Source organism: Arachis stenosperma, chromosome 1 (assembly GCF_014773155.1).
Source record: "Arachis stenosperma cultivar V10309 chromosome 1, arast.V10309.gnm1.PFL2, whole genome shotgun sequence".
Taxonomy (NCBI): Eukaryota; Viridiplantae; Streptophyta; class Magnoliopsida; order Fabales; family Fabaceae; genus Arachis; species Arachis stenosperma.
The window spans coordinates 90,333,031-90,405,119 of NC_080377.1; the positions used below are offsets into that span (position 1 = coordinate 90,333,031).

General features: G+C 38.5%; 2 non-coding genes across 2 annotated transcripts; both read right to left on the reverse strand.

Annotated features, from left to right (window-relative positions):
* Positions 1-38,307: 38,307 nt before the first annotated feature.
* LOC130949431 (small nucleolar RNA R71) lies at positions 38,308-38,411 on the reverse strand. Its single transcript, XR_009073384.1, has one exon. It is a non-coding gene; the product is annotated as a small nucleolar RNA R71 (small nucleolar RNA).
* Positions 38,412-59,238: 20,827 nt separating this feature from the next.
* On the reverse strand, positions 59,239-59,346 carry LOC130954303 (small nucleolar RNA R71). The gene has a single exon (XR_009076247.1). It is a non-coding gene; the product is annotated as a small nucleolar RNA R71 (small nucleolar RNA).
* Positions 59,347-72,089: the final 12,743 nt, after the last annotated feature.

The following is a 72,089-nucleotide window of genomic DNA, read 5'->3' on the forward strand; positions in this document are numbered from 1 at the left end:
AGAATCTGGCAATCCGAATCAGGAGCAACCGGAGGAACAGAAAAAATCGGCACTTTGGTAGAGGACACAGGGGGAGGAGCAACCTCATCAATATTACCCTCATCATCAGGGATAATCTTGCCATCCCTGACAACATTATCCAGGCTAAAGAGGGTGAGATTGGCCTCGGGAGCAATAACTCGAACTTGCTCCTTCAAGTTCTCGTAAGCAGCAGTCACGCTGCCAACGAGATGACTTTGGAGCTCAGAATAATCTTCCCGGACATTGTCGAGCTCCCCCCTCAGGCGCATCACCTCCCGATAAGATGTAACATAACTCTCCTTATGCATCATGGCTGTGTCCTCAGCCAACCTCAAAGAAGCTGCCAGAGATTGAGAACTCGCCTTCTCGTTCTCTAAGTCCTTCTCCAGCTTGGCCACCTTTACCTCAAGTTCCTCCTTCAGCCCCCTCATCCGGTCGAACTCTTGTTTTGCCTCCTCCATAAATGCTTTAGTGGCATGGAGAGGGAGATTCTGAGCAGTTCGATGTATAGCAGCCGACATATATGCCATCTTTACATGATTTCGGGCCATAAACTCCAGATGATAGAGAATGGACACATCGTCCATGGAGATGGTACCATAGGGCCTGATTTGTTGATCTACAAACTCAATGGCATTGAAATCAGGGGCATTGAGGTCGAAGGGCTCAACTGTCTTTTGCTTCTTACTTGGAGGGGTAGCAGATGGAGCGGCAGAAGTAGGGTGAGGATCCACCAAGCGGACCCGAGGTGTTGGGAACTCGGCACTGATGGCTTCTCGCGCACTTGGGAGGACCCCTCCCCAGCCACCTTGGCAGCAATATTTCTAGCAGCAGTCGCCTTCTGCGCCCTTTTAAAAGCTTTCATAGATTCGTTATTCTTTATTGCCTCTGCAAATAAAACAGAAAGTTAAGCTATAAGTCAGACAAGTCAGAAAGACAGCTACAAGCAACATAAACAAATAATAAAGGAAACACAAGATACCCAGTTCAGTTTGAAGAAGAGAAGGATTGGTTAGAAATTTCTTTGTATCAAGATAGGGAGGTTGACCCCAGCGTTCTTCCAAAACAGTAACAAAGGCTCGCTCAACCTCATCCAATATTTCCCAAGAATACCTAGAGACCCTCACGTCTTTTTGCCATTCCAAAGGAAAGGCAGGCTCATCATTTTCATCCAGAAAAAAGGGCCGAGTTCCATCAACAGCTCGGACCTTGAAAAAGTAGTTTTGAAAATCATGGAATGACTCGTCAAACATGGAAAAGACCTTCTTTCCCTGGGTGGAACGAAAGGAGACCCAAGCTGCCTTCTTTTTCACCATTCCGGGCTTAGTCAAGATAAACAAATAGAAAAAGAGAGATTGGGAAGTAGGAATACCAAAACCATTGCACAACAATTGGAAAATTTTTATGAAACCCCAGGAATTGGGGTGAAGTTGAGAGGAGGCAACATTACAAGACCATAACAGGTCGGTTTCAAATTGAGTAAAAGGAAGGGTAATACCCAGCTGACCAAAGAAAAAATCATAAGCATAAAAGAAAGGGCGACCATCAACAACCCGAGTTGAAAAGCAGACTCTCTCGTCAGAAGAGGGAGGGACAAGTTCATAATTCTTCTCATCACCAGACTTACTACAGACACTATGAAACTGCCTAAGCTAACCACAAAACTCAGAATCAACCAGCGAGACACACATGAGAACCATGGAGTCCACCCAATCGGCCATACCCGCAGGAACCTGGGAAGGCATCTCTACAACGTTATTTCGGAAAGACATGAGGTCAACTAAATCCTACAAAAAGAAGAGAAGAATGGATTACTTAAAAACATCCCGGATGAAGAGCAAAACATCTCGACAAACAGAAAGGGAAAACCCCAAGAATCAAGATAAGAAAGTCTGGGGGCATCCCTTGGAGGCAGTAAATAGGCAAGGTTTTCAAGTTGTTTCTACAGCCTACATCCCGGCACTCATCAAAAAGAAAATAAAATCCCAAAAGAAACAAAAGAAGCAAAAAACGTAAAAACACCACCCTTCTACAGTTTATCAGAAAAAGCATCGCTCTTACAGTTTATCAGTGAAAAACACTACTGCTACAGTTTATCAGAACACCAAAAGGACCAAGAAGAAAAATAGCAAAGGCGCAAACTTTTTGAAATCAAGTAAAAAAACATCAGCAAAAGCACAGGCCGAAACGGCGGCAACATGCAAAAGAAAAAGATTCAAGCAAACAAAGAAGAGATTCGCACCAAAAAAGGGAAAAATCCAGAGCATGCAACAAGTCAAGCATAATAAAAACAGAAAGATCCAAACTTTCTCCAAAAGGAAGATCAAAAGGAAAACTCCATCGCAAAGTCAAAAATAAAATGAGGAAACACGAAATGGGACTAACCTGGAGATGAAAGAAGCTTCGAGGAAAAGAATGGAAGCGCAGAAACAAAGGCTGCCCAGAAAATCGCCAAGTGAAACCGCAACGCAAGAAAGCAAAAGCGCAAACGAAAGACAGAGAGCAGATGAGAGAAACAGAAAACGAGAGAGTAAAGGGAGAAATTACGAAGAAGAAATGAAGAAGAAAAACCATTTTTGATCGAGAAAATTCAAAATAAAGCCAAGAGAGAATGGGGGCAATTAATGCCAATTAAATGCGGATGTTAAAACCGCTTGCGTTCCCAAAAAAGCGCTGATACAAAAGCACGTGCTTTTAGAGGAAAACGTTCTACATTCAAAAAAGACTCTACAAAGAAAGGAATCGACAAAATGCTTGAGTTCGACTTCACTGAAGAAGGACCGAAGTCAAGGACTCGACCTCCAAAGGAAGAACCGAGCTCAAGCAGGGGCACTGTTCATACCCTGGGTCGAGCTATCCGACCCAGGATGATTGGAGATAAAGCGACCGACCTCCTCAGGTCAGACTATCCGATCTCTTCTTAAAGAGCTCGGCCAAATCGACAGAAGAGCCCAGTAAAGGGCCCAAATAGAGGAGCACGACCCAAATCCAAGGGCAGCCCAAGCCCATAGAGATAAAGGCGGTTCCCTTAAAGATGACCTCACTTAAAGATAAGATAAAGATAAGATAAGATAACTAACTTATCTTATCCATAGAAGGCCACATCTCACCGTTATAAATACACTGGAGCACCCAGGTATAACTCATACTCTGATTCTACATAAACCTGCTTAATACCCTTGCTAACTTAAGCATCAGAGTCCCTTGCAGGTACCCCCCACCCTTCGGTGACAAAGGATCAGCAGCACATTCAGTCCAACAAGTCGGACACACCAGCTCCGGCCGCTATTCACCAGCCGGACACATCGGTTCCGACCAGCACAGAAGATCTCGTCCGAGATTGACCTACAGTTTCAAGTAACCCTCGGAACAAGAACATTTTTCATTTAAAAAAGGTGACGGATTCATAGGACATTCATAACTTTAAGGCATAGACACTAAGACACTAATGATCATAAGACACAAACATAAATAAAACATAAAGCATAATTTTTGAAAACAGAAAAATAAAGAACAAGGAGATTAAAGAATAGGTCCACCTTAGTGATGGCGGCTTGTTCTTCCTCTTTAAGATCTTATGGAGTGCTTGAGCTCCTCAATGTCTCTTGCTTGCCTTTGTTGCTCCTCTCTCATGATTCTTTAATCTTCTCTAATTTCATGGAGGAGGATGGAATGTTCTTGGTGCTCCACCCTTAGTTGTCCCATGTTGGAACTCAATTCTCCTAGGGAGGTGTTGATTTGATCCCAGTAGTTTTGTGGAGGAAAGTGCATCCCTTGAGGCATCTCAGGGATTTCATGATGAGTGGGATCTCTTGTTTGCTCCATCCTCTTCTTAGTGATGGGCTTGTCCTCATCAATGAGGATGTCTCCCTCTATGTTAATTCCAACTGAATAACAGAGGTGACAAATGAGATGATGGAAGGCTAACCTTGCCAAGGTAGAGGACTTGTCCGCCACCTTATAAAGTTCTTGGGCTATAACCTCATGAACTTCTACTTCCTCTCCAATCATGATGCTATGAATCATGATAGCCCGGTCTAGTGGGAATGATTGAGCGTTGGATAAACTCCAACCATTCATGCCTTCTCAGTTGAACCAGCTTCCCTCTTGAATCTCTCTTCCATTGAGCGCCCTCTTCACAAATGTCTATGAGGACTTGGTCCAACCTTTGATCAAAGTTGACCCTTTTTTATTTTGAAAGGGACCTCGGGGATCACCTTCTTCTTGGCCACAACTTCATAGAAGTGGTCTTGATGCACCGTTGAAATGAATCTCTCCATCTTCCATGACTCGGAGGTGGAAGCTTTTGCCTTCCCTTTCCTCTTTCTAGAGGCTTTTCCGGCCTTAGGTGCCATAAATGATTATGGAAAAACAAAAAGCAACGCTTTTACCACACCAAACTTAGAAGGTTTGCTTGTCCTCGAGCATAAGAAGAAAGAAAAGAGTAGAAGAAGAAGAAAATGGAGGAGATGGAGGGGGCTTTGTGGTTCGGCCAAGGGTGAGAAGTAGTGTTTAGGTTGTGTGAAAATGAAGGAGTGAAGATGGGTTTATATAGGAGTGGAGAGGGGGGTAAGGTTCAGCCATTATGGGTGGGTTTGGGAGGGAAAGTGGTTTGAATTTGAATGGTGAGGTAGGTGGGGTTTTATGAAGGATGGATGTGAATGGTGAAAGGAATGGTGGGATTTGATAGGTGATGGGTGAATGGGTGAAGAAGAGAGAGAGTAGTGGGGTAGGTGGGGATCCTGTGGGGTCCACAGATCCTGAGGTGTCAAGGATAATTCATCCCTACACCAAGTGGCGAGCAAAAATGCTCCTTCTGCCAATCCTGGCGTTAAACGCCGGGCTGGTGCCCATTTTTGGCATTTAACGCCAGCTTGTTGCCCATTCCTGGCGTTAAACGCCAGTTTGGTACCCCTTTCTGGAGTTAAACGCCCAGAATGGTGCCAGACTGGGCGTTAAATGCCCATTTGCTGTCTTCACTGGCGTTTAAATGCCAACAAGTTTTCCTCCAGTGTGTGCTATTTTTCTTTCTGTTTTTCATTCTGTTTTTGCTTTTTCAATTGATTTTTTGACTTTCCATGATCATCAACCTATAGAAAACATAAAATAACAAAGGAAAGTAGATAAATATAACATTGGGTTGCCTCCCAACAAGCGCTTCTTTAATGTCAGTAGCTTGACAGTGGGCTCTTATGGAGCCTCACAGATGTTCAGAGCAATGTTGGAACCTCCCAACACCAATCTTAGAGTTTGAATGTGGGGGTTCAACACCAAACTTAGAATTTGGTTGTGGCCTCCCAACACCAAACTTAGAGTTTGACTTTGGGGGCTCTATTTGACTCTGGTTTGAGAGACGCTATTCATGCTTCCTCTCCATGGTTACAGAGGGATATCCTTGAGCTTTAAACACAAGGGATTCTTTATTCACTTGAATGATCAATTCTCCTCTGTCAACATCAATCATAGCCTTTGCTGTGGCTAGGAAAGGTCTGCCAAGGATGATGGATTCATCCATGCACCTCCCAGTCTCTAGGACTATGAAATCAACAGGGATGTAATGGTCTTCAACCTTTACCAGAACATCCTCTACAAGTCCATAAGCTTGTTTTCTTGAATTGTCTGCCATCTCTAGTGAGATTCTTGCAGCTTGCACCTCAAAGATCAGCTTATCCATTACAGAGAGAGGCATAAGGTTTATGCTTGACCCTAGGTCACACAGGGCCTTCTCAAAGGTCATGGTGCCTATGGTACAAGGTATTGAGAACTTCCCAGGGTCCTGTCTCTTTTGAGGTAATCTCTGCCTAGTCATGTCATCCAGTTCTTTGGTGAGCAAAGGGGGTTCATCCTCCCAAGTCTCATTACCGAATAACTTGTCATTTAGCTTCATGATTGCTCCAAGGTACTTAGCAACTTGCTCTTCAGTGATATCTTCGTCCTCTTCAGAGGAAGAATACTCATCAGAGCTTATGAATGGCAGAAGTAAATCCAATGGAATCTCTATGGTCTCAGTGTGAAACTCAGATTCCCATGGTTCATCATTAGGGAACTCATTGGAGGCCAGTGGACGTCCATTGAGGTCTTCCTCAATGGCGATCACTGCCTCTTCCTCTTCTCCAAATTCGACCATGTTGATGGCCTTGCACTCTCCTTTTGGATTCTCTTCTGTATTGCTTAGAAGAGTACTAGGAGGGAGTTCAGTAACTTTCTTACTCAGCTTACCCACTTGTGCCTCTAAGTTTCTAATGGAGGACCTTGTTTCAGTCATGAAACTTTGAGTGGTTTTGATTAGATCAGAGACCATGGTTGCTAAGTCAGAGTGGCTTTGCTTAGAATTCTCTGTTTGTTGCTGAGAAGATGATGGAAAAGGCTTGCCATTGCTAAACCTGTTTCTTCCACCATTATTATTGTTTAAACCATGTTGAGGTCTCTGTTAATCCTTCCATGAGAGGTTTGAATGATTTCTCCATGAAGGATTATAGGTGTTTCCATAGGGTTCTCCCATGTAATTCACCTCTTCCATTGAAGGGTTCTCAGGATCATAAGCTTCTTCTTCAGATGAAGCGTCCTTAGTACTGCCTGGTGCAGCTTGCATTCTAGACAGACTTTGAGAAATCATATTGACTTGCTGAGTCAATATTTTGTTCTGAGCTAATATGGCATTCAGAGTATCAATCTCAAGAACTCCTTTCTTCTGATTCGTCCCATTGTTCACAGGATTCCTTTCAGAAGTGTACATGAATTGGTTATTTGCAACCATTTCAATTAGTTCTTGAGCTTCTGCAGGCGTCTTCTTCAGATGAAGAGATCCTCCAGCAGAGCTGTCCAGTGACATCTTGGACAGTTCAGATAGACCATCATAGAAGATACCTATGATGCTCCATTCAGAAAGCATGTCAGAGGGACATTTTCTGATCAATTATTTGTATCTTTTCCAAGCTTCATAGAGGGATTCACCTTCCTTCTATCTAGAGGTTTAGACTTCCACTATAAGCTTACTCAATTTTTGAGGTGGAAAGAACTTTGCCAAGAAGGTATTGACTAGCTTTTCCCAAGAGTTCAGACTTTCTTTAGGTTGTGAGTCCAACCATGTCCTAGCTCTGTCTCTTACAACAAAAGGGAATAGCATAAGTCTATAGACCTCAAGGTCAACCCCATTAGTCTTGACAGTGTCACAGATTTGCAAGAACTCAGCTAAAAACTGATGAGGATCTTCCAATGGAAGTCCATGGAACTTGCAATTCTGTTGCATTAGAGAAACTAATTGAGGCTTAATCTCAAAGTTATTTGCTCCAATGGCAAGGATAGAGATGCTTCTCCCATAGAAGTTGGGAGTAGGTGCAGTAAAGTCACCCAGCACCTTCCTTGCATTGTTGGCATTGTTGTTGTTTTCGGCTGCCATGTCTTCTTCTTGTTTGAAGATTTCTGTTAGGTCCTCTACAGAGAGTAGTGCTTTAGCTTCAGGGTCCTTTCAGGTTTAGGGTCAGCCTCAACAAGAATGCTTTTGTCTTTGTTCCTGCTCATATGGAAGAGAAGAGAACAAGAAAATATGGAATCCTCTATGTCACAGTATAGAGATTCCTTGAGGTGTCAGAGGAAAAGAAAAATAGAAGGAAGAGGTAGAAGAATTCGAACTTATCAAGAGAGATGGAATTCGAATTGTGCATTGAGGAGGAGTGTTAGTCCATAAATAGAAAGATGTGAGAAGAGGGGAAGAAATTTTCGAAAATTAAAGTGAATTAATTAAAAGAAATTTTGAAAAAAGGTAATTGATTTTCGAAAACTAAGATTGAGAAAGAAATAAAGTGATTTTGAAAAAGATTTTGAAATTAGAAATCAAAAAGATATTATTGAAAAATATTTTGAAAAAGATGTGATTTAAAAGATATGATTGAAAAGTTATGGTTTTAAAAAGATATGATTGAGAAGATATGATTTGAAAAACAATTTAAAAAGATTTGATTTTGAAAATTAATGACTTGGCTAACAAGAAATTTAAAAGATATGATTCAGACATTAAACCTTTCTCAACAGAAAAGGTAACATACTTGAAATGTTGAATCAAATCATTAATTGTTAGCAAGTATTTTTGAAAAATGGAAAGAAATTGATTTTGAAAATATATGATTGAAAAGATATGATTTGAAAAAGATTTGATTTTGAAAAATTATGAAAACTTGAAAAACATTTGAATTAAAAACAAAATCTTCCCTCTTGTGCCATCCTGGCGTTAAACGCCCAGAATGGTATCTATTCTGGCGTTTAACGCCCAAAACTCACCCCTTTTGGGCGTTAAACGCCCAGCTAGGCACCCTGGCTGGCGTTTAAACGCCAGTTTTCCTTCCTCACTGGGCGTTTTGAATACCCAGCTTTTTCTGTGTAATTCCTCTGATGTATGTTCTGAATCTTCAATTCTCTGTATTATTGACTTGAAAAGACACAAATTAAAAATTTTTTTGAATTTTTAATGATGAAGAATAATCAAAATGCAACTAAAATCAAATAAACAATGCATGCAAGACACCAAACTTAGACGTTTGTATACTACTGACACGTACAAATTGAGAATGCATATGAGAAACAACAAAACACTCAAGACAAGAGAATTTAAAGATCAGAGCAAGGAAATCATCAAGAACAACTTGAAGATTAATGAAGACACATGAATGAATTCAAAAAATGCAAGAAGAATAGAAACATGCAATTGACACGAAACTTAAAATTAGACACTAGACTCAAACAAGAAACTTAAAAATATTTTTTATTTTAAGATTTTATAATTTTTTTGGATTTTTTTGAAAATTATATGGAGAAGTAAAATAAAGGATTCAAAATTCTTAATGAGAATTCCAGGAATCATGCAATGTTAGTCTAAAGCTTTAGTCAAAAGAAATTAGACATGGCTAGCCAAGCTTCAGCAGGACATTACATTCAAGAGCTAAATTGATGAGAATCAATCAGCTTTGGTGATGATGAAAACATCACCTTGAAACTCTAGAATTCTTTCTTAAAAATTCTGAAGAAAAATACCTAATTTAAGCAACAAGATGAACCGTTAGTTGTCCAAACTCAAACAATCCCCAGCAACGGCGCCAAAAACTTGGTGTTGTTGCCGGATCAAAACTTTGCACTGTTATTGCAGGGAACAAATGCGAAACTGTAGTTAGGACATTTAATTCCCTGGCAACGGCGCCAAAAACTTGCTGCACGAAATTGTGATCATGAATGGCGCCATCAACATGGTACGCTCAATTGTAATCTCAACTCTTTATCACAACTTCACACAACTAATCAGCAAGTTGATGAGCGGATAATTTGTACACTTTTTGGCATTGTTTTTAGTATGATTTTAGTATGATCTAGTTAGTTTTTAGTATATTTTTATTAGTTTTTAGTTAAAATTCACTTTTCTGGACTTTACTATGAGTTTGTGTGTTTTTCTGTGATTTCAGGTATTTTCTGGCTGAAATTGAGGGACCTGAGCAAAAATCTGATTCAGAGACTGAAAAGGACTGCAGATGCTATTGGATTCTGACCTCCCTGCACTCGAAGTGGATTTTCTGGAGCTACAGAAGCCCAATTGGCGCGCTCTCAACGGCGTTGGAAAGTAGACATCCTGGGCTTTCCAGCAATATATGATAGTCTATACTTTGCCCAAGATTTGATGGCCCAAACCGGCGTTCAAAGTCACCTTCAGAATTCCCAGCGTTAAACGCCGGAACTGGCACCAAAGTGGGAGTTAAACGCCCAAACTGGCACAAAAGCTGGCGTTTAACTCCAAGAAGAGTCTCTACACGAAAATGCTTCATTGCTCAGCCCAAGCACACACCAAGTGGGCCCGAAAGTGGATTTTTATGTCATTTACTCCACTTTCGGGCCCACTTGGTGTGTGCTTGGACTGAGCATTGAAGCTTTCATGTGTAGAGACTTTTCTTGGAGTTAAACGCCAGCTTTTGTGCCAGTTTGGGCGTTTAACTCCCATTCTTTTGCCAGTTCCGGCGTTAAACGCCAGAATTCTTGAGCTGACTTGGAACGCCTGTTTGGGCCATCAAATCTCAGGCAAAGTATGGACTATTAGATATTGTTGGAAAGCCCAGGATGTCTACTTTCCAACGCAATTGAGAGCCCGCCAATTTGGCTTCTGTAGCTCCAGAAAATCCACTTCGAGTGCAGGGAGGTCAGAATCCAACAGCATCTGCAGTCCTTTTCAGCCTCTGAATCAGATTTTTGCTTAGGTCCCTCAATTTCAGCCAGAAAATACCTGAAATCACAGAAAAACACACAAACTCATAGTAAAGTCTAGAAAAGTGAATTTTAACTAAAAAGTAATAAAAATATAATAAAAACTAACTAAAACATACTAAAAACATACTAAAAATAATGCCAAAAAGCGTATAAATTATCCGCTCATCATTCATCCAACGCTTCATCATTCCTACTAGCAACTGATCTGAAGTAAGTGTGGATCGGGCCATCATGATCCATAGTATCATGATTGGGGAGGAAGTGGAAGTTCATGAAATCATACCTCTAGAACTCTACAAGGTGGCTGACAAGTCATCCACCTTGGCAATTTAGCTGGGATTGACATAGACGAAGATATCCTCATTGAAGAGGACAAGCCCATCACTAAGAAAAGGATGGAGCAAACAAGAGAGCCCATTCATGGACCTCAACAAGAGCATGAGGAAGATCCTCATCGAGAAATCCCTGAGATGCTTCAAGGGATGCAATTTCCTCCACACAACTATTGTGAACAACTCAACACCTCCTTGCAAGACTTAAGTTACAACATAGACCAACTAAGGGTGGAGCACCCAGAGCACTCTATCATTCTCCATGAGATTAGAAAAGATCAAAGAGCTATGAGGGAGGAGCAACAAAGGCAAGGAAGAGACATAGAGGAGCTTAGACGTTCCATTGGTTCTTCAAGAGGAAGACGCCACCCTTACTAAGGTGGACTCATTTCTTAATCTCCTTGTCTATTTATTTTTTGTTTTCGGTTTTTGAGCTTTATGTTTGGCTCTGTTTTGTGTCTTCATTACATGATCATTAGTGTCAAGTGTCTATGTCTTAAAGCTATGAATAATTCCATGAATCCTTCACCTCTCTTAAATGTAAAATGTGCTTAATTACAAAAGAACAAGAAGTACTTGGATTTCAAATTTTATCTTGAAATTAGTTTAATTATTTTGATGTGGTGGCAATACTTTTTGTTTTTTGAATGAATTCTTGAATAGTTCATATTTTTTATAGTGAAGTTTATGAATGTTAAAATTGTTGGCTCTTGAAAGAATGATGAACAAAGAGAAATGTTATTGATAATCTTAAAAATCATGAAATTGATTCTTGAATCAAGAAAAAGCAGTGATGGGAGATGGAAAGATTCATCTCAAAAGGCCAGCAAGACCACTTCTATGAGGTTGTGGCCAAGAAAAAGGTGATCCCCGAGGTCCCCTTCAAGCTCAAAAGGAGCGAATATCCGGAGATCCGACATGAGATTAGGAGAAGAGGATGGGAAGCTCTCACCAATCCTATTCAATAAGTCAGAATCTTAACGGTTCAAGAGTTCTATGCTAATGCATGGATCACTAAGAACCATGACCAAAGTATGAACCTGGACCCGAAGAATTGGCTCACAATAGTTCGGGGGAAATACTAAGATTTCAGTTCGAAAAATGTGATATTGGCATTCAACTTACCAATCATGAGAGGAGATTCTCATCCTTTCACTAGAAGAGTCAACTTTGATCAAAGGTTGGACCAAGTCCTCAAGGACATCTGTGTGGAAGGAGCTCAAAGGAAGAGAGATTCCAAAGGCAAGCTGGTTCAACTAAGAAGGCCGGACCTTAAGCTTTTGGCTAGAGGATGGTTGGAGTTCATCCAACGCTCTATCATTCCTACTAGCAATCGATCCAAAGTAACTATGGATCGGGCTATCATAATCCATAGTATCATGATTGGAGAGGAAGTGGAAGTTCATGAGATCATACCTCTAGAACTGTACAAGGTGGCTGACAAGCCCTCCACTTTGGCAAGTTTAGAATTCCCTCATCTCATCTGTCACCTATGCAATTTAGCTGGAATTGTTATAGAGGAAGACATCCTCATTGAAGAGGACAAACCCATCACTAAAAAGAGGATGGAGCAAACAAGAGAGCCAATTCATGGACCACAACAAGTGCATGAGGAAGTCCCTCATCAAGAAATCCCTAAGATGCCTCAAGGGATGCATTTTGCTCCACACAACTATTGGGAGCAACTTAACACCTCTTTAGGGGATTTGAGTTCCAATATGGAGCAACTAAGGGTGGAGCACCAAGAGCACTCCATTATCCTCTATGAAATAAGAGAGGACCAAAGAGCCATGAGGGAGGAGCAACAAAGGCAAGGAAGAGACATTGAGGAGCTTAAGCACTCCATAGGATCTTCAAAAGGAAGAACTAGCCGCCATCACTAAGGTGGACCCGTTCTTTAATTTCCTTGTTATTTATTTTTCTATTTTTTTATTTTTATGCATTATGTTTGTCTATGTTTGTGCCTTTATTACATGATCATTAGTGTCTAGTGTCTATGCCTTGAAGCTATGAATGTCGCATAAATCCTTTACCTTTCTTAAATGAAAAATGTTTCTAATTGCAAAAGAACAAGAAGTACATTAATTTCAAATTTTATCTTGAAATTAGTCTAATTATTTTGATGTGGTGGCAACACTTTTTGTTTTCTGAATGAATGCTTGAACAGTGCATAATTTTTTTATAGTGAGGTTTATGAATGTTAAAATTGTTGGCTCTTGAAAGAATGATGAACAAAGAGAAATGTTATTGATAATCTGAAAAATCATAAAATTGATTCTTGAAAAATACAAAGCTTGCAAAAAATACAAAGCTTGCGAAAAAAAAGAAATAAATGACGAAAAATAAAGAAATAAAGAAAAAAAGCAAGCAGAAAAAGCCAATAGCCCTTTAAACCAAAAGGCAAAGGTAAAGAGGATCCAAGGCTTTGAGCATCAGTGGATAGGAGGGCCCAAAGGAATAAAAATTCTGGCCTAAACGGCTAAATCAAGTTGTCCCTAACCATGTACTTGTGTCATGAAGGTCCAAGTGAAAAGCTTGAGACTGAGTGGTTAAAGTCATGATCCAAAGCAAAAAGAGTGTACTTAAGAACTTTGGACACTTCTAACTGAAGACTCTAGCAAAGCTGAGTCACAATCTGAAAAGGTTCACCCAGTTATGTGTCTGTGGCATTTATGTATCCGGTAGTAATACTGAAAAACAAGATGCTTAAGGCCACGGCCAAGACTCATAAAGTAACTATGTTCAAGAATCATCATACTGAACTAGGAGAATCAATAACACTATCTGAATTCTGAGTTCCTATAGATGCCAATCATTCTGAACTTCAAAGGATAAAGTGAGATGCCAAAACTGTTCAGAAGCAAAAAGCTACTAGCCCCGCTCATCTAATTAGAACTAAGCTTCATTGATGTTTTGGAATTTATTGTATATTCTCTTCTTTTAATCCTATTTTGTTTTCAATTGCATGGGGACAAGTAACAATTTAAGTTTAGTGTTTTGATGAGCGGATAATTTATACGCTTTTTGGCATTGTTTTTAGGTAGTTTCTAGTATGTTTTAGTTACTTTTTAGTATAATTTTTATTAGTTTTTATGCAAAATTCACATTTCTAGACTTTACTATGAGTTTGTGCATTTTTTTTGTGATTTCAGGTATTTTCTGGCTAAAATTGAGGGACCTGAGCGAAAATCTGATTCAGAGGCTGAGAAATGACTGCAGATGCTGTTGGATTCTGACCTCCCTACACTCGAAGTGGATTTTCTTGAGCTACAAAAACCGAATTGGCGCGCTCTCTGCATTGGAAAGTAGACATTTTGGGCTTTCCAGCAATGTATAGTAGTCTATACTTTGCCCGAGATTTGATGGACCAAACTGGCGTCCAAACGTTCACCAGAGACCCTCTTTTGGCGTAAAATGCTAGAACTAGCACCAAAGCTAGAGTTAAACGCCCAAACTAGCACCAAAATTGGCGTTTAAACTCCAAGAAGAGCCTATGCACATGAAAGCTTCAATGCTCAGTCCAAACACACACCAAGTGGGCTCCGGAAGTGGATTTCTGCACTATCTACTCATTTTCTATAAACCTAGTTTACTAGTTTATTATAAATAGCACTTTTTACTATTGTATTTACATCTTTGGACCACTTTTCGATCCTTTAATCAGGTCTTTGAACTCTATTTTGAATGTATTATGCTATTTGAGGAGGCTGGCCATTCAGCCATGCCTAGACCTTGTTCTTATGTATTTTCCAATGGTGGAGTTTCTACACCTCACAGATTAAGGTGAGGAGCTCTGCTGTTCCTCGAGTATTAATGCAAGTATTATTGTTTTTCTATTCAATTCACACCTACTTTCCCTCCAAGACATACTCTTGTACTTAATTCAGTTAAGTCAGAATGAAAAGGGTGACCCGTGACAATCACCCAATCTTCATTACTCGCTTAGCCAATATTCGCGTGCCTGACAACCACAAAGCGGTCTACGTGATGTTCAACATAGTTATTGGACGACAGCTGGAGTATATTCTCTTTGGTCTCTGACCGACGGATCTGAATCATCTCTCCTGATAACAGAGCATTCGAATCTGTGACGTTAGAACCTTCGTGGTATAAGCTAGAATCAATTGGCAGCATTCTTGAGATCCGAAAAGTCTAAACCTTGTCTGTGGTATTCCGAGTAGGATCTGGGATGGGATGATTGTGACGAGCTTCAAACTCATGACTGTTGGGCGCAGTGACAGTGTGCAAAAGAATAAATGTATTTTATTCTGACACGATCGAGAACCGACATCTGATTAGCCATGCGGGAAAGCGTAGAGGACATGTTTTCACTGAGAGGACGGATGGTAGCCATTGACAACGGTGATCCACCAACATATAGCTTGCCATAGAAGGGAGTACCCATGATTAAATGAGGACAATAGGAAAGCAGAGGTTCAGAGGCAACAAAGCATCTCCAAACGCTTTTCTGAAATTCCCACCAAGAAACTATATAAGTAACTGTATTTTATTTTCTGTTTTATTTATCTTTTAATTATCAACACCTCATAACCATTTGAATCCGCCTGACTAAGATTTACAAGATGACCGTAGCTTACTTCAAGCCGACAATCTCCGTGAGATCGACCCTTACTCACGTAAGGTATTACTTGGACGACCCAGTGCACTTGCTGGTCACCTATGTGGGGTTGTGAAAAGTGTGATCACAATTTTGCATACCACTTGATAAAGATGAACTAGGTGCCACGAGCTACAATAGGTACGTGACCAATGGCTATTTCTACCACTACAAAAACGTTTATCATCTGTTAATTTATTTTTCCCATTATTTCTTTCTTTATCCCACTTATGATAAGATCTTTCCTTGCGAACATAATTTTTCTTGCTTACATAATTTTTTTTATTACCAAAACCTTGTCATTTACCTCTTCTGGGGTAATGAATTGTCACATTTACTTCAGAAAATGGGGCGGCGCCAGCTGGACGCGCTTCATGATTTTTTAAAAGCAACTCATTGTTCCATTCAGCAACAAGAAGGCAATAAATTATTTTAGAATATTTTTTAAATTCTTTTTCTCGATACTGCTACTACAAGAGTACTGGTGCACGAAATTGCAATCACACTTTTGCAATTCTGCACAACTAACCAGCAAGTGCACTGGGTCGTCCAAGTAATACCTTACGTGAGTAAGGGTCGATCCCACGGAGATTGTCAGCTTCAAGCAAGCTATGGTTATCTTGTAACTCTTAGTCAGGATATCAATAATTCTCAGGTTTAATTGTGAAAGGTAGAAGAACATGAAATAAATACTTGTTTTGCAGTAATGGAGAACAGGTTGAGGTTTTGGAGATGCTCTATCTTTTGAATCTCTGCTTTTCTACTGTCTTCTTCTTCATATACGCAAGGCTCCTTCCATGGCAAGCTGTATGTAGGGTTTCACCGTTGTCAATGGCTACCTCCCATCCTCTCAGTGAAAATGTTCAACACGCTCTGTCACAGCACGGCTATTCATCTGTCGGTTCTCGATCATGTCGAAATAGAATCCAGTGATTCTTTTGTGTCTATCACTAACGCCCCACAATCGCAAGTTTGAAGCTCGTCACAGTCATTCAATCCCTGAATCCTACTCAGAATACCACAGACAAGGTTTAGACCTTCCGGATCCTCAAGAATGGCCGTCAATATATTCTAGCTTATACCACGAAGATTCTGGCTAAAGAATCCAAGAGATATCCACTCAATATAAAGTAGAACAGAGGTGGTTGTCAGGCACACATTCATAGGTGAGAATGATGATGAGTGTCACGAATCATCACATTCATCTAGTTGAGGAGCAAGTGATATCTTAGAATGGAAACAAGCGTGTTTGAATGAAAAACAGTAGTAATTGCATTAATCCATCAAGACACAGCAGAGCTCCTTACCCCCAACCATGGGGTTTAGAGACTCATTTCGTAGAAGGTACAATATGAAACGTGTAAAGTGTCATGAGGTCAAGATACAATGTCAAAAGATCTTATTTATAGTGAACTAGCAACCTAGGATATACAGAAATGAGTAAATGACATAAAAATCCACTTCCGGGGTCCACTTGGTGTGTGCTTGGACTGAGCATTGAAGCTTTAATGTGTAGAGACTTTTCCTGGAGTTAAACGCCAGTTTTTGTGCCAGTTTGGGCGTTTAACTCCAACTTTTGTGCCAGTTCCGGCGTTAAACGCCAGAAATTCTAAAGCTGATTTGCAACGCCGGTTTGGGCCATCAAATCTCGGGAAAAATATGGACTATTATACATTTCTGGAAAGCCCAGGATGTCTAATTTTCAACGCAATTGAGAGCACGCCAATTGGTCTTCTGTAGCTCCAGAAAATCCACTTCGAGTGCAGGGAGGTCAGAATCCAACAGCATCTATAGTACTTTTTCAGCCTCTAAATCAGATTTTTGCTCAGATCCCTCAATTTCAGCTAGAAATTACATGAAATCACAGAAAAAGACACAAACTCATAGTAAAGCCCAGAAAAGTGAATTTTAAATAAAAACTCATAAAAACATACTAAAAACTAACTAAAATGTACTAAAAACATACTAAAAACAGTGCCAAAAAACGTATAAATTATCCGCTCATCACAACACCAAACTTAAATTGTTGCTTGTCCCCAAGCAACTGAAAATCAAATAGGATAAAAAGAATAGAGCATACTATAGACTCCAAAATATCAATGAAACTTAGCTCCAATTAGATGAGCGGGACTAGTAGCTTTTTGCCTCTAAACAGTTTTGGCATCTCACTTTATCCTTTGCAGTTTAGAATGATTGGCATCTATAGGAACTCAGAATTCAGATAGTTTTATTGATTCTCCTAGTAAAGTATGATGATTCTTGAAAACAGCTACTTTATGAGTCTTGGCTGTGGCCCAAAGCACTCTGTCTTCCAGTATTACCACCTGATACATACATGCCACAGACACATAACTGGGTAAACCTTTTCAGATTGTGACTCAGCTTTGCTAGAGTCCCCAATTAGAGGTGTCCAGGGTGCTTAAGCATGCTCCTTTTGCCTTGGATCACTTTTTATTTTTACCCTTGCCTTTTTGTTTAAAAGGGCTATTGGCTTTTTCTGCATGCTTTTTTTTTTGAATTCACTGCTTTTTCTTGCTTCAAGAATCAATCTAATGATTTTTCAGATCCTCAATAACATTTCTCCTTTTCCATCATTCTTTCAAGAGCCAACAAGTTTAACCTTCTTTAATCAACAAATTCAAAAGACATATGCACTATTCAAGCATTCATTCAGAAAACAAAAAGTATTGTCACCACATCAAACTAATTCAACTAGTTTCAGAGATGAATTCAAAATCATGTACTTCTTGTTCTTTTGTGATTAAAGCATTTTTCATTTAAGAGAGCTGATGGATTCATAGGACATTCATAGCTTTAAGACATGACCCTTAAATTTTATTAATCATGAATTAAGAACAAGACTAAAAAATAAATATAAGATAAGACCAATAGTAATAGAAAACAAAAATTTAAATGACTCTAAAATAGACTCCTAATGATAGAGGTTATCACAGAGTTAGAACTCAACAACCTTGATTTTGAGAAGTGGATGCTCCCTCAACTTGTGGGGTATTTGACCCTTCAAGGGAGAGCTTCTGGCGCTTCAGCTCCTGTAGCTCATGCCCCTACTTCTCTTATTCCTTCAGCCATTTGCAGAGCATGCAGTTTTGGTTCTGCTGTTCTTCCTTAATTTGTTCCATAGTTTCCTTCAGCTTGGCAACAGATGCTTCTAGGCTGGCCCAGTAGTCAATTTCAGGAAGTTCAGGGAGGAATTCCTGCGCCCTCCTTTTGATAGAGTTATCTTGCATTTGTCCTTCCATTGACTTCTTGGTGATTGGATGTTCAATTGGGATGAATTCATCTATTCCCATCCTTACCCCAGCATCTTTACATAGCAAAGAGATTAAGCTTGGGTAAGCCAGTTTGGCTTCAGTGGAATTCTTGTTTGCAATTGTGTAAATCTCATAAGCAATCAGATGATGAATCTCCACTTCTTTTCCCAGCATAATGCAATGAATCATCACTGCTCTCTTGACCGTGACCTCAGAACGGTTGCTAGTAGGCAATATAGAATGCCCAATGAAGTCTAGCCAACCTCTTGTAATTGGTTTGAGATCTCCCCTTTTGAGTTGGTTTGGGACACCTTTTGAATTGGTTGTCCACTTAGTTCCAGGGAGGCATATGTCCTCTAGAACTTAATCCAACCCCTTATCTACTCTCACCATTCTCCTATTAAAGGATTCAGGATCATCTTGTAGTTGAGACAATTTGAAGACCTCTCTTATTTTGTCCAGATGGAAGTAAATAATTCTCCCTCTGACCATGGTTCTGTAGGTATGAAAAGCAGTTCCAGTCATTCTCTACTTATCTGTTAGCCACAGATTTAAGTAGAATTCCTGAACCATATTTCTTCCAACCTTTGTCTCAGGGTTGGTTAGAACTTTCCATCCTCTGTTTCGAATTTTCTCTTGGATCTCCGGATATTCATCTTCTTTCAGATCGAATCTGACTTCCGGGATCACTGACCTCAGACCCATTATTTTGTGGTAATGGTCTGCATGTTCTTTGGTTAAGAACTTCTCTTGACTCCAAAGATTCTTTTGTTTCCCTTTGGGAGCCATGATCTTGATGAGCCTTGGCTTAGTGATCACGGAAAAGCACACCAAACTTAGAGGTTTTCATGTCCTCAAGCAAAAGAAAGGAAAGAGGAGAGAGAGGAGGATAAGCAAATTCGAATGGTGAAGAGAGGGGGATGGCCGAATGTGTATTTATAAGGGAGGGGAAGGGATTTCGAAAGTTTTGAAAGAGATTTGAGATGATATGAAAAGAATTTGAGAAAATACTTGAGTTTTTGAAGAAGATTTGGAAAGAATTTGAAAGAGATTTGAGAAATAATTTAGAAAATTGTTGGATTTTTGAAATTTGAGGGTGAATGATGAAAATTTGTAACATGTTTATGTAGAAAATTATGGGTCAAAACATGATAGTGTGATAAAAATTGAAGTGGAAAGCAAAATCTCCTTCCCCTGCCTTTCTGGCGTTAAACGCCCAGAATGGTGTCCATTCTGGCGTTTAACGCCCAATTGGTGGCCATTATGGGCGTTTAACGCCCAGCCAGGCACCCTGGCTGGCGTTAAACGCCAGAAACGCCTTTATCACTGGGCGTTTTGCTGAACGCCCAGGATGCTGCAATTCTAGCGTTAAACGCCCAGAATGGTGCCCATTCTGGCGTTTAACGCCCAAAATGGTGCCTTTACTGGCGTTTCCTTGCCAGCAAGCTCCTTTTCTCTGCTTATTTCACTGAATCCTTCTGTAACTATGTGAATTCCTTCAATTTCAATGATCAACCTTGAAGAATATATATCAAACTTTTATAAAACAAATAACCTGCTAACGACTAGGTTGCCTCCCAGCAAGCGCTTCTTTATTATCTTTAGCTGGACCTTTACTGAGACTCATTCAAGCCTCAGTTTTGAGCATTCCTGCTCAAAATTACTTTCAAGATAATGTTTAATCCTTTGTCCATTAACAATGAACTTTTTGTCAGAATCAATATCCTGAAGCTCAACATATCCATATGGTGACACTTCTGTAGTCACATAAGGACTCCGGCACCGGGATTTCAGTTTTCCTGGGAAGAGTTTGAGCCTAGAGTTGAAGAGCGGAACTTTTTGTCCTGGCTCAAACACTCTGGATGACAACTTCTTGTCATGCCACTTTTTTGCCTTTTCTTTATAAATTTTTGCATTTTCAAAGGCACTGAGTCTGAATTCCTCTAGCTCATTTAGTTAGAGCAATCTTTTTTCACCAGCTAACTTAGCATCCAGGTTTAGGAATCTGGTTGCCCAATAAGCTTTATGTTCCAGTTCCACGGGCAGATGACAGGCCTTGCCATACACAAGTTGGTATGGAGAGGTTCCTATAGGAGTCTTGAATGCTGTTCTGTATGCCCACAGAGCATCATCCAAGCTCTTTGCCCAATCATTTCTACGGGCAATTACAGTCCGTTCCAGGATTTTTTTTAGCTCTCTATTAGAGACTTCAGCTTGCCCATTTGTCTGTGGATGATACGGAGTTGCTACTTTGTGGCTAATTCCATATCGGACCATAGCAGAGTACAGCTGTTTATTGCAGAAATGAGTGCCCCCATCACTGATTAGTACTCTAGGAACACCAAACCTGCTGAAGATGTGTTTCCGGAGGAATTTCAGCACAGTTTTGGTATCATTATTTGGTGTGGCAATTGCTTCTACCCATTTAGATACATAGTCTACTGCCACCAGAATATAAGTGTTTGAGTATGATGGTGGGAAGGGACCCATGAAGTCAATACCCCATACATCAAACAATTCAATCTCTAAGATCCCTTGTTGAGGCATGGCGTAACCATGAGGCAAGTTACCAGCTCTTTGGCAACTGTCACAGTTATGCATAAACTCTCGGGCATCCCTATAGAGAGTTGGCCAGTAGAAGCCGCATTAGAGGACTTTAGTGGCTATTCGCTCACTTCCGAAATGTCCCCCATACTGTGATTCATGGCAATGCCATAGGATCTTTTGTTCTTCCTCTCTAGGTACACATCTGCGGATCATTCCGTCTGCACATCTCTTAGAGATATAGCTCATCCCATAGGTAGTACTTAGCATCTAAAATTAATTTTTTACTTTGCACCCTGCTGTACTCCTGGGGTATGAACCTCACAGCTTTATAGTTTGTAATATCTGCAAACTATGGTTCTTCCTGAATGGCAAAGAGTTGCTCATCTGGAAAGGTCTCAGAGATCTCAGTAGAGGGGAGGGACGCCCCAGCTACTGGTTCTATCCGGGACAAGTGATCAGCTACCTGGTTCTCTGTCCCTTTTCTGTCACTTATTTCTATATCAAACTCTTGCAGAAGCAACACCCATCTTATGAGCCTGGGTTTTGAATCCTGCTTTGTGAGTAAGTTCTTAAGAGCAGCATGGTCAGTGTACACAATCACTTTTGATCCTACTAAATAGGATCTAAATTTGTCAATGGAATAAACCACTGCAAGTAACTCTTTTTCTGTGGTTGTGTAATTCTTCTGTGCATTATTTAGAACACAGCTAGCATAATAAATGATGTGCAGAAGCTTGTTGTGCCTCTGTCCCAACACTGCACCAATAGCATGGTCACTGGCATCACACATTAGTTCGAATGGCAATGTCCAGTCTGGTGCAGAGATAACTGGTGCTGTGACCAGCTTAGCTTCCAGAAGGTCAAACGCCTGCAGACATTCCTTATCAAAGATGAATGGCGTGTCTGCAGCTAGCAGATTACTCAGAGGTTTTGCAATTTTTGAAAAATCCTTTATAAACCTTCTGTAGAATCCTGCATGCCCCAGAAAGCTTCTGATTGCCTTAACATTGGTAGGTGGTGGTAATTTTTCAATTACTTCAACTTTAGCTTGATCCACCTCTATTCCCTTGTTTGAAATTTTATGCCCAAGGACAATCCCTTCAGTCACCATAAAGTGACATTTTTCCCAGTTTAAAGCTAGGTTGGTCTCTGATGAGCGGATATTTTATACGCTTTTTGGGGGTAATTTCATGTAGATTTTAGCATATTTTAATTAGTTTTTAGTAGAATATTATTAGTTTTTAGGCAAAAATCATATTTCTGGATTTTACTATGAGTTTGTGTGTTTTTCTGTGATTTCAGATATTTTCTGGCTGAAATTGAGGGAGCTGAGCAAAAATCTGACCAAGGCTAAAAAAGGACTGCTGATGCTGTTGGATCCTGACCTCCCTGCACTCAGAATAGATTTTTTGGAGCTATAGAAGTCCAATTGACGCGCTCTTAATTGGGTTGGAAAGTAGACAACCAGGGCTTTCCAGCAATATATAATAGTCCATACTCTGCGCAAAGATAGATGACATAAACTGGCGTTCAACGCCAGTTCCATGTTGCAGTCTGGCGTCCAGCGCCAGAAACAGGTTACAAGTTGGAGTTCAACACCCAAAACACGTTACAACCTGGCGTTCAACTCCAAAAACAGCCCAAGCACGTGAGAGGCTTAAGTTTCAGCCCTAGCACACACCAAGTGGGCCCCATAAGTGGATTTCTGCACCATTTATCTTAGTTTACTCATATTCTGTAAACCTAGGTTACTAGTTTACTATTTAAACATCTTTTAGAGACTTATTTTGTATCTCATGACATTTTCAGATCTGAATTTTATACACTTTGATGGCATGAGTCTCTAAACTCCATTGTTGGGGGTGAGGAGCTCTGCAGCGTCTCGATGAATTAATGCAATTGTTTCTATCTCTCCATTCAAACGTGTGTGTTCCTATCTAAGATGTTCATTCGCGCTTATTTATGAAGGAGGTGATGATCCGTGACACTCATCACCTTCCTCAATTCATGAACGTGTGCCTGATAACCACCTCCGTTCTACATTAGATTGAATGAGTATCTCTTAGATTCCTTCATCAGAATCTTCGTGGTATAAGCTAGATTGATGGCGGCATTCAAGAGAATCTGGAAAGTCTAAACCTTGTCTGTGGTATTCCGAGTAGGATTCAAGGATTGAATGACTGTGACGAGCTTCAAACTCGCGATTGCTGGGCGTGATGACAAACGCAAAAGGATCAATGGATCCTATTCCAACATGATCGAGAACCAACAGCTGATTAGCCGTGCTGTGACAGAGCATCTGGACCGTTTTCACAGAGAGGATGGGAGGTAGCCACTGACAATGGTGACACCCTACATACAGCTTGCCATGGAAGGAACTTTGCACGTTGGAATTGAGTTGAATATTACATTACAGGAATTCAGAAGACAAAGCATCTCCAAAACTCCAACATATTCTCCATTATTAAAGTAACAATTATTTATTTCACGCTCTTTTATTTTTCTAATAATTCCTACTGATAATTTCAATTGATATCCTGACTAAGAATAATAAAATAAAGATAGCTTGCTTCAAACCAATAATCTCCGTGGGATCGACCCTTACTCACGTAAGGTATTACTTGGACGACCCAGTGCACTTGCTGGTTAGTTGTGCGGATTGCAAAAGTGTGATTGCAATTTCGTGCACCAAGTTTTTTATTTCTTAGATTAGGAAGATTTTGGCAATTGGGTCAGAGTCTTTTATTTTCTTTTCAAAAAAAAATATTTTTCTTTATTAATTCTTAATTTTTCTTTGAGTCTAGTGTCTTGTTATAAGTTTGGTGTTAATTGCATATTTTATATTTTCCTTTAAAGTTTTCGTATAAGTGTTCTTTGTTCTTCCTTGATCTTCAAGTTGTTCTTGTTTATTTTTCCTATTTGATCTTTAATTTTTCTTGTTCTGTGTTTTTTCTTGTTTCACTTGTGTTCTTTTGAAGCAATAATCTTCCAAAAGGAATATACCTATTCAGAACAAGTGTTACATTTACTCCCAATTGGCTAGAGCATTGGTCTATGTTCTCGGCAATTGGGCATCTTCTTTTTAAAATCTTTTTTCAAAAATAATTTTTCTTGATTTAATCTTGTGCCAAACTTTAATTTTGGTGTTTTCTTGTTGATCTCTCTTTAATTTTTGAAAATTTTTCTTGGTTTTCTAAAAATTTTAAGTTTGGTATTCTTTCTTTTGTTCTTGGTATTCTTGTGAATCTTCAAGGTGTTCTTGAGTCTTTCTTGTGTTTTGATATTAAAATTTTCAAGTTTGGTGTTCCTTGGTGTTTTCCCTCCAAAATTTTCGAAAATAAGGAGCATTAGATCTAAAAATTTTAAGTCTTGTGTCTTTTGTGTATTTTTCTCTTTCATCAGAACATTCAAAATTCAAAAAAAAATTATCTTTTTCAAAAATATCCTAACCACTTTCTCTCTCCTCAAATTTTCGAAAATCTTCATAAAAGTTTTCAAATTTTAATTTTTAATTTTCTTTCTTTATTTATTTTATTTTTATTTCGATTTTTATTTTATTTTATTTTATTTCAAAAATCAATTTTTTTTATAATAAATTAAATAAAATAGACAATATCAACATCCATACCATCTCCCTTGCTCCATCATGGAACTAAGTGGAAATAAACAGTCCAGGAGGACTCTGGGGTCATATGCTAACCCCACTACTGCTTCATATGGGAATAGTATCTGTATACCCCCCATTGGAGTTAGTAGCTTTGAGCTGAATCCTCAGCTCATTATCATGGTGCAGCAAAGCTGCCAGTATTCCGATCTTCCACATAAAGAACCTACAGAGTTTTTGGCTCAATTTTTACAAATTGTTGACACAGTACATGATAAGGAAGTAGATCAGGATGTATACAGGTTATTAATGTTTCCATTTGCTGTAAAAGATCAAGCTAAGAGGTGGTTGGTGCATGAAATTGCAATCACACTTTTGCAATCCGCACAACTAACCAGCAAGTGCACTGGGTCATCCAAGTAATACTTTACGTGAGTAAGGGTTGATCCCACGGAGATTATTGGTTTGAAGCAAGCTATGTTTATTTTATTATTCTTAGTCAGGATATTAATTAAAATTATCAGTTGGAATTATTAGAAAAATAAAAGTGTGAGGAACATTTACTTGTTGTGCAGTAGTGGAGAATATGTTGGAGTTTTGGAGATGCTTTGTCTCATTTATTTCTGTAATGTAATATTCCATCCATGGAAAACTGTAAAGTTCCCTCCATGGCAAGCTATATGTAGGGTATCACCATTGTCAGTGGCTACCTCCCATCCTCTCAGTGAAAACGGTCCAGATGCTCTGTCACAGCACGGTTAATCAGCTGTTGGTTCTCGATCATGTTGGAATAGGATCCATTGATCCTTTTGCGTTTGTCATCACGCCCAGCAATCGCGAGTTTGAAGCTCGTCACAGCCATTCAATCCTTGAATTCTACTTGGAATACCACAGACAAGGTTTAGACTTTCCGGATCCTCAAGAGTGGCCGCCATCAATTCTAGCTTATACCACGAAGATTCTGATTAAGGAATCTAAGAGAAGCTCATTCAATCTGATGTAGAACGGAGGTGTTTGTCAGGCACACGTTCATGGGTTGAGGAAGGTGATGAGTGTCACGGATCATCGCCTTCATAATTAAGCGCGAATGAACATCTTAGATAGGAACACACACGTTTGAATGGAGGAATAGAAACAATTGCATTAATTCATCTAGACGCTGCAGAGCTCCTCACCCCCAACAATGGAGTTTAGAGACTCATGCCGTCAAAGTGTATAAAATTTAGATCTGAAAATGTCATGAGGTACAGAGTTAATCTCTAAAAGTTGTTTAAATAGTAAACTAGTAACCTAGGTTTACAGAAAATGAGTAAACTATGATAGATAGTGCAGAAATCCACTTCTGGGGCCCACTTGGTGTGTGTTGGGGCTGAGACTTAAGCTACTCACGTGCCTGGGGCTGTTTTGGGTGTTCAACGCCAGGTTGTAACCTGTTTCTGGCGTTGAACTCTAGCTTGTATCCTATTTCTGGCGCTGGACGCCAGACCGCAGCATGATACTGGCGTTGAACGCCAGTTTACGTCGTCTATCTTCGTGCAAAGTATGGACTATTATTTATTGCTGGAAAGCCCTGGATGTCTACTTTCCAACGCCGTTGAGAGCGCACCAATTGGACCCCTGTAGCTCCAGAAAATCCATTTCAACGCAGTGAGGTCAGAATCCAACAACATCAGCAGTCCTTTTTCAGCCTAACTCAGATTTTTGCTCAGCTCCCTCAATTTCAGCCAGAAAATACCTAAAATCACAGAAAAACACACAAACTCATAGTAAAGTCCAGAAATATGATTTTTGCCTAAAAACTAATAACATTCTACTAAAAACTAATTAAAACATGCTAAAATCTACATGAAATTACCCCCAAAAAGCGTATAAAATATCCGCTCATCACAACACCAAACTTAAACTGTTGCTTGTCCTCAAGCAACTAGATGAATAAAAGAGGATAAAAAGAAATCAAGAAGCAATAATATCTCAGAGTTTTAAGTGAAGCTCAAATTTTAATTAGATGAGCGGGGCTAGTAGCTTTTTGCTTACAAACAGTTTTGGCATCTCACTTTATCCTTTGAAATTCAGAATGATTGGCATCCATAGGAACTCAAAATTCAGATAGTATTATTGATTTTCCTAGTTAAGTATGTTGATTTTTGAACACAGCTACTTTTATGAGTCTTGGTCGTGGCCCTAAGCACTTTGTTTTCCAGTATTACCACCGGATATATAAATGCCACAGACACATGACTGGGTGAACCTTTTCAGATTGTGACTCAGCTTTGCTAGAGTCCCCAGTTAGAGGTGTCTAGAGCTCTTAAGCACACTCTTTTTGCTTTGGATCACGACTTTAACCACTCAGTCTCAAGTTTTTTACTTGCACCTGCATGCCACAAGCACATGGTTAGGGACAGCTTGGTTTAGCCGCTTAGGCCTGGAACTATTTCCTTGGCCCCTCCTATCCACTGATGCTCAAAGCCTTGGATCCTTTTCTTAATCCAATGATTCCTTGTAATTTTTTTTGTTGTTTTTTTTTTCACTGCTTTTTCTTGCTTCAAGAATCAAATTCATGATTTTTCAGATCATCAATAATATTTTTCGTGTTCCTCATTCTTTCAGGAGCCAATATTCATAAAATTCAAGATAAAAATTATGAACTGTTCAAGCATTCATTCAGAGAACAAAAAGTATTGCCACCACATATAGTTAATTATAATTTTTATTATTAAGAACTCGAAAAAATAAATTACTTCTTTATTCTAATTATCTACTATTTTATTGATGTCTGATGATGATGAGAAAAATAAATTATAACTTAATTGGGAATAAAACCAGAATAGATATACTAATTACTACTACTACTACTACTATATATCTCCTAAGGTAAATTTCTATAATAACACTATCACAGAGTTAAAGCTAAAATTAGAACTCAACAACCTGTGTTTTGAGAAGTAGATGTTCCTCTGATCTGTGGGGTGCTTGGTCCTTCATGGATTAATTTCTGGCGCTTCAGCTCCCTTAAATCACGCCCTTGCTCTTCTTGTTCCTTAAGCAGTTTGCAAAGTATGCTACCTTGATTGTTCTGTTCTTCCTTTATTTAGTTCATAGCTTCTTGCAATTTGGAGATAGATGCTTCAAGATGTTCCCAATATTCAAATTGAGGAAGTTCTGGGAGGACTTCCTGTGCTCTCCTCTTGATTGGATCATCCTGCAGCTGCTGTCTATCCATTGATATTCTAGTGATTGGCCTCTCAACTGAGATATACTCTGTTATTCCCATTTTTACTCCGGCATCTCTGCAGAGCATAGAAATTAAGCTTGGATAGGCCAATCTGGCATCCTTGGAATTCCTGTTTGCTATTTTGTATAGTTCACACGAGATCAGTTGATGGACTTCTACTTCTTTTCCCAACATGATGCAGTGAATCATCACTGCTCTTTTAATAGTAACTTCAGAACGGTTGCTAGTGGGCAATATAGAACGCCCAATGAAATTCAGCCAGCCTCTGGCTGCTGGTTTGAGATCTTCTCTTTTGAGTTGATTTGGAATGCCAGTTGTGCTGGTGGTCCACCTGGCTTCAGGAATGCATATATCCTCTAGGATCTTGTCCAAGCCTTTATTTACCCTCATCATTCTCCTATTAAAAGAGTTTGGGTCATCTTTCAATTGAGGAAACTTAAAGATCTCCCTGATTTTGTCAGGATAGGTATGAACAATCTTTCCTCTGACTAAGGTCCGATGGTCATAGAGGGCAGCTCCAATTATTCTTTGCCTGTCTGTCTGCCATAGATTAGCATAGAACTCTTGAACCATGTTCCTTCCCACTTTCGTTTCTGGATTAGCTAGGATTTCCCAATTCCTGTTTCGAATTTGTTCTTGGATCTCCGGATATTCATCTTCTTTCAGATCGAACTTGACTTCCAGGATCACTGATCTTAGACTCATTATTTTGTAGTAATGGTCTGAATGTTCTTTAGTTAAGAACTTCCCTTGATTCCAAAGTGGCTTTGGAATATTCTCTTTCTTGCCTCTTGGGTTGGGTTGTTTTCCTTTAGGGGCCATGATCAAAGTGAGTATGTTTTTGTGATCACGGATAAGCACACCAAACTTAGAGGTTTGCTTGTCCTCAAGCAAAAGAAGAGAGAGAAGAGGGATAGGAGGAGAGCAAGTGTGGAATGGTGGATGATGAGAGGGGCGTCGAAAGTGAATATAAAGGGATGGGGTGGGTATTCGAAAATAAGAAAAAGATATAAGATAAGAGATATGATTTATAAAAGATAAATATGATAAGAAAAGGATATAATTTAAAAGATATGAAATAAATCTGAATTTTTAATTTGAAAAAGATTTTAAAAGATAATTAAATTTTGAAAAACTTAAAAAAAAAAGAGTTGGATTGGATTGGAAATCATCTGTCTTAATGGATGAAGATGCATGTAAAATCTTTGAAAAAGGGATTTCAGAAATTAGGGATTTTAGAAATTAGGATTAAAATTTTTGGAATTGAAGGATGATATTTGGAAACATGTTTATGCAAGAAATCATGAATTGAAACATAAAAATTAGAAAATTTTTAAAGAAAAACGAATTTTACCTCCTCCCCACCATCCTGGCGTTAAACGCCCAACTGCTGCATGTTTTGGGCGTTTAATGCCCAATTGTTGCTTCTCCTGGGCGTTCAACGCCCAGTTGTTGCTTCTTTCTAGCGTTGAATGCCAGGAAGTCCTTTGTCACTGGGCATTTTTCTGAATGCCCAGGACGCTATCAAGCTGGCGTTAAACGCCCAGAGGGTGCTTCTTTCTGGCGTTCAACGCCCAGAAGATGCTCCTTTCTGACGTTTAACGCCCAGATGGCTACCCTTACTGGCGTTGAACGCCCAGTGGGTGCTTCTTTTGGGCGTTCAACGCCCAAAACGTTTCTTACTGGCTTTTTCATGCCAGTGAGCTTCCAAATTTCCCTGTAACTCTGTGAATTTAATCAATTGCTATTTTACCTTTTGAAGATACTCTGACATATACCTGTAAAAATCAATTAATTTAGCAAAAACAAATAAAATTAAATTTTGTAAATGGCTGGGTTGCCTCCCAGCAAGGGCTTCTTTAATGTCGTTAGCTGGACTATCACTGAGCCTTAATCAAGTCTCAGTTTTGAGCATTCTTGTCCAAATTTGCTTTCAAGATAATGTTTAACTCTCTGTCCATTAACAATGAACTTTTTGTTAGATTCATTATCCTGAAGCTCTACATATCCATATGGTGATACACTGGTAATCACATATGGACCTCTCCACCGGGATTTTAATTTCTCGGGGAATAATTTGAGCCTAGAATTAAATAGCAGAACTTTCTGCCCCGGCTCAAAGACTCTGGATGATAATTTCTTATCATGCCATCTTTTTGCTTTCTCTTTGTAAATTTTTGCATTCTCGAAAGCATTGAGTCTAAATTCCTCTAGCTCATTTAACTGGAGCAATCGTTTTTCTCCAGCTAACTTGGCATCAAGGTTCAGGAATCTGGTTGCCCAGTAGGCCTTATGTTCCAGTTCCACTGGCAAGTGACATGCCTTTCCATACACAAGCTGGTATGGAGAGGTCCCTATAGGGGTCTTGAATGCTGTTCTGTACGCCTACAGAGCATCATCCAAGCTTCTTGCCCAATCTCTTCTACGGAGAATTACAGTCTGTTCTAGGATTCTTTTAAGTTCTCTGCTAGAGACTTCAGCTTGCCCATTTGTCTGTGGATGATATGGAGTGGCTACCCTGTGGCTAACTCCATAACGAACCAAAGCAGAGTAAAGTTGTTTATTGTAGAAATGAGTGCACCCATCACTGATTAATACTCTAGGGGTGCCAAATCTGCTGAAGATGTGTTTCTGGAGGAATTTTAACACTGTTTTAGTGTCATTTGTAGGTGTTGCAATAGCTTCCACCCATTTGGATACATAATCCACTGCCACCAGAATATAAGTGTTTGAGTATAATGGTGGGAAAGGTCCCATGAAGTCAATACCCCATACATCAAACAACTCAATCTCCAAGATCCCTTGTTGAGGCATGGCATAACTGTGAGGCAGATTGCCAGATCTTTGGCAACTGTCACAATTAAGTACAAACACTCGGGAATCTTTATAGAGAGTAGGCCAGTAGAAGCCACATTAGAGGACTCTTGTGGCTGTTCGCTCACTTCCAAAATGTCCTCCATACTGTGATCCATGGCAGTGCCATAGGATCCTCTGCTCTTCTTCTTTACGTACACATCTACGGATTACTCCGTCTGCACATCTCTTGAAGAGATATGGTTCATCCCAAAGATAGTACTTTGCATCCGTGATCAATTTCTTTGATTGCTGCCTACTGTACTCTTTGGGTATGAATCTCACTGCCTTGTAGTTTGCAATGTCTGCAAACCATGGTACTTCCTGGATGACAAAGAGTTGCTCATCTGGAAAGGTTTCAGAGATCTCAGTGAGAGGGAGGGATGCCCTTACTACTGGTTCTATTCGGGACAGGTGATCTGCCACTTGGTTTTCTGTCCCTTTTCTGTCTCTTATTTCTATATCAAACTCTTGCAGAAGCAACACCCATCTGATGAGTCTGGGTTTTGAATCCTGCTTTGTGAGTAGATATTTAAGAGCAGCATGATCAGTATACACAATCACTTTTGATCCTACTAAATAGGATCTAAACTTGTCAATGGCGTAAACCACTGCAAGCAGCTCTTTTTCTGTGGTTGTGTAATTCTTCTGTGCGTCATTTAGAACACGGCTGGCATAGTAAATGACGTGCAGAAGCTTGTCATGCCTTTGTCCCAACACTGCACCAATGGCATGGTCACTGGCATCACACATTAGTTCAAACGGCAATGTCCAGTTTGGTGCAGAGATGATTGGTGCTGTGACCAATTTAGCTTTCAGAGTCTCAAATGCCTGTAGACACTTCTTATCAAAGACAAATGGCGTGTCAGCAGCTAGCAGGTTGCTCAGAGGTTTGGCAATTTTTGAAAAATCCTTTATAAACCTCCTATAGAATCCTGCATGCCCCAGAAAGCTTCTGATTGCCTTAACATTGGCAGGTGGTGGTAATTTTTCAATTACCTCTACCTTAGCTTGATCCACCTCTATTCCCTTGTTCGAGATTTTGTGCCCAAGGACAATTCCTTCAGCACCATAAAGTGACATTTTCCCAGTTTAAAACCAGGTTAGTCTCTTGGCATCTCTTTAGAACAAGTGCTAGATGGTCAAGACAGGAGCTGAATGAGTCTCCAAATACTGAAAAGTCATCCATGAAGACTTCCAAAAATTTTTCCACCATATCAGAGAAAATTGAGAGCATGCACCTCTGAAAGGTTGCAGGTGCATTGCACAGGCCAAATGGCATCCTTCTGTATGCAAATACTCCAGATGGACATGTGAATGCCGTTTTCTCTTGATCTTTTGAATCTACTGCAATTTGATTATAACCTGAATATCCATCTAGGAAGCAGTAGTATTCATGACCTGCCAGTCTTTCTAGCATCTGGTCTGAATGGTAAAGGAAAATGATCCTTTCTGGTAGCTGTATTGAGCCTTCTATAATCAATACACATACGCCACCCAGTAACTGTTCCTGTAGGAACCAGTTCATTTTTTTCATTATGAACTACTGTCAAGCCACCTTTCTTAGGGACGACTTGGACAGGGCTTACCCAGGGGCTATCAGAAATAGGATAAATAATCCCAGCCTCTAGTAACTTAGTGACCTCTTTCTGCACCACCTCCTTCATGGCTGGATTCAGCCGCCTTTGTGGTTGAACTACTGGCTTGGCATCACCCTCCAGTAAGATCTTGTGCATGCATCTGGCTGGGCTAATGCCCTTGAGATCACTGATGGACCACCCAAGAGCTGTCTTGTGTGTCCTTAGCACTTGAATTGGTGCTTCCTCTTCCTGTAGCTCTAAGGTAGAGCTTATGATTACAGGAAAGGTATCACCTTCTCCCAAGAATGCATATTTTAGGGATGGTGGTAATGGTTTGAGCTCGGGTTTAGGAGGTTTCTCCTCTTCCTGAGGGATTTTCAGAGGTTCTACTATTCTCTCTGATTCCTCCAGATCAGGCTGAATATCTTCAAAAATGTTCTCTAGCTCTGATTCGAGACTCTCAGCCATATTGACCTCTCTTACCAGAGAGTCAATAATATCAACACTCATGCAGTCATTTGGGGTGTCTGGATGTTGCATGGCTTTGATAACATTCAACTTGAACTCCTCCTCATTGACTCTCAAGGTTACTTCCCCTTTTTGGACGTCAATGAGGGTTCAGCCAGTTGCTAGGAAAGGTCTTCCTAGAATGAGAGTTGCACTCTTGTGCTCCTCCATTTCCAGCACCACAAATTCAGTAGGAAAGGCAAATGGCCCAACCTTGACAATCATGTCTTCAATCACGCCTGATGGGTATTTAATGGAGCCATCAGCAAGTTGAAGACATATCCGGGTTGGTTTGATTTCCTCAGTCAAACCGAGCTTTGTGATAATAGATGCAGGTATTAGGTTGATACTTGCCCCAAAGTCTCATAGAGCTTGCTTGGTACAATTACCCTCTAATGTGCATGGTATCATAAAGCTCCTGAGATCTTTAAGCTTCTCGGGTAAGCTCTTCAGAATGACTGCACTGCATTCTTCAGTGAGGTAAACTTTCTCATTTTCTCTCTGATGAGCGGATAATTTATATGCTTTTTGGCATTGTTTTTAGGTAGTTTTTAGTAAGTTCAAGCTACTTTTAGGGATGTTTTCATTAGTTTTTATGTTAAATTCACATTTCTGGACTTTACTATGAGTTTTTGTGTTTTTCTATAATTTCAGGTAATTTCTGGCTGAAATTGAGGGACTTGAGCAAAACTCTGAAAAAGGCTGACAAAAGGACTGCTGATGCTGTTGGAATCTGACCTCCTTGCACTCGAAATGAATTTTCTGGAGCTACAAAACTCCAAATGGCGTGCTATCAATGGCGTTGGAAAGTAGACATCCAGAGCTTTCCAGAAAAATATATAGTCCATACTTTATTCGGAAATTGACGACGTAGATTGACGTTGAACGCCAAGTACATGCTGTTGTCTGGAGTTAAACGCCAGAAACACGTCATGATCCGAAGTTGAACGCCCAAAACACGTTATAACTTGGAGTTCAACTCCAAAAGAAGCCTCAACTCGTGGATAAATCAAGCTCAGCCCAAGCATACACCAAGTGGGCCCCGGAAGTGGATTTATGCATCAATTACTTACTCATGTAAACCCTAGTAGCTAGTCTAGTATAAATAGGATAATTTACTATTGTATTAGACATCTTTTGACAGTTTAATCTTTTGACAGTTTAATCTATTGATTGTTTAGTCTTTGGTCATTCGGTCTTTTGACCCTTGAGGGGGCTGGCCATTCGGCCATGCCTGAACCTTTCACTTATGTATTTTCAACGGTGGAGTTTCTGCACACCATAGATTAAGGGTGTAGAGCTATGCTGTACCTCAAGTTTCAATACAATTACTATTACTTTCTATTCAATTCTCTTTTATTCTTATTCCAAGATATACGCTGCATAACACTTTGATGAATGTGATGATCCGTGACACTCATCATCATTCTCACCTATGAACGCGCGTGACTGACAACCACTTCCGTTCTACCTTAGGCCGGGCGCATATCCCTTAGATTCCCCAACAGAATCTTCGTGGTATAAGCTAGATAGATGGCGGCATTCATGGGGATCCAGAAATTCTAACCTTGTCTGTGGTATTCCGAGTAGGATCCCGGGAATCCGGAAAGTCTAACCTTGTCTGTGGTATTCCGAGTAGGATCCCGAGAATCCGGAAAGTCTAACCTTGTCTGTGGTATTCTGAGTAGGATTCTGGTATTGAATGACTGTGACGAGCTTCAAACTCCTGAAGGCTGGGCGTGATGACAAACACAAAAGAATCAAGGGATTCTACTCCATCCTGATTGAGAACCGACAGATGATTAGCCGTGCTGTGACAGAGCATTTGGACCATTTTCACTGAGAGGATGGGATGTAGCTATCAACAAGGGTGATGCCTCCAGACGATTAGCCGTGCAGTGACAGCGCATAGGACCATTTTCCCGAGAGGATTAAAAGTAGCCATTGATGATGGTGATGCCCTACATACAGCTTGCCATGGAAAGGAGTAAGAAGGATTGGATGAAAGCAATAAGAAAGTAGAGATTTAAAAGGATTCTAGCATCTCCACACGCCTATCTGAGATTCCCACTATTGATTTACATAAGTATTTCTATCCCTTTTTATTTTCTATTTATTATTAATTTTCGAAACCCATAACCATTTAATCTGCCTAACTGAGATTTACAAGGTGACCATAGCTTGCTTCATACCAACAATTTCTGTGGGATCGACCCTTACTCACGTAAGGTATTACTTGGATGACCCAGTATACTTGCTGGTTAAGTTGAACGGAGTTGTGTCCACACATAGCCAAGAGCCATAATAATGATTCCATACAATAACAAAGAGTACTACATTGATGTGATCACAATTTCGTCCACCAAGTTTTTGGCGCCGTTGCCGGGGATTGTTGAGTTTGAACAACTGACGGTTCATCTTATTGCTCAGATTAGGTAATTTTCTTTTCAAAAATTTTTCAAAAATCTTTTTCAAAATTTTTCTTTCTTTTTCGTTTTTTTTTTCCAAAAATATTTTCGAAAAAATTATTAAAAATCCAAAAAAAATCATAAAATCATAAAAATCAAAAATATTTTGTGTTTCTTGTTTGAGTCTTGAGTCAATTTTTAAGTTTGGTGCCAATAAAATATTTTGTGTTTCATGCATTCATAGTGTTCTTCATGATCTTCAAGTTGTTCTTGACAAGTCTTCTTGTTTGATCTTAATGATTTCTTGTTTTGTGTTGTTTGTTGTTTTTCATATGCATTTTTCGTTTGTTAGAGTCCATACATTAAAGATTTCTAAGTTTGGTGTCTTGCATGTTTTCTTTGCATCAAAAATTTTTAAAAATATGTTCTTGATGATCATCATGATCTTCAAAGTGTTCTTGGTGTTCATCTTGACATTCATAGTGTTCTTGCATGCATCTTGTGTTTTGATCCAAAATTTTCATGTTTTAGGTCACTTTTGTGTTTTTCTCTCTCATCTTTAAAAATTCAAAAATCAAAAAAATATCTTTTCCTTATTTCTCTCCAAATTTTCGAAAATTTGAGTTGACTTAGTCAAAATTTTTTAAAAAAATTAGTTGTTTCTTACAAATCAAGTCAAATTCTCAATTTTTAAAAAATCTTATCTTTTCAAAATATTTTTCAAAAATCATATCTTTTTCATTTTTTTATTTATTTTCGAAAATTTTAAAAATTATTTTTCAAAAATCTTTTTCTTATCTATATCTAATTTTCGAAAATTAGCTAACAATTAATGTGATTGGTTCAAAAATTTGAAGTTTGTTACTTGCTTGTTAAGAAAGGTTCAATCTTTAAGTTCTAGAATCTTATCTTTTAGTTTCTTGTTAGTAATTAATTTTAATTTAAAAATTAAATCTTTTTCAAACATATCTTATCTTATCTTTTATATCTTATCTTTTTCAAAATTTTATCTTTTTCAAAATTTGATTTTAAAAATATCTTATCTAACTTCTTATCTTCTTATCTTTTTAAAATTTGATTTTAATATCTTTTTCAACTAACTATTTGACTTTTTGTTTGTTTCTTATCTTTTTCAAAATCACCTAACTACTTTTTCCTCTCTAATTTTTGAAAATATCTCACCTCTTTTTCAAAAATTCTTTTTGTTCTAAATTTTAATTTTAATTATATTTTATCTTTAATTTTCAAAAATTACTAACCCCTCTTCTACATTCTTCTCCCCTTTCTTCTTCTACTAACATAAAGGAATCTCTATAATGTGACATAGAGGATTCCTCTTCTTTTCTTGTTTTCTTCTCTTTCATATGAGCAGGAACAAGGAAAAAGGCACTCTTGTTGAAATTGATCCAGAACTTGAAAGGACTCTGAAGAGAAAATTAAGAGAAGCTAAGTTACAACAATCTAAAGGTAACCTTTTAGAAGTTTGGTGTCTTGCATATTTTCTTTGCATCAAAAATTTTTCAAAAATATGTTCTTGATGTTCATCATGATCTTCAAAGTGTTCTTGGTGTTCATCTTGACATTCATAGTGTTCTTGCATGCATCTTGCGTTTTGATCCAAAATTTTCATATTTTGGGTCATTTTTATGTTTTTCTCTCTCATCTTTAAAATTTCAAAAATCAAAAAAATATCTTTTCCTTATTTTTCTCATAATTTTCGAAAATTTGAGTTGAATTAGTCAAAAATTTTCAAAATTAGTTGTTTCTTACAAGTCAAGTCAAATTTTCAATTTTAAAAATCTTATCTTTTCAAAAATCATATCTTTTCCAATTTTTCCTCTTTTTCGAAAATTTCAAAAATCTTTTTCAAAATATTTTCAAAATCTTTTTCTTATCTTTATATCATATTTTCAAAAATTCACTAATAATTAATGTGATTGATTCAAAAATTTGAAGTTTGTTACTTTCTTGTTAAGAAAGGTTCAATCTTTAAGTTCTAGAATCTTATCTTGTAGTTTCTTGTTAGTAAAGTAAGTAATTTCAAATTTTTAATTAAATCTTTTTATCTCTTATCTTATCTTTTTTAAAAATTTGATCTTTTTCAAAATTTGATTTCAAAATATCTTATCTAACTTCTTATCTTCTTATCTTTTCAAATTTGATTTTAACATCTTTTTCAACTAACTATTTGACTCTTTGTTTGTTTCTTATCTTTTTCAAAACCACCTAACTACTTTTTCCTCTCTAATTTTCGAAAATATCTCACCTCTTTTTCAAAAATTCTTTTTGTTCTAAATTTTAATTTTAATTATATCTTATATTTAATTTTCGAAAATTACTAGCCCCTTTTTCAAAATATTTTCGAAATTCTCCCTCTCTTTTCTTATTCTATTTAATTATTTATTTACTAACACTTCTTTTCACCTCTCTTCATCTAAAAATCCGAACCATTCTTCTTCACTCTTCTCCCCTTTCTTTTTCCACTAACATAAAGGAATCTCTATACTGTGACATAGAGGATTCCTCTTTCTTTTCTTGTTTTCTTCTCTTTCATATGAGCAGGAACAAGGAAAAAGGCACTCTTGTTGAAATTGATCCTGAACCTGAAAGGACTTTGAAGAGGAAACTAAGAGAAGCTAAATTAAAACAATCCAAAAGTAACCTTTCAGAAATTTTTGAACAAAAGAAGGAGATGGCAGCCGAACTCAATAATGATAATGCAAGGAGAATGCTTGGTAACTTCACAAAGCCAATGTCCAAATTTGATGGAAGAAGCATCTCCATTCCTGCCATTGGAGCCAATAATTTTGAGCTTAAGCCTCAACTAGTTGCTTTAATGCAACGGAACTGCAAGTTTTATGGACTTCCATCTGAAGATCCTTACCAGTTTTTAACTGAGTTCTTGCAGATTTGTGAGACTGTTAAGACGAATGGAGTTGATCCTGAAGTCTACAGACTCATGCTTTTCCCTTTTGCTATAAGAGACAGAGCTAGAATATGGTTGGATTCACAACCTAAAGATAGCCTGGACTCTTGGGATAAGCTGGTCACAGCCTTCTTGGATAAATTCTTTCCTCCTCAAAAGCTGAGCAAGCTTAGAGTGGATGTTCAGACCTTCAAACAAAAAGATGGTGAATCCCTCTATGAAGCTTGGGAAAGATACAAGCAGTTGACCAAAAGGTGTCCATCTGACATGTTTTCAGAATGGACCATATTAGATATATTCTATTATGGTCTATCTGAGTTTTCGAAAATGTCATTGGACCATTCTGCAGGTGGATCTATTCACCTGAAGAAAACACCTACAGAAGCTCAAGAACTCATTGACATGGTTGCAAATAACTAATTTATGTACACTTCTGAGAGGAATTCTTGAATAATGGGATACCTCAGAGGAAAGGAGTTCTTGAAATTGATGCTCTGAATGCCATATTGGCTCAGAACAAAGTGTTGACTCAGCAAGTCAACATGATTTCTCAAAGTCTGAATGGATGGCAAAATGCATCCAACAGTACTAAAGAGGCAGCTCTGAAGAAGCTTATGATCCTGAGAATCCTGCAATGGCATAGGTTAATTACATGGGTGAACCTTATGAAAACACCTATAATTCATCATGGAGAAATCATCCAAATTTCTCATGGAAGGATCAACAAAAGCCTCAACAAGGCTTTAACAATGGTGGACACAACAGGCTGAGCAATAGCAAGCCTTTTCCATCATCTTCTCAGCAACAGACAGAGAATTCTGAACAAAACACTTATAATTTAGCCATACAAGTCTCTGATCTATCAAAGGCCACTTTCAGTTTCATGAGTGAAACAAGATCCTCCATCAGAAATCTGGAGGCACAAGTGGGCCAGCTGAGTAAGAAAGTCATTGAAACTCCTCCCAGTATCCTCCCAAGCAATACAGAAGAGAATCCAAAAGGAGAGTGCAAGGCCATTGATATAATCAATATGGCCGAATGCACAAGGGAGGAGGAGGACGAAAATCCTAGTGAGGAAGACCTCCTGGGACATCCCTCAAGCAAGAAAGAGTTTTCTATTAAGGATCCAAAGGAATCTGAGGCTCATATAGAGACCATAGAGATTCCATTAAATCTCCTTCTGCCATTCATGAGCTCTGAAGACTATTCTTCCTCTGAAGAGGATGAAGATGTGACTGGAGAGCAAGTTGCTCAATATTTAGGAGCTATCATGAAGTTGAATGCCAAGTTGTTTGGTAATGAGACTTGGGAAAGTGAACCTCCCTTGCTCATTAGTGAACTGGATACCTGGATTCAGCAAATTTTACCTCAAAAGAAACAAGATCCTGGCAAGTTTTTGATACCTTGTACCATAGGCACCATGACCTTTGAAAAAGCTCTATGTGATCTAGGGTCAGGGATAAATCTTATGCCACTCTCTACAATGGAGAAGCTGGGGATCATTGAGGTACAACCTGCCTTGTTCTCATTACAATTGGCAGATAAGTCATTGAGTCAAGCTTATGGAATAGTAGAGGACGTGTTAGTAAAGGCTGAAGGCCTTTACATCCCTGCTGATTTCATAATCTTAGACACTAGGAAGGAAGAGGATGAATGTATCATCCTTGGAAGACCTTTCCTAGCTACAGCAGGAGCTGTGATAGATGTCAACAGAGGTGAATTAGTCCTTCAATTGAATGGGGACTACCTTGTGTTTAAGGCACATGGCCATCCCTCTGTGACAAAAGAGAGTAAGCATGAAGAGCTTCTCTCAGTTCAGAGTCAAGAAGAGCCCCCACAGTCAAACTCTAAGTTTGGTGTTGGGAGGCCACAACCAAACTCTAAGTTTGGTGTTAAGACCCCATATCCAAACTCTAAGTTTGGTGTTGGGACTATACAACATTGACCTGATCACCTTGTGGCTCCATGAGAACCCACTGTCAAGCTATTGACATTAAAGAAGCGCTTGTTGGGAGGCAACCCAATTTTATTTATCTAATTTTTATTTTTTTCTATTTTATTCTATTGTTATTTTGTGTTTTATTAGGTACATGATCATGTGGATTCACGAAAAAAATATATAAATTAAAAACAGAATCAAAAACAACAGAAGAAAAATCACACCCTGGAGGAAGCACAGACTGGCGTTCAATGCCAGTAAGAAGCATCTGGCTGGCGTTCAACGCCAGAACAGAGCATGAATCTGGCGTTGAACGCCAGAAACAAGCAACATCCTGGCGTTTGAACACCAGGAATGTGCCTAGAGGAAAAGCTGGCGCTGAACGCCAGTAACAAGCATGAAACTGGCGTTCAACGCCAGAAACATGTTACATATGGGCGTTGAACGCCCATAATGTGCATCACTCGGCGTTTAAATGCCAGAATGGTGTGCAATGGCATTTTACATGCTTATTTGGTGCAGGGATGGAATTCCTTGACACCTCAGGATCTGTGGACCCCACAGGATCCCCACCTAACATATTCCCACCTTACCTCCTAATCCTATTTTACTCTTCCCAATAAACACTCCTTCCCAAAACCCTTCACCAATCACCTCAATCTCTCTTCCCAATTACTATCTTCACCATTCACATCCATCCACTCTTCCCCATAAACCCCACCTACCTTCCAAATTCAAATTTTCTTTCCCACCCAATCCCACCATATATGGCCGAATCTTCACTCTCCCCTTTCCCTATATAAACTCCTCCATCCTACTTCATTTTCACACAACACAACCCTCTCTTCTCCCCCTTAGCCGAATACACATTCACCCTTCTCCTCCATATTTTCTTCTTCTTCTTCTTCTCTTCTTTCTTCTCTTGCTCGAGGGCGAGCAATATTCTAAGTTTGGTGTGGTAAAAGCATAAGCTTTTTGTTTTTCCATTACCATCAATGGCACCCAAGACCGGAGAATCCTCTAGAAAAGGAAAAGGGAAGACAAAAGCTTCCACCTCTGAGTCATGGAAGATGGAAAGATTCATCTTCAAAAGCCATCAAGACCACTTCTATGATGTTGTGGCAAAGAAGAAGGTGATCCCTGAGGTCCCTTTCAAGCTCAAGAAAAATGAGTATCCAGAGATCCGACATGAAATTCGAAGAAGAGGTTGGGAAGTCCTAACCAACCCCATGCAACAAGTCAGAATCTTAATGGTTTAAGAGTTCTATGCCAATGCATGGATCACTAGGAACCATGATCAAAGTATGAACCCGAGTCAAAAGAATTATCTCACAATGGTTCGGGGGAAATACTTAGATTTTAGTCTGGAGAATGTGAGATTGGCGTTCTACTTGCCCATGATGCAAGAAGATGCACGCCCCTACACTAGAAGGGTCAACTTTAATCAAAGGTTGGACCAAGTCCTTATGGACATATGTGTGGAAGGAGCTCAATGGAAGAGAGACTCTAAAGGCAAGCCAGTCCAACTAAGAAGACTGGACCTCAAGCCTATAGCTAGAGGATGGTTGGAGTTCATTCAACGCTCCATCATTCCCACTAGCAACCGATCTGAAGTTACTGTGGATCGGGCCATCATGATTCATAGCATCATGATTGGAGAGGAAGTAGAAATTCATGAAGTCATCTCCAATGAATTCTACAAAATAGCCGAAAAGCCCTCCACCATGGCAAGGCTAACTTTTCCTCACCTTATTTGCCATCTATGTTACTCAGCTGGAGTTATCATAGAAGGAGACATCTCCATTAAAGAGGATAAGCCCATCACCAAGAAGATGATGGAGCAAGCAAAAGAGACTCTCCACGGTTCTCAAGAGATGCATGAGGAAGCTCATCATCAAGAAATTCCTGAGATGCCTCAAGGGATGCACTTTCCTCCCAATAACTATTGGGAACAACTCAACACTTCCTTAGAAGATTTGAGCCACAATGTGGAACAATTAAGGGTGGAACATCATGAGCACTCCATCATTCTCCATGAAATAAGAGAAGATCAGAGAGCAATGAGGGAGGAGCAACAAAGGCAAGGAAGGGACATAGAAGAGCTTAAGGACATTGTTGGTCCTTCAAGAAGAAGAAGCCACTAAGGTGGATTCATTCCTTGTTCTTATTTCTTTCTGTTTTTCGGTTTCTATGTTATATTTTGTGTCTCTACTTCATGATCATTAGTATGTAGTAACTATGTCTTAAAGCTATGAATAAAATCCATTAATCATTCACCTCTCTTAAATAAAATATGCTTTAATTCAAAAGAACAAGAAGTACATGAATTTCAAATTTATCCCTGAATTTAGTTTAATTATATTGATGTGGTGACAATACTTTTGTTTTCTGAATGAATGCTTGAACAGTGCATATGTCTTTTGATCTTGTTGTTTATGAATGTTAAAATTGTTGGCTCTTGAAAGAATGATGAACAAGGAGAAATGTTATTGACAATCTGAAAAATCATGAAATTGATTCTTGAAGCAAGAAAAAGTAGTGAATAGCAAAAGCTTGCGAAGAAAAAAAATGGCAAAAAAAATATAGAAAGAAAAAGAAAAAGCAAGCAGAAAAAGCCAATAGCCCTTAAAACCAAAAGGCAAGGGTAAAAAGGATCCAAGGCTTTGAGCATCAATGGATAGGAGGGCCCAAGGAAATAAAATCCAGGCCTAAGCGGCTAAATCAAGCTGTCCCTAACCATGTGCTTGTGTCATGCAGGTCCAAGTGAAAAGCTTGAGACTGAGTGGTTAAAGTCGTGATCCAAAGCAAAAGAGTGTGCTTAAGAGCTCTGGACACCACTAACTGGGGACTCTAGCAAAGCTGAGTCACAATCTGAAAAGGTTCACCCAGTTATGTGTCTGTGGCATTTATGTATCCGGTGGTAATACTGGAAAACAAAGTGCTTAGGGCCACAGCCAAGACTCATAAGTAGCTGTGTTCAAGAATCAACATGCTTAACTAGGAAAATTAATAACACTATCCTAAATTCTATGTTCCTAGAGAAGCCAATCATTCTAAACTTCAAAGGAAAAAGTGAGATGCCAAAACTGTTCAGAAGCAAAAAGCTACAAGTCCCGCTCATCTAATTAGAATTAATATTCATTGATATTTTGGAATTTATAGTATATTCTCTTCTTTTTATCCTATTTGATTTTCAGTTGCTTGGGGACAAGCAACAATTTAAGTTTGGTGTTGTGATGAGTAGATAATTTATACGCTTTTTGGCATTGTTTTTAGGTAGTTTTTAGTAAGTTCAAGCTACTTTTAGAGATGTTTTCATTAGTTTTTATGTTAAATTTACATTTCTGGACTTTACTATGAGTTTGTGTGTTTTTCTGTGATTTCAGGTAATTTCTGGCTGAAATTGAGGGACCTGAGCGAAACTCTGAAAAAGGCTGACAAAAGGACTGCTGATGCTGTTGGAATCTGACCTCCCTGCACTCGAAATAGATTTTCTGGAGCTACAGAATACCAAATGGCGCGCTCTTAACGGCGTTGGAAAGTAGACATCCAGAGCTTTCCAGCAATATATAATAGTCCATACTTTATTCGGGAATTGACGACCTAAAGTGGCGCTCAACGCCAAGTACATGCTGCTGTCTGGAGTTAAACGCCAGAAACACGTCATAACCCGGAGTTGAACGCCAGAAACACGCTATAACTCGGCGTTCAACTCCAATAAATGCCTCAGCTCGTGGATAGATCAAGCTCAGCCCAAGCATACACCAAGCGGGCCCCGGAAGTGGATTTATGCATCAATTACCTACTCATGTAAACCCTAGTAGCTAGTCTAGTATATACAGAACATTTAACAATAGTAAAAAGTCCTATTTATACTAGACTAGCTACTAGGGTTTACAAAAGTAAGTAATTGATGAAGAAATCCACTTCCGGGACCCACTTGGTGTGTGCTTGGGCTGAGCTTGAGCTTTACACATGCAAAGGCTTCTTTTGGAGTTGAACGCCAAGTTGTAACGTGTTTTTGGCGTTCAACTATGGTTTGTGACGTGTTTCTGGCATTTGACTACAGAATGCAGCATGGAACTGACGTTGAGCGCCACTTTACGTCATCTAATCATGAATAAAGTATGGACTATTATATATTTCTGGAAAGCTTTGGATGTCTACTTTCCAACGCCGTTGAAAGCGCGCCATTTAAAGTTCTGTAGCTCCAGAAAATCCATTTTGAGTGTAGGGAGGTCAGAATCCAATAGCATCAGCAGTCCTTTGTCAGCCTTTTATCAGAGTTTTGCTCAGGTCCCTCAATTTCAGCCAGAAATTACCTGAAATCACAGAAAAACACACAAACTCATAGTAAAGTCCAGAAATGTGAATTTAGTATAAAAACTAATGAAAACATCCCTAAAAGTAGCTAGATCCTACTAAAAACTACCTAAAAACAATGCCAAAAGCCGTATAAATTATCCACTCATCACAACACCAAACTTAAATTGTTGCTTGTCCCCAAGCAACTAAAAATAAATTAGGATAAAAAGAAGAGAATATACTATAAATCCCAAAATATCAATGAATATTAATTCTAATTAGATGAGCGGGACTTGTAGATTTTTGCCTCTGAACAGTTTTGGCATCTCACTTATTCCCTTGAAGTTTAGAATGATTGGCATCTATAGGAACATAGAATTTCAGATAGTGTTATTGATTCTCCTAGTTAAGTTTGTTGATTCTTGAACACAGCTACTTTTATGAGTCTTGGCCGTGGCCCTAAGCATTTTGTTTTCCAGTATTACCACCGGATACATAAATGCCACAAACACATGACTGGGTGAACCTTTTCAGATTGTGACTCAGCTTTGCTAAAGTCCCCAGTTAGAGGTGTCCAGAGCTCTTAAGCACACTCTTTTTGCTTTGGATCACGATTTTAACCACTCAGTCTCAAGCTTTTCACTTGGACCTGCATGCCACAAGCACATGGTTAGGGACAGCTTTGATTTAGCCGCTTAGGCCTGTATTTTATTTCCTTGGGCCCTCCTATCCATTAATGCTCAAAGCCTTGGATCCTTTTTACCCTTGCCTTTTGGTTTTAAGGGCTATTGGCTTTTTCTGCTTGCTTTTTCTTTTTCTTTCTATATTTTTTTTTTAATTTTTTTCGCAAGCTTTTGCTTTTTCACTTCTTTTTCTTGCTTCAAGAATCAATTTCATGATTTTTCAGATTATCAATAGCATTTTTTCAAGAGCCGACAATTTTAACATTCATAAACAACAAGATCAAAATTATGCATTGTTCAAGCATTCATTCAGAAGACAAAAAGTATTGTCACCACATCAATATAATTAAACTAAATTCAAAGATAACTTCAAAATTCATGTACTTCTTGTTCTTTTGAATTAGTAACATTTTTCATTTAAGAGAGGTGAAGGATACATGGAATTATTTATAGCCTTAAGACATAGTTACTAAATACTAAGAACAAGGAAGTTAAGGAATGAGTCCACCTTAGTGAGGGTGGCGCCTTTTGAAGGACCAATGGTGCTTTTTGAGCTCTTTTATGTCTCTTCCTTGCTTCTGTTGCATGATCCCTAGTGATTTTGGTGCTCCTATCCTTAGTTGCTCCCAATAATTATGTGGAGGAACATGTATCCCCTGAGGTATCTCAGGGATTTCTTGATGAGGGAATTCCTCATGCTCTCTTGATGTGCAGTCAAATGCTCTATTACTGAGTTATGGACCCTTGAGATGAATCTCTCCATTTCCCATGACTCAAAGGTGGAAGCAATTGTCTTTATTTTCTATTATTTTTTTTCAGGTTTCTCTGGCCTTAGGTGCCATCAATGGTTATGGAAAAAAGCTATGCTTTTACTACACCAAACTTAGAATGTTGCTCGCCCTCGTGCAAAGAAGAAAGAATGGAAGGAGAAGAAAATACGGAGGAGAGGGAGAGATGTGTATGTTTCGGCCATATGGGTGGGATTGGGTGGGGAAGAGATGGATGGATGTGAGTGGTGAAGAGGTGATTGGTGAAGAAGAGAAAAGGTGAGTTGAGGAAGGTGGAGATCCTATGGGGTCCACAGATCCTGAGGTGTCAAGGATTTACATCCCTGCACCAATTAGAGATGTACAATGCCTTTGCATGCAATTCTGGCGTTTAAACGTCGAGGTGATGCATGTTCTGGCCATTCAACGCCGAACTGTAGCATGTTTCTGGCATTGAACGCCAATTCCATACTTGTTCTGGGCGTTCAACGCCCATCTGCAGCATGTTTCTGGCGTTGAACACTAGCTTTCCTCAGTGTGCAATCCTGGCGTTTAAACGCCAGATTGCTGCATGTCTCTGGCGTTCAACGCCAGATCCATGCTCTGTTCTGGTGTTGAACGCCAGCGAGATGCTCCTTACTGGCGTTTAAGCTCCTCCTCCTGGGTGTGCTTTTTCTTTTGCTGTTTTTTATTCTGTTTTTAATTTTAATATTTGTTTTATGACTCCACATGATCATGAACCTAAAAAAACATAAAAGAACAATAAAATAAAAAATAGAATTAGATAACTAAAAATTGGGTTGCCTCCCAATAAGCGCTTCTTTAATGTCAATAGCTTGGCAGTGGGCTCTCATGGAGCCTCACAGGTGATCAGGTCAATGTTGTAGACTCCCAACACCAAACTTAGAGTTTGAATGTGGGGATTCAATACCAAACTTAGAGTTTGGCTGAGGCCTCTCAACACCAAACTTAGAATTTGATTGTGGGGGCTTTGTTTGACCCTGTACTGAGAGAAGCTTTTCATGCTTCCTCTCCATTGTTACAGAAGAACACCCTTGGGTCTTAAACACAAGGTAGTCCCCATTCAATTGAAGGACTAATTCTCCTCTATTAACATCTATTACAGCTCCTGCTGTGGCTAGGAAAGGTCTTCCAAGGATGATGCATTCATCCTCTTCCTTCCTAGTGTCTAAGATTATGAAATCGACAGGGATGTAAAGGCCTTCAACCTTTACCAACACGTCCTCTACCAATCCATAAGCTTGTCTTACTGACTTGTCTGCCATTTGCAATGAAAATATGGCAGGCTGTACCTCAATGATCTCCAGCTTCTCCATTACAGAGAGTGGCATAAGATTTATGCTTGACCCCAGGTCACACAGAGCCTTTTCAAAGGTCATAGTGCCTATGGTACAGGGTATTAAGAATTTGCCAGGATCTTGTCTCTTTTGAGGTAAGGTTTGCTGAACCCATGTATCTAGTTCACTGATGAGCAAGGGAGGTTCACCTTCCCAAGTCTCATTACCAAATAACTTGGCATTCAGCTTCATGATAGCTCCTAGATATTGAGCAACTTGCTCTCCAGTTACATCTTCATCCTCTTCAGAGGAAGAATAGTCTTCAGAACTCATGAATGGCAGAAGGAGGTTTAATGGGATCTCTATGGTCTCTATATGATCTTCAGATTCCCTTGGGTCCTCAATAGGGGCCTCCTTCTTGCTTGAGAGACGTCCCATGAGGTCTTCCTCATTGGGATTCACGTTCTCTCCTTCCTCTCTAGGTTCGGCCATATTGATTATATCAATGGTCTTGCACTCTCTTTTTGGATTTTCTTCAGTATTGCTTGGGAGAGTACTAGGAGAAATTTTAGTGACTTTCTTACTCAGCTGGACCACTTGTGCCTCCAGATTTCTGATGGAGGACCTTGTTTTACTCATGAAACTTAAAGTGACTCTGGACAGATCAGAGACTATATTTGCTAAGTTAGAGGTATTTTGCTCAGAATTCTCTGTCTGTTGCTGAGAAGATGATGGAAAAGGCTTGTTATTGCTGAGCCTGTTTCTTCCACCATTATTAAAGCCTTGTTGAGGCTTTTGTTGATCCCTCCATGAGAAATTTGGATGATTTCTCCATGAAGAATTATAGGTGTTTCCATAAGGTTCACCCATGTAATTTACCTCTGCCATTGCAGGGTTTTCAGGATCATAAGCTTCTTCTTCAGAAGATGCCTCTTTAGTACTGTTGGATGCATTTTGCCATCCATTCAGACTTTGAGAAATCATGTTGACTTGCTGAGTCAACATTTTGTTCTGAGCCAATATGGCATTCAGAGCATCAATTTCAAGAACTCCCTTCCTTTGAGGCGTCCCATTATTCACGGAATTCCTCTCAGAAGTGTACATGAACTGGTTATTTGCAACCATGTCAATAAGTTCTTGAGCTTCTACAGGCGTTTTCTTTAGGTGAATGGATCCACCTGCAGAATGGTCCAGTGACATCTTAGAGAACTCAGATAGACCATAATAGAATATATCTATCATGGTCCATTCTGAAAACATGTCAGAAGGACGTCTTTTGGTCATCTGCTTGTATCTTTCCCAAGCTTCATATAGGGATTCACCATCTTTTTGTTTGAAGGTTTGAACATCCACTCTAAGCTTGCTCAGCTTTTGAGGAGGAAAGAATTTAGCCAAGAAGGCCGTGACCAGCTTATCCCAGGAGTCCAGGCTATCTTTAGGTTGAGAGTCCAACCATGCTCTAGCTCTGTCTCTTACAGCAAAAGGGAAAAGCATGAGCCTGTAGACTTCAGGATCTACTCCATTAGTCTTAACAGTCTCATAGATCTGTAAAAACTCAATTAAGAACTGGTAAGGATCTTCTGATGAAAGTCCATAAAACTTGCAGTTCTGTTGCATTAGAGCAACTAATTGAGGTTTCAGCTCAAAATTGTTTGCTCCTATGGTAGGAATTGAGATGCTTCTTCCATCAAACTTGGATGTAGGTGTGGTATAATCACCAAGCACCCTTCTTGCATTATTGTTGTAAGGTTCGGCTGCCATCTCCTTTTCTTGTTTGAAAATTTCAGCAAGGTTATCTCTAGATTGTTGTAATTTAGCTTCTCTTAGTTTCCTCTTCAGAGTCCTTTCAGGTTCTGGATCAGCTTCAACTAGAATGCCTTTTTTCTTGTTCCTTCTCATATGAAAGAGAAGATAACAGAAGAGGAATCCTCTATGTCACAGTAAAGAGGTTCCTTATTATTAGTAGAAGAAGAAGGGAATAAAGAAAGGAGAATCCAAACACAAGGGTAAGATGAGATGAAGAGAGGTGAAAAGAGGTGTTAGTAAATGAATAAATAAATAGGAAAAGATGAGAGAGGGAGAAATTTTTGAAATTAAATTTTGAAAAAGAGTTAAATGATTTTCGAAAATAAAGATAAGAAATGAAATTAAAATTAAAATTTAAAACAATTAATTAAATAAAAAAAAGAATTTTTTTGAAAAAGAGGGAAGTATTTTCGAAAATTAGAGAGAAAAGTTGTTAGGTGGTTTTGAAAAAGATAAGAAACAAACAAAAATTCAAATAGTTAGTTGAAAAAGATTTGAAAAGATAAGAAGATAAGAAGTTAGAAAAGATATTTTAAAATCAAATTTTTTAAAAAGATAAAATTTTGAAAAAGATATGATATAAAAGATAAGATAAGATAGATTTAATTTTTAAAACTAAAATTAATTACTTGACTAACAAGAAACTAAAAGATATGATTCTAAAACATTTTGAAGATCATGATGAATATCAAGAACATATTTTTTGAAAATTTTTTTATGCAAAGAAAACATGCAAGACACCAAACTTAGAAATCTTTCATGTGTAGACACTATGAATGCAAAAATGCACATGAAAAACATCATACAACACAAAACAAGAAAATTTAAAGATCAAACAAGAAGACGTACCAAGAATAACTTGAAGATCATGAAGAACACTATGAATGCATGAATTTTCGAAAAATACAAGAACAAGATGAATATGCAATTGACACCAAACTTAAAACATGACCCAAGACTCAAACAACAATCACAAAATATTTTTGGTTTTTTTTATTTTATGATTTTTTTGTATTTTATTTTATATTTTTCGAAAAACATATAGGAAAAAGAAAACAAGAAATTCAAAATTTTTAATAAGGATTCCAAGAATCTTTCAATGTTAGCCTAAAGCTCCAATCCAAGGGTTAGACATGGCTTCATAGCCAGCAACTTTAGGATGGAATTACATGCATTGTGGTGATTAGTCGAAGCCTTAGTCCAAAAGAATTTGGATATGGCTTTACAGCCAGCCAGGCTTCAACATGCTTCATGAAACTCTAGAATTCATTCTTAAAAATTCTGAAGCCATAGAATGGTTTATTTTCAAAATATTTTTTTTTCGAAAATAGGGATAAAAAAATTTTTTTTTGAAAAACTTTTGAAAACAAAACAAAAAGAAAATTACCTAATCTGAGCAACAAGATGAACCGTCAGTTGTCCAAACTCGAATAATCCCCGGCAACGGCGCCAAAAACTTGGTGCACGAAATTGTGATCATCAACAATGGCGCCAAAAACTTGGTAGCGCTCTCAACGTGAATCACACTTAGTCACAACTCCGCACAACTAACCAGCAAGTGCACTGGGTCGTCCAAGTAATACCTTACGTGAGTAAAGGTCGATCCCACGGAGATTGTTGGTATGAAGCAAGCTATGGTCATCTTGTAAATCTCAGTTAGGCGGATAATAAATGTTATGGAGTTTTCGAATAGTAAATAAAGCAGAAAATAAAGATAGAGTTACTCATGTAATTCAATGGTGGGAATTTCAGATAATTGTGTGGAGATGCTTGTCCCTGTTGGATTTCTGCTTTCCTACTGCCTTCCTTCAATCCTTCTTATTCCTTTCCATGGCAAGCTGTATGTAGGGCATCACTGTTGTCAATGGCTACATCCCATCCTCTCAGTGAAAAAGGTCCAAATGCTCTGTCACAGCACGGCTAATTATCTGTCGGTTCTCGATCATGTTGGAATAGAATCCCTTGATTCTTTTGTGTTTGTCATCACGCCCAGCAATCGCGAGTTTGAAGCTCGTCACAGTCATTCAATCCCTGAATCCTACTCGAAATACCACAGACAAGGTTTAGACTTTCCGGATTCTCATGAATGCTGCCATCAATCTAGCTTATACCACGAATATTCTGATTAAGGAATCCAAGAGATATGCACCCGTTCTGAGGTAGAACGGAAGTGGTTGTCAGTCACGCGTTCATAGGTGAGAATGATGATGAGTGTCACGGATCATCACATTCATCATGTTGAAGTGTAACGAATATCTTAGAACAGGAATAGCTGAATTGAATAGAAAATAGTAGTAATTGCATTAAAACTTGAGGTACAGCAGAGCTCCACACCCTTAATCTATGGTGTGTAGAAACTCCACCATTGAAAATACATAAGTGATGAAGGTTCAGGCATGGCCGAATGGCCAGCCCCCCAAACGTGATCAGAAGACCGAATGGTCAAAAGACCTTACAATCAAAGACACTGAATACAATAGTAAAAGGTCCTATTTATACTAGACTAGCTACTAGGGTTTACAGAAGTAAGTAATTGATGCAGAAATCCACTTTCGGGGCCCACTTCATGTGTGCTTAGGCTGAGCTTGAGCTTTACACATGCAGAGGCTTCTTTTGGAGTTGAATGCCAAGTTGTAACGTGTTTTTGGCGTTCAACTCTGCTTCGTGACGTGTTTCTGGCGTTTGACTCTAGAATGCAGCATGGAACTGGCGTTGAGCGCTAGTTTACATCGTCTAATCACGAATAAAGTATAGATTATTATATATTGCTGGAAAGCTCTGGATGTCTACTTTCCAACGCCATTAAACGCGCACCATTTGGAGTTTTGTAGCTCCAGAAATTTATTTTGAGTGCAGGGAGGTCAGAATCCAACAGCATCAGCAGTCCTTTGTCAGCCTTTTATCAGTTTTGCTCAGGTCCCTCAATTTCAGTCAAAAATTACCTGAAATCACAAAAAATCACACAAACTCATAGTAAAGTCCAGAAATGTGAATTTAGCATAAAAACTAATGAAAACATCCCTAAAAATAGCTAGATCCTACTAAAAACTACCTAAAAACAATGCCAAAAAGCGTATGAATTATCCGCTCATCAGGAACTAACGTGGAAGGAAAGGGAAATGCCAACATTAGTGGAAAAAGTGAGTGCCACTAACGTTTACAAAGCAAAGGAAGACACACATTAATGTCCACGTTAGTTACACTAACGTGGGCAAAATCTCACCCGGCAGCCTGACCATGCCTTCTTCAAACAAGTATAATTTGAGCCACAAAACTCCAAATGAGATGATTCTAGTGGCATTGGAAAGTAGGATTATAGAGCTTTCCAAGCATATATGGCACTACATGGTGGACACTAAATTAGAGGGAGAAAACCTACCCCAAAAGTGCAAAGATGAACATGGTATCAACCTGTAGTAAGGCCAGCTGACCTCTTCACCTTCCAAGAAGTGTAACTCGAGCTGTAGAGCTCCAAATGATGCACTTTAAAAGGCGTTGGAAAGTAGACATCCAAGGATTTCCAACAATATATAATAGTATAGGGTGGACATTAAGTTTGAACTTCAGAACCTGGCAGTGTTAATCCCCTGATCGCTAACGTTATTGTGGCTCACTTTTTCCAATAACGCCAGCGACTGTGCCAGTGACCTTGTCCAATTTAAAGGAGCATAACGTGAGTTATAGAGGTCCAATTAAGGTAATTCTAGTTGCGTTAAAAAGTTGACATTCAGAGCTTTCCAACGATATACAATACTCTATAGTGGGCATGAAATTGGAGCACAAACAATAGGCATCGTTTAAGTCCCAAAAACACCAACTGGGTAGCAAGTGTGACGTTAGCCACACTAACTTCAGCACTAACGCCACACTTGTAGCGTTAGTGTGGCTAACGGTAGCATCAACTTGATTCACTTATCTTTCAAGGACCACCCAACCTCAAGGAAGCAAGCCCACAAGTGTCCACTAATCAAGGCCACAAGAAGCATCTAGAATAGGAATTTTCATTTAATTGTAATTTGCTTTTAATTTCCTTTTGTAATTTAGGAGAGCCTATATAAAGGCCTTAGTTTGTACATTCAATTTATGCCAGAAATTGGGGATTGAAGAGGGGTCTTCAGACTCCCTCCCCTCATACATTTTTCCTTCTCTTTCTTTTCTTTGTACTTTTCATTTATGAATTTTGAAGTTTCAATTTTAGTTTTAATCTTCATCTTTACTTTTCTGCACTTTCTTTCTTTTCTATTTTGGTAGAGCAATGATCAACTAACTCTTTTCATTGAGTTAGAGAGCTCTATTGCATTTAATGGATCAATTGTAGTTTTCATTCTTCTTCTTCTTTCTTTTCTCTTGATTTTACTAAAGAGCTTTCGATCTTCATCCAATTGGTTAGCTATCTTGGAAGAGAAGCTCTCCATAATTGGATCTCCTCGGAACCTTGGAAGAGGAATGAGGAGATCATGCTAGAAATGCTCTCTCACATTGGATTAGCTTGGGGTTGGATGGATATTGTGATATTTAATCCTACTAATACTTTGATCTATGAATGTGTGTGGTATAATCAGTGACCAAACTTCATCTCTTTCGATGAGCAATTAAATCAAGGAATTGGAAAATTGTTCAAGCTTAGAGAGATTGGATTGCCAAGGAATTGGGATCCAATCACTTAAGATTGCCAAGGAGATCATTGAATGCATTAATTGAGAAAGAGATAAGAATGAACTTGATCCGGAGGATTGCAATATCTCTTGATCCCAATGTTCATTTTATTTTTAGTTCTTACATTTATTTTTCTTGCCATTTTACTTTTCTGCACTTTATTGCTTTCTTTACTTTTATGCCATTTACATTTCCTGCTGCTCATCATCCAAATCTGATTCGTCTAACTAGGATAATCAATTAACCATTGATTGCTTAATTTGTTAATCCCTGTGGATTTGACCTCCCTCTATTGTGAGTTTTTACTTGACGACAATTCGGTATACTTGCCAAAGAGAAATTTGTTGACAGATAAGTTTCCGTGCATCAAGTTTATGGTGTTGTTGTCGGGGATTAATTGTGATTAATAAACTACCGGTTGATTGATTTACTATATTAGACACTTTTCTTTTGTCTTTGTTTTCTTTTGTTTCTTTATTTTCTTTTGCTAACTAACTGTTTGTGATATTGCCTCACTGGGAATTTCCTCATCAGTGACAAGGGGAATTCTAAATCTCTTTTATCTTGGTGATTGTTATTTGACACATAGTAATTTGAAGAAAAATGGAGTATAGATCATCTTTTGGTCAATCAAGTTACTTGGGATACTTCTCACCACCACAAAATAATTCATGCTATTATGACAATGGTGGTTGGGAATATCAAGAACATGAAACGGAGTGCTTTCCAGGGTCACAAAATGGTCCATATTTTGATGACTTTGATCAATACTCAAGCTGTTCCTGGGAAGATCAAAACCAAAGAAATTTCACTTATTCACATCCCATTCATCAAGAGCCATCATCCTTTAATTATTCAACATCACCTCCTAGCTTTCTGCATCAAAACCCTTCACCACTTGGATATGCCTCAACACAAAATTCCTTTCCACATCCATATAATTAATCTCACCACTCACACAATTCATTGCATTACACACAAAATTCTTCTCACAGTCCACAAAACCCATATCATTACCCACAAGAGTCATACCACTCTTAGAACATACAACAACAAAACAACTAATTCCATTCATAAAATAGCCACCCTCAACCTCCAAATTCCAGCCCAGTTGCACACCCTCCCCTCAAGGATAAGCTATCAAGGATAGAAAACCTATTGGCAATTCTCTTGGAAGAATCTAAGGACATGAGGACTTTCAAGGAGGAAGTAAAATCCATTATGCAGAACTGGGAGGATGCCCTTAAGAAGCTTGCGGCACAAGTTGGATATCTATTAAAGGAAATCACTAACCACAATTCTCTCAGTGGTACCATGGCAAACCCAAGGGAGGAATCAGAAGAACAAGAAAAGGAGGCACCCATACCAAGTGAGATTTCTATAAAGAAGGAGGAAGTTGTGAGAGTATATAAGCCTAAGGCTCCATACCCACAGAGGTTACTAGTGGTGCCAATGGAACATGCAAACTCACTCCCAAAAGGCTTAATGCAACACCATGTAGAAGAAAGGGAGGAAGTCAATCAAGGGAGTCCATATTACTCTAATGACACAGAGAGTTACATAAAGGATGAGTTCACTGAACCACAAATTCAAGAAGCTCTTGATGAAGAAGACACTCCAACCATCATACAACACCCAAGTTCTGAAATCAAGGTGGTGAAGGCAATCAACATGAGCACTAAAAAGAGGATGGTGACCAAGAAAAGAAGGACAATATCCATGAAGAAGAAAAGGTCAACCAAAAGCCATCCCACCCCTACCCCAACAAGCAAGTTTCATCAAGCTAACAACAAAAGAAAGCTTGATGGGGAGAGGCACTCTAAGCAAGGGGCATTAACTGGCTCCTCTTTCCTCTTGAGGTCATTCCTCTTAACAAACTGGAAGAAGAGAAAAAAAGTCATGAACAACATGTCAAGCTAATGACATTAAAAGAGCGCTTGTTGGGAGGCAACCCAACCGTAGGAAACATTTCCTTGCTTTGTTTAGTTTACTTTCAATAACTTGGCATATGATTGCATTCTAAGTTTGGTGTTGCCTGATGAGCAGATAATTTATACGCTTTTTGGCAATGTTTTTAGGTAGTTTTTAGTAGGATCTAGCTACTTTTAGGGATGTTTTATTAGTTTTTATGAAAAATTCATATTTCTGGACTTTACTATGTGTTTGTGTGTTTTTCTATGATTTCAGGTATTTTCTGGCTGAAATTGAGGGACCTGAGCAAAAATCTGATAGGAGTCTGACAAAGGACTGCTGATGCTGTTGGAATCTGACCTCCCTACACTCAAAATAGATTTTCTGGAGCTATAGAACTCCAATTGGCGCGCTCTCAATTGCGATGGAAAGTCGACATCTAGGGCTTTCCAGAAATATATAATAGTTTATACTTCATTTGAGTTTAGATGATACAAACTGGCGTTCAACGCCAGTTCCATGCTGCATTATGGCATAAAACGCCAGAAACACGTCACAAACCAGAGTTACACGCCAAAAACACGTTACAACTTGGCGTTTAACCCCAAGAGAAACCTCTGCATGTGTAAGGCTCAACCTCAGCCCAAGCACACACCAAAGTGGGCCCCGAAAGTGGATTTCTGCACTTAGACTTATTTCTGTAAACCCTAGTAACTAGTTTAGTATAAATAGAACTTTTTACTATTGTACTAGGGATCTTTTTCCCTATTCTTGAATTCACATGCTATTTGGTGAGGCTGGCCATTCGGCCATGCCTAGACCTTGTTCTTATGAATTTTCAACGGTGGAGTTTCTACACACCATAGATTAAGGGTGTGGAACTCTGCTGTTCCTTGAGTATTAATGCAATTACTACTATTTTCTATTCAATTCAGCTTATTCTTATTCTAAGATATTCGTTGCACTTCAACATGATGAATGTGATGATCCATGACACTCATCATCATTCTCACCTATGAACGCGTGCCTGACAACCACTTCCATTCTACCTTAGATCGAGCGTGTATCTCTTGGATTCCTCAATCAGAGTCTTCGTGGTATAAGCTAGAATCCATTGGCAGCATTCTTGATAATTCAGAAAGTCTAAACCTTGTCTGTGGTATTCCGAGTAGGATTCAGGGATTGAATGACTGTGACAAGCTTCAAACTCGCGAGTGTTGGGCGTAGTGACAGACACAAAAGGATCAATGGATCCTATTCCGTCATGATCGAGAACCGATCGATGATTAGCCATGCTGTGACAGAGCATTTGGACTATTTTCACTGAAAGGACGGGAGGTAGCCATTGACAACGGTGAAACCCAACATACAGTTTGCCATGAAAAGGAGTAAGAAGGATTGGATGAAAGTAGTAGGAAAGCAGAGATTCTGAAGGAACACAGTATCTTCATGCGCTTATCTGAAATTCCCATCAATGAATTACATAAGTATCTCTATCTTTATTTTATGCTTTATTTATCTTTATATTCAAAAACCATTATAACCATTTGAATCCACCTAACTGAGATTTACAAGATGACCATAGCTTGCTTCATACCAACAATCTCCGTGGGATCGACCCATACTCACGTAAGGTATTACTTGGACGACCCAGTGCACTTGCTGGTTAGTTGTGCGGAGTTGTGACAAAGTGTGATTCACGTTTGAGAGCACCAAGTTGTTGGAGCCATTGTTGATGATCACAATTTCGTGCACCAAGTTTTTGGCGCCGTTGCCGGGGATTGTTTAAGTTTGGACAACTGACGGTTCATCTTGTTGCTCAGATTAGGTAATTTTCTTTTCGAAAAATTTTCAAAAATCTTTCAAAAAAATTTTTTCTCTTTTTCTTTTTTCTAAAGATTATTTTCGAAAAATCCAAAAAAAAATTATAAAATCATAAAAATAAAAAATATTTTGTGTTTCTTGTTTGAGTCTAGTGTCAATTTTTAAGTTTGGTATCAATTGCATGTTTTAAAAACTTTTGCATTTTTCGAAAATTCATGCATATGTTCTTCATGATCTTCAAGTTGTTCTTGACAAATCTTCTTGTTTGATCTTTATATTTTCTTGTTTTGTGTTTTTTGTTGTTTTTCATATGCATTTTTGCTTTCATAGTGTCTAAGCATTGAAAATTTCTAAGTTTGGTGTCTTGCATGTTTTTCTTTTCTTGAAAATTTTTTAAAAATAAGTCTTGATGTTCATCTTGATCTTCAAAGTGTTCTTGGTGTTCATCTTGACATTCATAGTGTTCTTACATGCATTAAGTGTTTTGATTCATAGTTTTCATGTTGTGAGTCATTTTTGTGTTTTTCTCTCTCATCATTAAAATTAAAAAAAAAATATATTTTCCTTGTTTTACTCATAATTTTCGAAATCTTTGGGTTGACTTAGTCAAAAATTTTTAAAATAAGTTGTTTCTTGTTAGTCAAGTCAAGATTTCAATTTTAAAAATCCTATCTTTTCAAAATCTTTTTCAAAAATCAAATCTTTTTTAATTTTTTTTATTATTTTCGAAAATTTAAAAATATTTTTCAAAATCTTTTTCTTAATTTCAATACAAATTTTCGAAAACCTTGCTAACAATTAATGTGATTGATTCAAAAATTTGAAGTTTGCTTTCTTGTTAAGAAAGGTTCAATCTTTAAATTCTAGAATCATATCTATTAGTTCTTGTTAGTCAAGTAATCAATTTTAATTTTAAAATTCAAATCTTTTCCAAAATATCTTTTTTTAATCATATCTTTTCAAAATATCTTTTTCAAATCATATATTTTTCAAAATCAATTTCAAAATCTTTTCTAACTTCTTATCTTTTCAAAATTGATTTTCAAATCTTTTTCAACTAACTAATTAACTTTTTGTTTGTTTCTTATCTTTTTCAAAACCACCTAACTACTTTTCTCTTTCTAATTTTTGAAAATCACTAGCTATTTTTCAAAAATAATTTTCGAAAACTCTTCTCTCTCATCTCTTTCTATTTATTTATTCACTTACTAACACTTCTCTTCATCTCAAAATTCGAACCCTCTCTTCTCCTCTGTGTTTGAATTTTTCTCTTCTTCTTCTATTCTTTTCTTCTTCTACTCACATAAAGGAATCTCTATACTGTAACATAGAGGATTCCTCTTCTTTTTTGTTCTCTTCTTTTTCATATGAGCAAGAGCAAGGACAAGGACATTCTTGTTGAAGCAGATCCTGAACCTAAAAGGACTCTAAAGAAGAAACTAAGAGAAGCTAAAGCACAACAATCTAGAGAAAACCTTACAGAGAATCTCGAAAAAGAAAGAGACATGGCTGAACCCAAGAACAATGGTGGAAGCGCAAGGAGGATGCTTGGTGATTATACTACACCTACTTCCAATTTTTATGGAAGAAGCATCTCAATCCCTGGCATTGGAGTAAATAATTTTGAGCTGAAGCCTCAACTAGTTGCTCCAATGCAACAGAACTGCAAGCTTCATGGACTTCCATCAGAAGATCCCTATTAATTTTTAACTGAGTTCTTGCAGATCTGTGATACTGTTAAGACTAATGGAGTAGATCCTGAAGTCTACAGGCTCATACTTTTTCCTTTTGCTGTAAGAGACAACGCTAGAACATGGTTGGACTCACAACCTAAAGATAGCCTGGACTCTTGGGATAAGCTGGTCACGGCCTTCTTGGCCAAGTTCTTTCCGACTCAAAAGTTGAGCAAGCTTAGAGTAGATGTTCAGACCCTCAAGCAAAAAGATGGTGAATCCCTCTATGAAGCTTGGGAAAGATACAAGCAGTTGACCAAAAAGTGTCCTTCTGACATGCTTTCAGAGTGGACCATTTTGGATGTATTCTATGATGGTCTATCTGAGTTCTCTAAGATGTCACTAGACCATTCTGCAGGTGGATCCATTCACCTAAAGAAAATGCCTGCAGAAGCTCAAAAACTCATTTACATGGTTGCAAATAACCAATTCATGTACACCTTTGAGAGGAATCCTGTGAGTAATGGGACGCCTCAGAAGAGGGGAGTTCTTGAAATTGATGCTCTGAATGCCATATTGGCTCAGAACAAAATGTTGACTCAGCAAGTCAACATGATTTCTCAGAGTCTGAATGGATTACAAAATGCATCTAACAGTACTAAAGAAGCATCTTCTGAAGAAGAAGCTTATGATCCTGAGAACCCTGCAAAGGCAGAGGTGAATTACATGGGTGAAGCCTATGGAAACACCTATAATCCCTCATGGAGAAATCATCCAAATTTCTCATGGAAGAATCAACAAAAGCCTCAACAAGGCTTTAATAATTGTGGAAGAAATAGGTTTAGCAATAGCAAGCCTTTTCCATCATCTTCTCAGCAATAGACAAAGAATTCTGAGTAGAGCCCCTCTTACTTAGCAAACATAGTCTCTGATCTATCTAAGGCCACTTTAAGTTTCATGAGTGAAATAATGTCCTCCATTAGAAATTTAGAGGCACAAGTGGGTCAGCTGAGTAAGAAAATCACTGAAACTCCTCCTAGTACTCTCCCAAGCAATACAGAAGAGAATCCAAAAAGAGAGTGCAAGGCCATTGATATTATCAAAATGGCCGAATCCAAGGAGGAAGGGGAGGATGTGAATCCCAATGAGGAAGACCTCATGGGACGTCCCCCAGACAGAAAGGAGTTCCCTATTGAGGACCTAAAGGAATCTGAGGCTCATATAGAGACCATAGAGATTCCATTAAACTTCCTTCTGCCATTCATGAGCTCTGAGAACTATTCTTCCTCTAAAGAGGATGAAGATGTAATTGAAGAGAAAGTTCCTTAATATCTAGGAGCCATCATGAAGTTGAATGCCAAGTTGTTTGGTAATGAGACTTGGCAAGATGAACCTCTCTTGCTCATTAGTGAACTAAATACATGGGTTCAGCAAACTTTACCTCAAAAGAAATAAGATGCTGGTAAATTCTTAATACCGTGTACCATAGGCACCATGACCTTTGAGAAGGCTCTGTGTGACCTGGGGTCAGGTATAAATCTTATGCCACTCTCTGTAATGGAGAAACTGGGGATCTTTGAGGTACAAGCTGCAAGAATCTCATTAGAGATGGCAGACAAGTCAATAAAACAAGTATATGGATTGGTAGAGGACGTGTTAGTGAAGGTTAAAGGCCTTTACATCCCTGCTGATTCCATGATCTTGGACACTGGAAAGGATGAGGATGAATGCATCATCCTTGGAAGACTCTTCCTAGCCACAGCAGGAGCTGTGATTGATGTTGACAGAGGACAGCTAGTCCTTCAATTGAATGGGAACTACCTTCTGTTTAAAGCTCAAGGATCTTCCTCTGCAACCATGGAAAAGAAGCATGATAAGCTTCTCTTAATACAGAGTCAAACAAAGCCCCCACAATCAAACTCTAAGTTTGGTGTTGGGAGGCCACAACCAAACTCTAAGTTTGGTGTTGAACCCCTACATTCAAACTCTAAGTTTGGTATTTGGAGGTCCCAACAATGCTCTGAACATCAGTGAAGCTCCATGAGAGCTCACTGTCAACCTATTGACATTAAAGAAGCGCTTATTGGGAGGCAACCCAATTTTTATTTATCTATATTTCTATTGTTTTTTTATGTTTTATTAGGTTTATAATCATGTGAAGTAACAAAACAATTGCAAAAATTAAAAACAGAATAAAAAACAACAGAAGAAAAAGCACACCCTGGAGGAAGAGCTGGCTGGCGTTTAAATGCTAGAAACAAACATTTGTCTGGCGTTTAACACCAGAAACAAGCACCAAGCTGGCGTTTAACACCAGGAACAAGTATCAGGCTGGTGTTAAACTCCAGAAACAAGCTACATCTGGGCGTTTAACACCAGAAACAAGCATCAATCTGGCATTAAACGCCAGGAATGCATAGAGAGGGCATTTTACACGCCTAATTGATGCAGGGATGATAAATCCTTGACATCTCAGGGACCCCATAGGATCACCTTAGGATCTGTGGACCCCACAGGATCCCCACCTACCCCACTTCTCTATTCTTCACACAATCCAATAACATTCTTCCCCAATTGCTCATTCACCACTCACATCCATCCACTCTTCCCCATAAACCCCACCTACCTTCAAATTCAAAATTTCTTTCTCACCCAAACCCACCCTAAATGACCGAACCCTAACCCCTCTCCCTCCTCTATATAAACCCCTCTTTCCTTCTTCATTTTCACACAACACAACCCTCTCTTCTCCCTCTTGGCCGAATACACATCTCTCTCCCTCTCCTCCATATCTTCTTCTTCTTCTTCTATTCTTTTTTACTTTGCTCGAGGGTGAGCAATATTCTAAGTTTGGTGTGGTAAAAGCATAGCTTTTTATTTTTCTATAATCATTGATGGCATCTAAGGCCGGAGAAACCTCTAGAAAGAGGAAAGGGAAGACAAAAGCTTCCACTTCCGAATCATGGAAGATGGAGAGATTCATCTCAAAAGCCCATGAAGACCACTTCTATGAAGTTGTGGCCAAGAAGAAGGTGATATCTGAGGTCCCTTTCATGCTCAAGAAAAATGAGTATCCGGAGATCCGACATGAGATCCAAATAAGAGGTTGGGAAGTTCTTACTAACCCCATTCAACAAGTCAGAATCTTAATGGTTCAAGAGTTCTGTGCCAATACATGGATCATTAGGAACCATGATCAAAGTATGAACCCGAATACAAAGAATTATCTTACAATGGTTCGGGGGAAATGCTTAGATTTCAGTCCGAAAAACGTAAGGTTGGCGTTCAACTTGCCTATGATGCAAGAAGACGCACGCCCCTACACTAGAAGGGTCAACTTTGATCAAAGGTTGGACCAACTCCTCATGGACATATGTGTGGAAGAAGCTCAATGGAAAAGAGACTCAAAAGGCAAGCCAGTTCAATTGAGAAGACTGGATCTTAAGCCTGTGGCTAGAGGATGGTTAAAGTTCATCCAACGCTCCATCATCCCCACTAGCAACCGATCCGAAGTAACTATGGATCGGGCCATCATGATCCATTGCATCTTGATTGGAGAGGAAGTAGAAGTTCATGAAGTCATCCCTCTAGAACTCTACAAAGTAGCCGAAAAGCCCTCCACCTTGGCAAGGCTAGCTTTTCCTCATCTCATTAGCCATCTATGCTACTTAGCTGGAGTTGTCATAGAAAGAGACATCCTCATTGAAGAGGACAAGCCCATCAATAAAAAGAGAATGAAACAAACAAGAGAGCCTATTCATGGATCTCAAGAGATGCATAAGGAACCTCATCATCAAGAAATCCCTGAGATGCCTCAAGGGATGCATTTTCCTCCAAACAACTATTGGGAACAACTCAACACTTCTCTAGAAGGATTGAGTCATAACATGAACCAATTAAGGGTGGGACACCAAGAACACTCCATCATTCTCAATGAGATTAGAGAAGATCAAAAAGCTATGAGGGAGGAGCAACAAAGGCAAGGAAGAGACATAGAAGAGCTCAAGGATGCCATTGGTCCTTCAAGAAGAAGGCGCCACCATCACTAAGGTGGACCCATTCCTTAACTTCCCTGTGCTTATATCTCTATTTTTCGGTTTTTGAGCTTCATGTTTGTCTATGTTTGTGTCTTTATTACATGATCATTAGTGTCTAGTGTCTATGTCTTAAGGCTATGAATAATTCCATGAATCCTTCACCTTTCTTAAATGAAAAATGTTTCTAATACAAAAGAACAAGAAGTACATGAGTTTCGAATTCATCCTTGAAATTAGTTTAATTATATTGATGTGGTGACAATACTTTTTGTTTTCTGAATGAATGTTTGAACAGTACATATTTTTTATATTGTTGTTTATGAATGTTAAAATTGTTGGCTCTTGAAAGAATGATGAAAAGGAGAAATATTATCGATGATCTGAAAAATCATAAAATTGATTCTTGAAACAAGAAAAAGTAGTGAAGAACAAAGCTTGCGAAAAAAAAAAGTGGTGAAAAAAAAAGAAAGAAAAAGAAAAAGCAAGCAGAAAAAGCCAATAGCCCTTAAAACCAAAAGGCAAGGGTAAAAAGGATCCAAGGCTTTGAGCATCAATGGATAGGAGGGCCCAAGGAAATAAAATCCAGGCCTAAGCGGCTAAACCAAGCTGACCCTAACCATGTGCTTGTGGCATGCAGGTCCAAGTGAAAAGCTTGAGACTGAGTGGTTAAAGTCGTGATCCAAAGCAAAAAGAGTGTGCTTAAGAGCTTTGGACACCTCTAACTGGGGACTTTAGCAAAGCTGAGTCACAATCTGAAAAAGTTTACTTAGTCATGTGTCTGTGGCATTTATGTATCCGGTGGTAATACTGGAAAACAAAGTGCTTAGGGCCACGGCCAAGACTCATAAAAGTAGCTGTGTTCAAGAATCAACATACTTAACAAGGACAATCAATAACACTGTATGAACTCTGAGTTCCTATGGATACCAATCATTCTAAACTTCAAAGGATAAAGTGAGATGCCAAAACTGTTCAGAAGCAAAAAGCTACAAGTCCCACTCATCTAATTAGAACTAATATTCATTGATATTTTCGGATTTATAGTATATTCTCTTCTTTTTATCCTATTTGATTTTCAGTTGCTTGGGGACAAGCAACAATTTAAGTTTGGTGTTGTGATGAGCGGATAATTTATACGCTTTTTGGCATTTTTTTTAGGTAGTTTTTAGTAGGATCTAGCTACTTTTAGGGATGTTTTTATTAGTTTTTATGCAAAATTCACACTTCTGGACTTTACTATGAGTTTGTGTATTTTTCTGTGATTTTAGGTATTTTCTGGCTGAAATTGAGGGACCTGAGCAAAAATCTGATAGGAGGCTGACAAAGAACTGCTGATGCTGTTGGAATCTGACCTTCCTGCACTCAAAAGAATTTTCTGGAGCTACAAATCTCCAATTGGCGCACTCTCAATTGAGTTGGAAAGTAGACATCCAGGACTTTCCATCAATATATAATAGTCCATACTTTATTCGAATTTAGATGACGCAAACTGGCGTTCAACACCAGTTCCATGCTGCATTATGGAGTAAAACGCCAGAAACACGTCACAAACCAGAGTTAAACGCCAAAAACACGCTACAACTTGGCGTTTAACCCCAAGAGAAGCCTCTGCACGTGTAAGGCTCAAGCTCAGCCCAAGCACACACCAAAGTGGGCCCCGAAAGTGAATTTCTGCACTTAGACTTATTTCTGTAAACCCTAGTAACTAGTTTAGTATAAATAGAACTTTTTACTATTGTACTAGAGGTCTTTTTCCCTATTCTCGAATTCACATGCTCTTTGGGGAGGCTGGCCATTCGGCCATGCCTAGACCTTGTTCTTATGTATTTTCAACGGTGGTATTTCTACACACCATAGATTAAGGGTGTGGAGCTCTGCTGTTCCTCGAGTATTAATGCAATTACTACTATTTTCTATTCAATTCAGCTTATTCTTATTCTAAGATATTCGTTGCACTTCAGCATGATGAATATGATGATCCGTGACACTCGTCATCATTCTTACCTATGAACGCGTGCTTGACAACCACTTCCGTTCTACCTTAGATCGAGCGTGTATCTCTTAGATTCCTTAATCAGAGTCTTCGTGGTATAAGCTAGAATCCATTGGCAGCATTCTTGAGAATCCGGAAAGTCTAAACCTTGTCTGTGGTATTCTGAGTAGGATTCAGGGATTGAATGACTGTAACGACCTTCAAACTCGCGAGTGTTGGGCATAGTGACAAACGCAAAAGGATCAATGGATCCTATTCCGACATGATCGAGAACCGACAGATGATTAGCCGTGCTGTGACAAAGCATTTGGACCATTTTTACTAAGAGGACGGGAGGTAACCATTGACAACAGTGAAACCCAACATACAGCTTGCCATGAAAAGGAGTAAGAAGGATTGGATGAAAGTAGTAGGAAAGTAGAGATTCAGAAGGAACACAGTATCTTCATGCGCTTATTTGAAATTCCTATCAGTGAATTACATAAGTATCTCTATCTTTATTTTATGTTTTATTTATCTTTATATTCGAAAACCATTATAACCATTTGAATCCGCCTAACTGAGATTTACAAGATGACCATAGCTTGCTTCATACCAACAATCTCCGTGGGATCGACCCTTACTCACGTAAGGTATTACTTGGACGACCCAGTGCACTTGCTGGTTAGTTGTGTGGAGTTGTGACAAAGTGTGATTCACATTTGAGAGCACCAAGTTGTTGGAGCCATTATTGATGATCACAATTTTGTGCACCATTTCCATGCAACAATTTGAATGTCAATCTTCACTGGGTACTTGCAACATTCTAAATTGAGAGTGTCACACTAAGTTTGGTGTTGCCACTTATCTTTCATGTAAGGTACCAAGCACACCACTTATTAATGCAATCAAAATGTCTCTGTTTGTATCTCTTGTGCCTTTATTGTATCCTTAATCTTGCTTGCTGAAACACATGCATACTCACACTTCATTCTAAGACATTCATGATCCATCATAGACCCCATCACCATTGTTTTAATTATTGCTTGAGTATAAGCAAGCATTCTAAGTTTGGTGTGGGAAGGGGAAGAATAGGAGGGAAAGGGCAACAACAATGAAGATGAACTACAAGGTGGTAAAGTTCCTTTTTCCTCTTACTTATTCCCAGCACTTTAAATTGCATGATTGTCTTATATTTTCTTTTTATGCATGTGTGATTACTCCTTGTGAATAAGCATAATTTGATATTTGATTTGTAACATGTTGCTATGATATCATGATTATCATCTTGAGTTTTACTTGCACCCAATATCTTTAAGAATGCAACAAAGAAATCATTCTTTTGAAAGGAAAATATTGAAGAATTTTATAAATCATGGGGCAAGCAAAAGATTAAGAGGAGTGGAGGTTTTAATTGTATGATTGTGTATTGAGGTTGCATGTTTGTGAAAACTTGCATGGGAGCTCATAGACAGGAAATGAAGTTTAGAAAAATATTATGGAATTTCTCAAACATCTATTGATCCAAGAAGCAGTAACAAAAGAAAACAAAAGAAAAAGAAAAGCAAAGAACAAGCCCAAGGCTCTGAGCATCAATTACTAGGAAGAAAAAGAAAGAAACAAGAACTCAAAGAGTTATTGTCCTAGTTAAATGCTTGTGGTGGATTTGTGTCAAAGAGAGAGGCTTGAGCAAGTATATCCTAACGGGTGCTTCACCACCTAATACCTTAGACCATCTGGTTTAGGAGTATTGATTGAAAGCTTATCTTAAAAAGCCGCTTTGAGACATGATACCTAGAGTCGAGGCCAAGATACAAAAAGAAAAGAAAAATGCTACAAAATAAGTACTGCTTCAAAGGTGACAATCTATAAAGAGAATTCCATAATATCATTTGAATGGAAGTCCTAAGATCTAAGACTTCCAAAATGTGAGGACTAATGAGCACTGGAATCCTTGCATAAGCATACAAATTAGAGTTCATCCCACTGTCACTTATTCACTTCACCCACTAAGGCATCATAAGCAATTCTTCAATACATTCCAATTAAGAGAATTCTTTGTGCATAGTTCTTTTCTTGCTTTGGGACAAGCAAGATTTAAGTTTGGTGTTGTGATGCCAAGGCATCTTGGCTAGTTTTACTAGCCATTTTTTGTATGCTTTAGGTTAGTTTCATGCATTTTCTTAGGAAATAAGCAAGTATTTGGTTGAAAATGCATTCATACCATGATTCAAGCAAACATTGTGAATTTTGAATGATTTCATGAGAATTATGCATGAATTGAATGATAAAATGGATGATGCATGATCTCATGATTAAGAGCAAGACTTTGATGCACTTTGTTTGATTAATTTCAGGTAACAAGAAGCAGAGAAGAGCCACATTAGTAGCTACGTTAGTGCCACTAACATGGCCATTAACGTGGAAGAAAAGAGAAGCCTCAACGTTAGTGAGAAAGTTAATGGCATTAACTTTGAAGAAGGAGAGCATCGAACGTTAGTGGAAAAAGTGGGTGCCACTAACATTTGCGAAGCAAGAAGACCCACATTAGCTTCCACGTTAGTTACATTAATGTGGGAACTAACGTGGAAGGAAAGGAAAATGCCAACGTTAGTGAAAGAAGTGAGTGCCACTAACGTTTGCGAAGCAAAGGAAGGCCCACGTTAGCTTCCACGTTAATTACATTAACGTGGGAACTAACGTGGAAGGAATGGGAAATGCCAACGTTAGTGAAAAAAGTGAGTGCTACTAACGTTTGCGAAGCAAAGGAAGATCCACGTTAATGGCCACGTTAGTTACACTAACGTGGACACTAATGTGGGCAAAATCTCACCCGGCAGCCTGACCATGCCTTCTTCAAACAAGTATAACTTGAGCCACAAAACTCCAAATGAGGTGATTCCAGTGGCATTGGAAAGTAGGATTTTAGAGCTTTCCAAACATATATGAAACTACATGGTGAACACTAAATTTGAAGGAGAAAATCTGCCCTGAAAGTGCAAAGATGAACATGGTATCAACCTATAGTAAGGCCAGCTGACCTCTTCACCTTCCAAGAAGTGTAACTTGAGCTGTAGAGCTCCAAATGATGCGCTTCCAAAGGCGTTGGAAAGTAGACATCCAAGGCTTTCCAACAATATATAATAGTATGGGGTGAACAATAAGTTTAAACTTCAGAACATGGCAGTGTTAATCCCTTGATCGCTAACGTTATTGTGGCTCACTTTTCCAATAACGCCAGCGACTATGCCAGCGACCTTGTCCACTTCAAAGGAGCATAACTTGCGTTATAGAGTTGTCCAATTGAGGTGATTCCAGTTGCATTAGAAAGCTGACATTAAGAGCTTTCCAACGATATACAATACTCTATAGTGGGCATGAAATTGGAGCACAAACAATAGGCATCTTTTAAGCCCCAAAAACACCAACTGGGTAGCAAGTGTGACGTTAGCCACACTAACTTCAGCACTAACGCCACACTTGTAGCGTTGGTGTGGCTAACAGTAGCACCAACTTGATTCACTTCTCTTTCAAGGACCACCCAACCTCAAGGAAGCAAGCCCACAAGTGTCAACCAATCAAGGCCACAAGAAGCATCTAGAATAGGAATTTTCATTTAATTGTAATTTGTTTTTAATTTCCTTTTGTAAATTAGGAGAGCCTATATAAAGGCCTTAGTTTGTACATTCAATTTATGCCGGAAATTGGGGAGTGAAGAGGGGTATTCGGACTCCCTCCCCTCACACACTTTTTCTTCTCTTTCTTTTCTTTGTACTTTTCATTTATGAATTTTGAAGTTTCAATTTTAGTTTTAATCTTCATCTTTACTTTTCTGCACTTTCTTTCTTTTCTATTTTGGTAGAGCAATGATCAACTAACTATTTTCATTGGGTTAAAGAGCTCTATTGCATTTAATAGATTAATTGTAATTTTCATTCTTCTTCTTCTTTCTTTTCTCTTGATTTTACTAGAGAGCTTTCGATCTTCATCCAATTGGTTAGCTATCTTGGAAGAGAAGCTCTCCATAATTGGATCTCCTCGGAACCATGGAAGAAGAATGAGGAGATCATGCTAGAAATGCTCTCTCACATTGGGTTAGGTTGGGGGTTGGATGGATATTGTGACATTTAATCCTACCAATACTTTGATCTATGAATGTGTGTGGTATAATTAGTGACCAAACTTCATCACTTCCCATGAGTAATTAAATCAAGGAATTAGGAAATTGTTCAAGCTTAGAAAGATTGGATTGCCAAGGAATTGGGATCCAATCACTTAAGATTGCCAAGGAGATCAATGAATGGATTGATTGAGGAAGAGATGAGAATGAACTTGATCCGGAGGATTGCAATATCTCTTGATCCCAATGTTCATTTTATTTTTAGTTCTTACATTTACTTTTCTTGCCATTTTACTTTTCTGCACTTTATTGCTTTCTTTACTTTTATGCCATTTACATTTCCTGCTGCTCATCATCCAAATCTAATTCGTCTAACTAGGATAATCAATTAACCATTGATTGCTTAATCCGTTAATCCCTGTGGATTCGACCTCACTCTATTGTGAGGTTTTACTTGACGACAATTCGGTATACTTGCCAAAGGGAAATTTGTTGAGAGACAAGTTTCCGTGCATCATTCATCAAGATAACAACGAAAGAAGATCATGCCTTTGGCTTTATCCTTCTGGGATGCATTATTTTCAGTCTTAATGGTATCTCCAAGATCCATTGAATTAAGGTGAATTTCAACATCTAGTATCCGTGATAAGTAGTTTCTAGATATATCAAGAGCATTGAATTCAAGATGAGAGAGTTTTGACATAATGAAAATTTGTTACATGAGTCTTCCTAAAATTTGATCAGAGTCTCATGCTGATAACGTGTTGTAAAATAAATAAATAAGGAAGAGAAAATAGATATAAAATAAAGAAGCGTAAAAAATAACTTTAGTATTAATATTCACCAATATAATTATATATATATATATATCTACTAATATATGTAGCAACTTATTTGTAAAAGAGAAAAAGAGAGAAACTGTAACACCCTACCACACAGAGTCTTATGCTTAAGTCATAAAGCTGAGTTGGCAAAGTGTTACGACCTCTAAAATTTTATATATATATATATATATATATATATATATATATATATATATTGAAGAGGATACAATATATGAGGAGCCTTAAAAAAATGGGTAAAGCAAATCGCAAAATAAAAAGAACATCGCTTAGGAAATGAGATTATTTGCGTGTGAAGAAAACTACAGTTCTTAAGCTTAACTAAGCAGAAAGTTGAAATAGAGGAACAAGAATACAAAATAACAAGCTCCTAACTTAGCCTGCGAAGTTAATACTGGCCGGAGAATATTTACATACATATATACATAGTCCGAATCCCAAAATACATACATGAAACCCTAGTTCTCCATAAACCTCTAAGAGGTACAAAAGCAAAGTGAACATAAACATACGAGGAGAGTCTATACACATATATAAATCAAATTATCAAAAAGTAAGCCCCAAAATGAAACCATTTCGCTGCAAAAGCTCGAGACGCCTAGCGAGGTGCCTCTCAATCTACATCTGAAAAACAACAACACAGGTGCCACGCATATAAGATATAAGGTTCTGGGAATGCCAGAGGTAATCCTAGAATGCCGACACTTAGATATAAAGCTTAAGGAAGTAAAAACAGAAGCCATGAATCAGGGTGGTCGTCTAAAGGTTCTCAACCTAACCTGCACACTAATCCTTTCCACCTTTCCTCCGTTCTTTCGTCTCCTATGAGTTGCACAGACAAACAAGCAAAACAAGGCAAACACAAGTGGTTCACAAGTAATACAGATAGCAATTATAACAAATAACATATTATAATCATGTAAGCAAACCCACACAGTTCACAAGCAACCAAATCATACAATATGCACATGATGTATCCCTGTCCTATGGCTGTTGATATCAACTGTCGATTACGTAGCCATCCCAACATGTCCTTGTAACTAATTGTAGAAAATAACCATGGAAAGAATTCCAAGCTGACATGAGGGAGTCAACACCCCAAGCTCAATGATAACCATGGGCAAGACCCCAAGCTGACAAGGGAAAAACAACACCCCAAGCTCAATATTATCTGTGGGACAAATCCCAAGTTGACATAGGGAGACAACACCCCAAGCTTACATGGGGGAGACAACACCCCAAGCTAAATATATTCAATCATTTCTCACAAATATCATTCTTTTTATTCTCAATAATAATTCATAGCTCATCTCATCATTTTCATTTATTTAATATCATCAACTGTCTCACACATCATTCTCAAATGTTACTTTACTCTCTTAATTGCCTCATATACCACTTTTATTATCTTAATCAATTGAATACTATCTTCTCTAACCCCAAACTATCCTTTAGAAATCTTTCTCCATCTGCAAGTTACCACCACTTCATAACTTCCTCCTATTACTAGGCTTACTACCAAAATCTAGGACCAAAGGAATGAAAATAAAAGTTTAGAGGTTCGAATTTGAGCTTTAAAACATAAAGTTTATTTTTACTAAAACAGATGTCACGCGTACGCGTGGGTGTGAAAAATCTTTGCTCGCGTACGCATGATTCCCAACCCGAAAAGGTTGGTCGCATCACGAGCAACTGGTCGCATACGTGAATCCCAGGTAACGCGTATGCGTGGGCGTACGTTCTTCCAAAAATGTTACTAAGTCTGAAAAAGCTACAGAATTTCAAATTCCAAACCCAAACTTTTGATTCGCATAACTTTTTCGTTTTAAATCATTTTCCTTCCGTTCTTCAAACGGCGTAAACTTCACAGACCCAATTCTCATTTGAAATAATTTGGGTGTCCAAAAGCCAAGTTATGGCTCGATAAAGTTCGTTAAAAATCAAGTTTTCATTCAAAACTTCAAACCTCTATTTTTACCACATTTTCAACTTAATCAACCTTTCAAGTTTCCAAACCAACCTCAAACAAACTGAATTCAATCCCAACTCTTGTCAATCACCCTATTACTCATTAACATACATATACTTTAATTTTCAACTCCAAGAACTAAACA